Raw genomic sequence first — 71,910 nt, 5'->3', positions numbered from 1 at the left:
TTTAGGGAAATCCTCTCCCCCTCGTGTGCTGAAGAAAACTGAATTTCTCCATTTGTAATTTGAGTAGGATTTGAGTAACTTCCTTTTTATGTAAAAGAGAATATATTATGAAATCTTAAGTATTTGAGAAAATATGGAAAAAATCTTATTTTCTTACAACCAACTTACCTTCATCCTTATGCCCTTTACACCCCCCACCCCCACTGTTGAGAGACAGACCCATCATCCGAACTTTTTTATTGCCGTGATACTCAAGAAATAATAATGACACCAATCTCATAATGGTTCACACTGATTCACTGTGCCAAAAACAACCATGAGGCTAGTGTTACATCATGTCTCCAGCTCGAACCCTGCACCCTTTAAGGAGCCAACCTGTCTGAGCGTCTGCCTCACATCTGAGCCTTGGCAAACCACTTAATCGCGTGTGAAAAAACTGTTGCGACTTGCGACGGTGGCAAGGATGAGCTGTAACTGAGACAAAAAGTCACACAAGTTTAGCATTTCAGATTAGGACTATGTCTTCTGATGCTCCCTTGCCATGATGCTGTGATTGATAAGATAAGACACTGATTAAAATAAGCGAGCGGATAATTCAAGATCTATCAGCCCTACCAATTCCTCTTCTCGGGTTTCAGCAAGTTGCACTGTAGATCTGTATTTTGATATAACTGGATTCTGTATGTTCAATCTCTCATCATGCGCATTAAGCTTCATCTTAACAGTGTAAGCCCCAGCACAGTCCATCATTGACAGCAGCCAATCAGTAACACCCCCACAATAAGTGGCACTGCTCTTCAGCTGCTTCCCTTCCAATCACAGACAGTCGCGTCAAGGACACTTCAGAGCACGTGCGTGCATCTGTGTACGCAACTCTGTGTGTGTGTGTGTGCGTGCATACGTGCATGCATGTGTGCGCGTGTGTGTATGTGCTCGTGTGTGTGCGCACGCACATGTGTAACAGTGTGCACATGTGTATATGTGCACGCATGTGTGTGTGTGTGTGTGTGTGTGTGTGCGCACGCACATGTGTAACAGTGTGTGCGTGTGTATATGTGCATGCATATGTGAGGGTGTGTGTGTGTGTGTGTGTGTGAATGTATTTGCCTCTCAACATTTGGAACAGTTCCTCATGTAAGGCATGACTTTGGTAATTAGGATGCATTTTTCCTCAACCTTTTTGTCACTGTTGTAGCTATAGTCCCTTTACCCCTATAGTTGGATTTAGAAATGTTCATTTTGGTGATATGTTTTGCATAAGCTGTTCACATATTTGGATTATAAAAAGACATCTCTGTTATTATAATACATGAGTCTCGGCCCGATGGCCTAATTTTCTTCATCGTATCCAGCCTGAACTGAACACCTCAGTACTACCAAATGAATGTGACGAGGTGTTTCTCATTCATTCAGACAGTCTCTCCATATTTTCCCTGGAAGAGGCCTTTTATTATTTATTGATGTGGCTTGGGAGTGGCCGTGGAGGCAGTACGCTGTATGCGCAGCCTCCCTGCCATTTGTGCCCATGATTAAGCAAAGTGCAGCCCCAGACATCCACAGACACAGTCTCAGGGCTCAGCCCGCCCTGCATTATGGCCCACAATGCAACAGTAAGCTGATTGCTGCGGACTAATGTAATAAGACCACATCACCATTAGCCATACTTCCTGCAAGTCATGTGACCCGAAGCTAAGAAAATGATATCTCTTGGGGAGGGGGGAAGGGGGGGGGGGCTCTTTAGGTGGTGTAACATAGGAGGGAGGAGGGAGGAACATGAAAGGAAATAAAAGCACATCTGTCTAATGACACTTTGATTTCAAGTCACACCAGGAGATTATAGTGAGTTAGTCTATAATCCTCGCAGGGGGTTAAGGAGGAAAATTTTCTCCCCTCTATCTAATAAGAGGGAGTGCCTGGTGTACGAGGGGTGGGGGGTTGTGGGCGGTCCCTGAGGTAAACCCCACAATTAGCAGATGGGCAGTTTCATTCTATTTTTTTTTTTTATAAAGCTTATGTTGAATGATCTCCTAAATCTGGTGTAATCCGGCATCTGGTTTCACATTGTCAGCATTTGCTCATTTCTTTTCCCTTCCAGCACACTGTCTTATGTAGTACTTACACTTATTGTGTAGTACAACACGGGCAATTACACTCACATAAATGTAATGCAATAGCAAAGCAAATAAGGGTACAACACTCGGTACGGTACTGTTAGTCATTAGCAGTTCAAACACCAAGCTTCAGCATGCCTTGTGTTTGTAATAAAGCTCCAGTTTGATTTCATACTAAGTTTGCTGTTTTGATTTTCCATTAATTAGAGTGCTGCCAATTCATATGTCAGATTGACACAGAGGACTAAGTCAGCCCCGAGATATGAGAAGCATGAGAAGGGAAACACTCCAAACACATGGTTTTCATTTTGGATTTTCTGAGAAGCGAAGCAACTGCGATATGGAATAGCACCCTCTTTTCCAAATTCATTTATTTATGATGTCATCAAGTGAAATAAATCAGGCAGGGTCTCTCCTCCCAAACCAAAACACAGGAAAGTGGAGCCGGAGAGCGGGGGTGAGGGTGAGGGTGAGGGCAAGGGCGGGGGCCAGGCTGAAGGCGAGGGTGGGTGGGGGCAAAGGCGAGGGCACTAAGGTGAGGGCACTGAGGGCGAGGGTGAAGATCAGAGTAAGGGCACTGCCCTGATGCTTCCACAGCCTGCACAGGTATATCAACCCTGTTCACAAAGGATAAAGTCCAGCACATGGTCGGGGGCGGGGGGGGGGGGGGCAATAAAGGTCACCATCTAAACCACAGACAGCATACCCACCGTTAACAAACAGAGAGAAGTCCCACACTTGGCCTGAAAGAAAAACCCATCCAAATTCACTTCTAAAGGCAAGATGAACTCATACTACCTTATAGTATATTCTTTACATTTAGATTTGCTAGGTCCTTACACCAAGCAGCAATACAGTTTACCTGAAAAACTACCACCTAAAGCTTATATTGTAAATTTTGTTTTCCATATAAAAAAATTCAATTTATCTATTCAATGCACTTTTATCTGTAGCAGCTAGCTTGTACCTTGTCTGGACAACTACTGAAACTTGGTCATGCTGCACTTCTAATATTGATGACTCCTTATGTGGCTTTTTGCTTGTGTTTCACTCTGCCCCACTTGTAAGTCGCTTTGGATAAAAGCATCTGTCAAATGAATGAATATATGGTAAATGTAAATGTCAATGTAAATGTAAATGTACAGTTTCATATAATGTCCATTTACACAGACAGACATTCTTGCTGAAACACACCAGGTTAAGTACCTTACTGGAAGAAAGAGCAGCAGCGTCCCGACCGGAAACCGAACCTGTAAACTCTGGGTTATGAGCCCAGATCCTCCTCCACTGCACCATACTGCCACTCCAGAGTGAAACAACACTACAACAGATTTCCTTTACACACTTACTGATACTTTGGACACTTTCCTGCCCTGTTTCCCTTGCTTTTAGTCAGACAAAACACTTCAAAAGCATGTCTGCACATAACAGCTGACCTAACAAAGAAAGCAGGAGCATTTTTTATTCTGCATTAGCAAAAGTGAAAGGAGTTCCAGTCACATGGCCTGTACACCTGTACAAAGGACCAGAGGGAATAGAGCCCATCTCTGCCGCCCACAAACAGAAATCAACACTCACTCAAGGAATTCTCCTCACTGTGCCTCAACAAACCTGAGAGACACAATGTCTCAAACTTCTTTTTTTCTTGCTGTTTAGATGTTTACCTGGGAAGCATGTTTTGTTCCACTAAGCTACAATGCTGGTAAGAGATGCCCTTTTCAAAATGTAATATAATATTTCTGAGGGGTTTGTTGTGTCCTTGTATCACTTCTCCAAAAAAAAAAAAAAAGAACAGACAAGAGAAAAAGAGGGAGGGGTCTCAAACTGCCTTTACGAGAAACAAGTAAATACATCCAGACATGTAGCCCAGTACATTGATGCTGATTAGGTTTCAGACAGGCATTGAAAATGATGGCAGTTTCACCAGGAATGAAACATCTGCAGAAAGGAACCATCCTTAGACTTTCTGCCAAAAACTGAAGCAATCCCAGTAATAACACTGAAAAACTCAACACGCAAGAATGAAAACACACAAAGCCCTCAGGGAATTTCAGCATTTACATTTCAAGTGCAACACACATACACACACTAAAGAAGGTATTTTTAGACATGCGAAGATGCACTTCCATAGCCATGCATGTAAAGACTTTTCTTTTTTTTTGGTTTCTTGGAAAAATTAAGTAGTGTAAAGAAAACTAGTCATTCACCAGCCAAATGAAATCACAGCACTCCACAGCACCTAACACCTAACTTCTCTACATCTCAAATGTCATTTTGTTCAAACGAAAAGCCTGAGAAAGACATAAGAAATGATGACCAGTGGAAGATGAGCACAAAAAAACTAAACAAAGAGACAGCCACGATGCACACCACAGACACAAAAGAGACCCTCCCATCCGCTGTAACCAAAGTCCATCCAGCTGATGACATCGGACCCGTGGACCATTAACCCCGAACTGGTTAACTTGAGGGCACAGTCCATTAAGGAGGACTGCGGCTGACCCGTGGGGCTGGGCCCTGCAGTGGCCTGGCGGCGGTACTTACTGGAAGCGGACGAGAAAGAGAGAGAGAGACAGACGGGCGGCAGGCGCTTCCCTCTGCTAACAGGGCTGCTGGTCCACTACAGCCCTGATGAATGGACGTCCGGACAAGGCTGTGCCAGATACCAGCCCCTTCGCTCGCACGCTCCTGCTCCCTCTCCACCAATCAGATCTCAGCGTCCGCCACGTGACACGTGCGCGCTACGAGCCAGCAGCGGCACAGGAAGGGAGTGAAGAAAACAACAACAGAGGAGGGGGAAAGCCCGCCTCCGAGCATCCTCACTGACTCACCCGGGTAACACCCACCAGCACCTCACTGCCTCCTACCCCCCATGCCAGCAGGAGGGGTACTCGCTAATTCAGCACGGATTAGAGCAGAAAACGTTAATCTAATTTCTGCCCAGCCCTCCATCGGATTACTGTCAGCCGCTGCGGTTTGCAGGGAGTGGAGGGCACTCTCCAATCCCTGCCGAAAAACCTCAAAGGACGTTTGCTGAAATTTAATTAGCCCGAACGTCTGAGCAAACAGTAACCAGAATATCCTGCGCTCTCATAATTTATGAGACGGCGGGGGCAAGTCGCAATGAAGAATAATAATTGATTTTACAGAGAGGGTGGCGATTTATGAAATGCAAATGAGCTTTATGCACGTCGCCAAAGACAGCTGCTTGGGGATGGGCCGTGAGCTGAGTATTAGGTTGTGTTTGCACACAAAAAATCTGCAGTTGTCTTTGGATTCTGAAGTTGATGCCACAGGTGATCATCTCACTTCCTGCTGCTCTTGAGCACAAGACAAAACCACTGTCCAACTTGAAAGTCATCATGTGATGTGTGACACAGTCTTCTCACGGACTATGGCTGTACGAGAGCAAACACAAGAACTCGCTCCTGCATTATCTTATTTCCACATTGCAACACCAATTCCTTATATTTTCCGAAAATGTTCACAGATGATTAGATTTGCACACCCACGGGGCATGAAGACCAGTGAATCTGCATGCTACCTGATCCTACACCACCTGATGTGAGCAAGCAGGGCAATTTGCATTCAGCTAGTCTACACCGGACTGACAATCTCACTGCAAAGGGGGAAGGATTTCCTTCTCATATTCATTATGTTGGGCCCAGAATCCAAATGGGCTATTGAACTGCCAGCTATGCATAATGTATCATTCGTACAGAAAAAAACACACACGCAAACACACATTCTATTTCATTCTGTGGAACAATCACGCACTGGTCAGAACATTCCATCAAAAAAACAAAAAAAACAAAGACTAATTCCAAAAACTAGGAGGTCACTTGCAAGTCCTCGGTCATGGCTTTCTATTTGACTATCTCCAGAATATTCCCAGTTTCCACAGGGCACAACTTAGGTCTGCGTGAGATTCCTCCTGGGAGTTTCCTACCTCTCCATCAAAGCATGTGAAGAGATGGGTGTGGACTGGCATTATGGGGGGAGCAGCAACAAGACCAGAACTACAGTTAAGATTCATTGAATAAACATATTGACTTATCAACACCATGCACAATACAGAGATCATAGATAACTTTCACAGGCCATGATGGTATCAATAAGAGGACCACAGACAGCACTGGAACATGAAACGTGATGAAAAATTAAAGAAAATGGACTCTATAAAGAGTGACACCAAACCAAAACCAATATCTCTTCCTTCAAGGTCCAAAGATGTCAAATTCGCCTTCTGATTTTCAGAACGTGGACCATAAATCATATAAACTCGGAGTTTACTGAGCTCAGGCACCGACGTGAGTGAAATTAGATTATGATTGAACAGGTGCTATTGTTATTCAAACCAACATACCGAACCTCCTTCTCTCTGATTAGCTACGGGGACATTTTATGAAATATGTCTGGAGCAACACACTTAAGAACAACATGAAAACAATAACAAAGCAGACAATGAGTACAAATGTAGACCACAAATGTCTATGACTCCTCATTTATTTGGCACACAGGTCTATCGGGTCTGTATTATTTTGTCTTGTCTGTCCATCTCTTATCCAGATATGACAACAAGCCATTTTGTAGGAAGATTTATTAAATGCATATCACAGGGCCAACTAGAGCAACCAGAACTTAGGTGCAGAAGAGTCTATAACATAATAACTGAGCAACAAGCTGAAAATAATATGCATACCACATTCATTCTAACATACACATTGTGCCTAACTATGATCTTTCAAAGCAACATAACTGAGCCATTCTAATACTCAGTTATGTTCAGTTATATTCAATGTCTGAATAACATCCAGCTAAAATGTATGATGAATGGGGAGATGACTGACTGTTGGGTTTAATGTATAATAAACATAAACCTCTTCCATTCTCAACAGCCCACTGAGGTTACATAAGCCTCTATACACCCCCAGTCTCCCATTTCTCCTATGCAAGATCCAGAGCTGAACTCATACAGGCAAACAACTAATTGACTCAGTAAGGTGATTAAAGGCTCAGGCAGGCTGCAGACTTGAGGCCTTTCCGGATCTGAGATCCCCAGAGTCGAGCAGAGAACTCACAGGAAGCAGGAACACACGACTACTTCCTGTCTCCATCTTTTCACAGTCACCTTCAGGCAGACCTCGCCGATGCCACGGCATTGCTGTCGCCAGTTGATAACAATTTCTTAATTTAGCAGCCGCTCTTTGATGGGCTAAGTCATTCAAGGACAGAGCCTGACCACAGGAATAAACAAGATATGTGAAGCCTTTCTGCCTAAAGATCATAGTATTTAAGAAAAAGTTACTTATGACTTAAATTTGGCTTATCTTGCCATTTTGATTCCCTTAAATGAGATTCAAAAGGACACTTATGTGGTTGTTGCCACACACTAATCCATGCTTTTTTAAAGAGAATAAAACTTTTTAATTAATTTTCACACATGTGGCTAAAATCAATTACATAATAAGATCATGATCAAACAGATCATTTGATGTCAACAGTCCCCACCTGGGACCACAAAGCATAATCAGCAGCCTGAATTCTGAGAAGACATGATAAGAAAAAAGTACACATGAAGACATATCACTACACAGGAAACTGTTGGTGACATCATTACCTATATGGTGATGTGTTCTTATATATGGGGTCATTTTTATTGTCACTTCACCTGGAGAACTACAGCTGGCTTGACACACTGTCCACAGCAATAAACGCTACTCCTCAGGGCAATCTAACGTACTAGCATTTTGTGGATATTCTTTCCTGTTCATATATACTTACCTGCCTGCACCTGTTCCCTTAAATGAATGAAGGCATTTTACTCTGGTTAGAAACCTCAGTCCTCGGAGGACTGATACCACTGCTGTCAGCACAGGTTTTATAGTACAGTGAGTGAGTCACGTGCTCTCAGAGCTTCCTCTGGTCCCACTGCAACACACAGCAATGGTGGCAAACTGACTAACAAACTAAAAGGCTGGCTCCTCAGAAGTGTCTAGCTGTGTTTACTGGTAAAGAAGACAAACTCCTGGGTCTGCCTCTGTACGTAGGAACAGCCTTCTCTTTGTCCCTCAGCCCTTCTGGGGACAGAGGCAGACAAGAAGCCATTCAGTCCCCACAAGGGAGGCCAGGCCACGTTCCCACTCAATACTATCGATCGGAGTTTAACATGCTCCGCTACACCAAACTGCGCTTAACCTACCCACACGCTCCCAGCGGCCAGACGACTCGCAAACCGAGGGGGCAGAGGAGAAGCATGCGACAAATGCAGAATATGTTTACAGTCTGGACCGCAGGCCGAGTGAAATCACAGCCTTAATGCGCCGCGAAAGCTCTGCAAGGGCCCCGCGAATCACGGGCAGCATTGCAGACATGCCCTGCAGAGCTCGCCCCCTGTTCCAGCAAGCCTGTTCCAGCCACACCTGTGTGGGCTATTGTTGGATTGTTGTGTGATGAGCATTAGATGTTGACACCCCCATCCCCTCACCAAAGGATTACCAATGTGGGTAAAAAGTTCAGGGAGTTGTGAGAGGTCACACAGGTCCAGATATCAGGCAGCACACCTCACATTGTCACCAGTAACATGACTAAAAGTGCACCGCGCATCAGAACTGCCCAGTATTTTTTCTATGAGCCGAAAGGGTCCCACTTTGACTCCCTGGTGGGGCACTGTATCCTTGGGCAGTACATGTCCCGAAATACTTAATTAAATACCCAACAATGAAAATGCATCACAGGTAAAAAAAATCTAAGCTATGCAATTTGGCCCGGATTGGGATGCCTGCCAAGCAAGTAAATGAAGAATTACACTTTCATGCTCTGCGTTCCCCACTCATTCAGCTGCCCACAATGAGGGCGTCTGCAAATCACATAAATAATAATGACAGTGCGGTAACGCCGTGACACGGCGCTGTTGTCGTTTGCAATACAACAATGGGACAGTGCACGGCGTGTACAGAACGGGAGGTCAGTGGCTCCCCGCCCGCAAAACACAGTCGCTTCAAACACCTTTCACAGGTTCCCCTGCTCTCCCTCTATCCCTCCAAACCCTCTCCTCACGGCTCGCCAGTCCTGGACAGGGATTCACTAAGCCCATTCCACACCTCATTGTTTTTTTTTTTTTTTGTCAGAAACACGATTATGAGATTTCGCGCATTAAACGTTTGAGCGCGTGCGCACACACACACTCACACACACAGCCCAGTTGTCGGTGTCTGACAGCTCTCTCAGAGGCTCGAAGAGGAGCGGCAGGCAGCTCCCTCTGATTCCACACGCAGGCCGCTCTGCATGTTCTCGCAGCACAGCATAAGCAGGGAAAAAAAACATTCCACGCCACACCGGATGTCCCGGACGTGCAGGAACTTTATGCAGGAGAGCACGCCACCTGCCAGCAGCCTCCTGTATGCCAGAGTCACGCCGACCACCCCCAGCACCCGATTGGCCGATCCGTGAGCGATGTAAAGCGGGGCTGCAATCCCTCTGCAGTCAGAGGTAGTGCTGCATTAAAACCTGGAACAAACGCCACGCGACGAGAGAGAGAGGCGAATCAGACATAATGCGCCCTGATGGGGCCGCCTCAGCGCCCAGGCCCCACCTGAAGGCCTATACATCACCCCCAAAATGTTGACTCGGTTAAGGAGTGAAGGCAAAAGTGACACTGATCGATCGGACAGGGGAGTTTCATTCCTTGCGCGGTGGCAGCATGCCCCTCCAGGTACCTCTCACATGAATCCCCGCTGGAATACAACGCCGCTGTGCCCTTCAGCAAGGTGCTTTACCTGGGCTACTCTGGCAGGATTTACCCAAATTCTGAATACCTATGTCAGCCCTAAATGAATGACCAAATAATAACAGCAGGTATGTGATAGAAGTTCCATCAGGAAAACACTGCTTCATTTAAACAATATGAAGATGGATCTTAAACAAATGTCTTTATGTGACAAACACCACAATGTGTTCACTGTGTGATCTCTGACTAAAAAAAAACTTTGAACATACGATACTAAATCCATCATGAGTAATCTGGAAATTTCAAAAACTGCTTTGTACATTATCCTGAGTATCAGTACCTTAAAACACAATAAAATGCCCTGTCATGTTTTGAGAAGAGAGGGAGAGGGGAGGGGTGTGCATAGCAGCTACACCCTAGAGCAAGGCACTCTACCTTAATCTGAACCCCCCCCCAAAATAACCAAAATACACATGAGCTGTGCAGCATGGCTCACTGCTTAAGGACCATTAACTGCTCCTGAAACCACTGATAAAGACCACATGCATGCACACATGTGCACACACACACACACACACCACCGCTCCAGACAGCCTGCGCCCGTTGTGGTTTCATGGTGGCATAGACAGCAGTCGGACTTTGATGCAAACTGCGGGGAGAATCATGACTGTGCAAAACGTCTCTGAGCAGGCTGGGGGGGGGGGTAGATTTCAGAAAGGCAAAGTCAAAAGGATGCATGGATCTGTGGCCTATTAGATCTGACTGAATTATCTGTGCTTCAAATCGTATGAGTCAGAAGAGGGATCATTAGGGTTGTTGATCATTCTGACATGTATATATTAATACTATGCATTTGTCATGGCATATTATACCGCTGAATCACTGAATTACACTAAATCATCTGAAAGTAATATGCTTGCCATGACATGTTTTTCTAAATTAACTCAGTTAAGTGAAGCCTTTGTAAAAGTGGCAAGTAGAAAAAAAAACTTTTGTGTATGTGAGTGTGTGAGTGTGTGTGTGTATGTGTCAGGGGGAGAATACTATGAATTTAACCACTTACTGTGGGTGATTATCCATTCAACTGTTTATCAGAACTCCTGACTGGGTGGTTGCTTTTCAATACAAAATTTCAGTGACATCATATCTGAAGGCACTGGAATGAATCAGAGGCAGGCTCTGTTTCTCTCTGTCTCCCCTTCTCCTCCTCCTCCTCCTCCTCACTGCTCTTCATTTTTCCATTATCCACAGAGGAAATGAGAGCGAATCAGCTGCTATGGGAACCCCGACAAAACAACAGCCTTTAATTGATCCTGTGTTACCAAAGAAATGACATCATTGACCTTTGCTAATAGAGGAGCTACTCCCTTGCCCTATACATCACTGCTGCCAGTCCTGATTTTTGTCAGAAACTGACCTTAGCCAGGCTGGAAAAGAGGGGCAGATGTCCTCCACAGGAGTGGAGAGAGGTCTGCAAACAAGCCTTCTCTTCCACCCGCCCCTGCTCCTCTCAGCTCTTACCACGGGCTCTATCTCTGTATCCTCCTGAATGACTGCTATGCCAGAGCCCCTTGACTTAGCTCTCATCTCTCAGACTGATGCAGCATCTTACTCAGGAACACTCTTTGGCAAGGCGGCACGGTTTGAGATGAGGACTCTGTTTTGTCACACTGATACCAGGCATTTTTCAGAATCCTACAAAGGTAAATTATATTGCAAGGCTGACACACAATGTATGACTGCCACGCAATGCCTCTCAGATCAGACGCTGCATATGATGTTCTCTGCTGCATATTGCAGTGGTGCTTTCTGATTAAACAGCTCTTCCATCAATCTGCTGCTGTCGGGCATGACAACTGTGCACACTCCTAGTGATCAACCAACTCAACATACACACCCAAGTGTGATGTATCCCAGTGTCACCCAGACTTGCATTTATCCCTGCGTGGTGTGTAATTACAACCAAGAATTAGCACAACTACGGAAGATACCTCATCAACTGGCTAATTGTCCTAGAATGAGTCTATATATTTTGTCCAGAAAATGATAACCTTACACCTTACATGATATCTCTGCAATTATTGTAGTTATCACAGCCAGTAGATGTTTTTTAATGGTTTGTACAACACTGAGCCACACCCCAAAACAACAATATGTGTGCTTAGTTTTAATTTCACATAAATCAGAGGTAACACTGTTATAATCTTACACTTTTCTATGATTGACTGTGGTATATGATACCACAGTATGTCAGTATAAGATGAAAACATACCACCACTGCTGGACATGCATTTCCTAGTATTTTTATTGACATTATTAACATGACGCATAGAAAACTCTTCACTGCTCCAACTTGAACATGTCCACAGATTCTGATCATTAGCATTGTATTATACTCTGGTCACAGTCTATTTCAATGGACTAAATTAAATTGATGCAAACATAACTAGAAAAAATGGACCTAACTCTGATTCTAGAATTGGATTCATCAGAATAAATCAGAATGGAGGTATAATTTGGACTCTAGAGCAGTAAGTATATATTTACAAGGAGATAATTATTTTTGACTCCATTCATGAGTTCCCAACCCACAGCAAAGCACAAATGCATTTGGCAAAGTCATCATTGCAGCCATCTGCACAAAACCTTACATCCAGTAGGATGGGCAGCATTAATATTTCAAAGCTCCATTTTTACATACATACCTATGTACTTAACACGTGTATAAATATATACCATTCTAATGGTAGCGATATGAACGTGACAAACGACTTCGGCCGTTCGCTCTACTGCAACGCTCGATTTAAAACTAAGAACTTCCAATAACATAATAACCATACTCTTCGGGGATACAGCGGCATCTGCATATTAGGCAACCTATTTCTGATCTAAAGTTCACACGAAGGTTAACGTGAATGAGCGATGAGACACAGCACGTGGAAATACGGTGGTTAATGTGACAGCTACCATCAACACATCTAGGGACACGTGAGCCTCCAGTTATGTACCAACAAAACAGGTGTTTTGCTTTGACAAAAAAAGGAAAAAAAAAAAAACAGAAACCCAGCTGTTTGTTAAGGTTCAGCAAACAGTCCGCCCAGCCCGGGTGAGCAGAATGCGTCCGCTTCTCCGTGGCTATTTAAAGACGCCTTGAAATGTGACCGCAGCTGCAGAATCCCGTTACGCTGTATCTATAATTTCCTAATTTCGACATGGGACGTAACTCGAATGTGCCGTTTTAACGCAAATCAAACGATCCAGTTAAAAGCGCAGACGGCCGGAAGCCACAGACTAGTGGCAAGGAAGGCAGTGTGCCAAGGTTCCCGGTCCAACCGCTCGGATACAATTCTATACCTGCTTTGCAGACACAAGATTTTAGCGGCGTAAACAAGTCAGCGACTACAATGTCGCACCCGCAGGAGTAAACGTATTGTGCAGATGTCATAGGAAAATGAAAGATGTCGCACATTTTAAGCAGTGCAACTGAAAAAAAAAAATCGGCGAAATTCGACGAAAAGGTGCAAAATCACGGATGGAAAATGTACGCTGCTCCATAAACGTATGGCTGCAGATGACGTGACGACAAATCTGTAATGACTTCAGCGTTATTTAATGCGATGTTTGTAAACTTGACACCGTCGCACAGGATCGCTCAAGCCGCGCTATTTTACACATTACTAAATCACGTTTAATCTGTGCATGAAGAATGCGATAACGTAAAGCCGAACACGCACCTACAAATGAAACTAGCTGGGATAACCACAAATACAGAACTTTGTCCGTGAAATAGTTATGTAGGTGCGCTCGAGCGAAGCACCTTGAAGATTTGGTAACCAGGGTAACGCCTTACTATCCTCCTGCATGTTCTAGCGGGACGAAAAGAGACCGAGGAGCGCTAACTATTTTTGTATTATCGGCCGTGCTGTTACTTCCACGGGACGGCACAATCAGTATTTCAATAGATGAGCTGCCCCATAACAACTTACTGTGCACTGGCCGCATTTCCTTTAACCCACCTGGCGAGTGCGATCTTCATTTGGAGAAGGGGAAGGGGACCCCCCTTCGGGCGATGGGGAGGTGGGGGAAGCCATGTTCCAGTCAGTGCCGCTTCTGTTGTCACTTTCTTCGGGTTTCTTCAACATTCAGTCCCGATGCAGTGATATTGGCCGCAGCTGTCGTGACAACCTGCCAGGCCGAGCAGAGTTTCTGTCCGGGCCTTAGAATCCCGGTAGTGTCCCCATGTGCTCGGTGCGGTGCAATAGCCCGGCGCAAGTGGCCAGTAGAAAGGCGGAATGACCTTTCCCAAAGTATGCCTGTGCGTGTGTGAGCGCGCCTCAACACAGCGCTAGCCTCCGCCGCCGCTACTTGGCAGAGTGTACGCTCGTGTTTTTTTTTTTCTTTCGCTGCAGCAGTGAAGCGACCACAGAGCGTTCCGTAGAGAAAACGGCCGTACGGTGCTGAAACTGGCAGCGTTGTTTGATGAGATCACAGAAATCTTGCGCGATCACATTGCACAAACGCACTGGGTGGGTGGAAAAGCTTCCTTCCCGACTCCGGTTAACATGTCTGCTTCCACTTCACTAGAAACTAAAGATCAATGCCGAAAATACTCGTACCTCATCGGCGTTTGCAAGTGCAGTATCCACTCCCGTGCCGAGATACGCTCAAAGTCATCTTCAAGACTGTGACGTAAAGTATTACAGAAATTACATCAATGCATGACTCCAATCCATGAACTTACAAAGCTGTGTTTTCATTGTTTTTGACGTGTGTATTCACAGCGTTGGGTTAAGGCACACAGTGACCAGGCAGATTGTTTTCAATGAATCAAACGTTAAGAAAGGGGGGGGGGATAAAACTGGGCTACAGTGCCAGAATTTCAGATGGGTCAATAAATTGCTTTTTGGTGCATTGGGCGACTGGGATCAGCAGTATTTGTCTTCTGCAGAGAACTGTCTGCACCAGGAGAGTTAGTTGCTGACACTTTGCCTAAGCTATGCCCTCTCTCTCCGTTCCACTCAGCCAAGGAGGATGAGGGAAGGACAATGAGACCACCCACCCCCTCTTCATGGGGTGTGGGGTGGGGTGGGGGGTAGTGGGTCACAGTTGGTGACTGGTGATTGGTCATCCATGGGACAGGACAGTAACGGTCATTCTGTCTGCCTCAGAAGCAACACAGGGGAGGGGCTATTCCTCAGACTAGACCCCCATCCAAACAGGACTGTTTCCGCTGACCTTCCCAGGCTATTACACCTGATATCTGCAGCTCTGTAGCCTCTAACACGCAGATTTAATGTTCACCCGCAGGAATGCTCCTTTGGTGAAGGAAAGGGGGGGTTTCAACATGTAGTTTACGTCACGTGACACTGCCGCCATGACTCACCCAGATGGTGTGGCTTGCACTGTTTTCACTCTTGCATATTCTGAGTAGCAAAGTATTGTTCAGTCGTGCAAGTAGACATCATAATGCAACCAATATAGCTAGTACAACATGTACGGTTTTATCTGAAAAGTATTGCTCTGTTTATTTTAAGATGGCTTTATAAGAGAACATTTTTATGTGTTTACATTACTTCTGTCTAGTGGAGATTCTGTTAGGTGCGGTTTTGATGCTGTTTTCTGATTTAACAGATTTGAAACAGATGCTTTACAAAAAGCAGCACACTTAACAAAAACCCAAGGCACTGAGTGAAATGCAAAGAAAAAACAGTAGGCAAACTCATTGAAACACTCCAGGGTACTCTCAGGGCACCTTCTCAAGTGACAAATTCTAATATTGTGGATACATCAAGAAAACAAGTCCCATAAAGTTCCCACTCCCCACCTATTGCAGGGGAGTTCGTGGACATACCAACAACAGGAATGGCTGTGTATAGTGAAATTCTATTTTAGAGTCAAATCATACATTTACTTATCTTATCTGTTTATGCACATATGTATACAGGGTATCAGGGGGTGTCTATCTTATACTTTATTGATCTATTATCCTGTCAGATTTTCACAGGAGTCTCAGTGCCTGTCTCAGTTGTTAGACAGCAGGCTGCAATTGTGTGAACCTACAATTTTCTGCATAAAAACCTCAGTGCTTAGAATGCTATTGTCATTGTGGTTGAAATTACAATAACATTTCTTTATCATGTTGCCATAATCATCAATATGGTTGCTGCCCTATGCATAACCAGCGAAGGTGCAGGATAGGGGTCCATGATAGTATGATGTCAGGATGATTCAGGGCCTAAGCAGAAAAGGTGCCCGCTCTAACTGTAAGCATAACAATTCTATTACATGCCTCCTGACCTTTTGCGATTCCACAGTGCAATTTCATTACTGTCAGATACTTATGACGGGCCTAATACAATCTGATGGAACATGCTCTGCTTACATCCCTCAGATAACCTCTGTCAGTGTTTCTTCTGTGAGGATACAGAGTGCCCAAGTAACCATCTGTGACTGCTGTGGCCATAGACAGGGCACTATCGCCCGGCCTCTGCAGTACTGCCCTTTAAAGGTTTTATTCCAGCTCTACCATCTAGACTCAGGAAGGCTAAACTGCCAGTGAAGCATTAATTAATCATACGTCTAATTCTGAAATCACTGTTTTGTTTACGACGAGTGTATTTACTTAATAGATATGTTTCCTTTTTCTCCTCAAAATAATTTAATTTGACATTAACCGTGAAGAGGGGTGGTGTTCCTACTTTGATTTCTTCGCAGACAGTTTGCTAATGTGTTTTTTTTTTCTTGTTTTCTTCCCCTGTTCTTTTTATCTGTCTGTCTGATACACACAGTCAGTGCTGCTCTTCCTCTCTCTGTGCATCCCTCCCACCAGTGCTTTTTCTCCAGAAGAGGAGGCTCCCTCATCGGTGCGGGAGCTGGCTGGGTGTGATTCGATTTGCAGCCCATCTGGAGAGGGGCGCTGATACTGTAATGGCCTCATGGGATCACGAGCAGACTCCTGATATTCTACAATTAGAGGAGTGATGGATGGCTGAAGGAGTCCTGACACCGGAGCGACCAGAGCAATGTGATGCTGGCCGTTGCTCTTTTCCCTGTTTGTGAGTGCCAAAGAGGCCTTGAAAAAGGGGTAAGGCCAATGATATCTCCCTGGCTTTCCATAAAAACTCTTGTAATTATCTCTAGGGCCACGCTCCAGCTCCACACATATACAGTACTCTGGCGTGAATGAAATGCTTGGCGCTGGTGGACGAACCCCGATATCTGAGTCACACTCTCCTGGACTGCTGATCTGTGTTGTAAAAGCTCCCCCTCTACAAGTGCCACTTCTTTCGGTTTCATAACACGTTACATCAGGTCACTGCAATGCAGTAGACAAGGACACTGTGACACAGACGCTCCATATGTCTTCAGTCATTGGTAGCATGCATGTGTTCCAACTCACTGGCCATCAGTGCTGTCCTTGAAATTGTAACTGCTGCCCTTATCATAGGGGTTGTGTTGCTCACACCATAGGGTCTGAGCTTATCCCAGTTTCCTCGGTTCAAGGGAGCTCGGCGGAAATCACCCCTCCTGGATTGGGGCACCAGTGAACTACGGACCCATTATACGCCCCAATCCACTTTGTTTATACTGAGTGCCAAGCGGAGAGGCAGTGGGGCCTATTTTTAAAGTCTTCAGTGTGACTCAGCTCACCTGTCAGTGAACATCACATAATGGTACCCTGCGTGTGTGGCCAATAACAAGGGTTATTCTGCACTGGAGGGGCAAGGAGGCCTGGATCTTCCATGCATCACTATGGGAACCTTGGTGCACAAACACATACACAAATACACACACGCATACACACACACACACACACTTATACACATCTGCTGGATTGGAAGTGACAGAAATGGGTCTCCGTGGAGTGTGTGATTGCAGTCCTCATGCCCTGGGCCCAGGGGTAGTGGTGACAGAGAGAGTGCAGCTTTAACTGGGCTGGGATGTCATTCCCCTGATGCCCAGGCTACTCAGAAATGCTCACCTGTAACCTCTACAGCCTCACATGCTGCAGCTTGTCATTACTCATTAATCCGGGGAACCTCCATTCTGACCCAGAAAGGAGCAGTCATTTTCAGAGGTCTCTTTAACCTACACATTTTGAAGCATGAGGGAAATTACTGAACTTACAGAATAAAGCAAGTAAGGTTTGTGCAGAATGCCCTACCATGACTGCAGCCGCGGAGCACTGCTTCACACTCTCGGTCCGAGTGGTTTGCAGCAGAACTTCCTGCATCCGTAATCACAAGAGGAGATCTCTTTGAAGGGAGAAGTATGCAGGGACTTGGTGTGATACTGTAGGCAGTCATCTGAAGAACAGGACACAGTCTGAGTTAAGAGTTATCTTAAACCGTGCCCAACATTCACCACTTTCCCCTACAGTATGCCAGGACTGAAGATTAGCAGGATTAGTGGAGGAAGTTTGTCCCCACAGTACTGGCACAGAGTGTGGAAGGGCGGTGGTCTTGGATTGGTCTCCTTGATACAGGTCGTTTAAGTTTTTATCTCTGTCGCTGACTCTGTAATGGATGCTCAACCCTAATTTCATCTGCCATTCCACAGAAAGTGAGGTGACCTTGGAGAGACACGATTCTCGATATAGCCTTCACGTGGATACCAAACAGCACTGACACATTGCTTACTCCATAACAGGACACGACCTGGCAAATGCACAATCTGGCAACCTGCAGCCAATGTTCCGCCATTCCAACTTGCAGTCGCCATTCCACAGCGGAGCCTGATATCACAAATTACACAAGCATTGCGCGCGCATATACACACACACACACACACAGTATCCAGAGATAAACCTTTGATCAGAGGAAGTCCTTCTTTCAAACAGCTGGCATTTTAGCCCTATCGTTCCCTCCTTTATCAATAGCACTGGTCTCTCGCTGACCACGACAGAGGAAATCCTACTTTGCAATCGGCAGTGAGCTTAAAAGAGACGGCCCTGCGTTGAATTTCAGAGATTTGTACGAGGGCTGGAGAGAGCCTGGTCTGCTCGGCAGCTCATCACACGTGCCTGGCCATTGACGGGTCACCGTGCCCCATGTGCTGGTGAGGAAAACAGGACTGCGAAAAACAACACGATAGTAATGAGTTTATGAGGAAAATCTGTCACTCAGCAGGCAGTGAGGCATGAGGCGGGCTGGTGATTTGAAAACACACAGCGCTACCTGCATGAGCCTGAAACATTTTATTGACAATTCAAGTGCCGTACATTCAAACTGGACTGAAGCCAGTCACTGCATCCTGGTGCCCAGACTCGGGTCACTTTCTCACTTCGCCAACTATGTTACCCCAGGTCACTCTGTCCAGTAGCCAAGACAGTAAAGATATCAGGGGTGTGATTTACTGACTCAATAAAAGAACTCATTCCACTTGTTTGGAATTTCCTGTTTCTACTGAAATGTGCGTTGCAGTTGTATTTCCATCCAGCGTGATGTTTCACAATGGTTGGGGCTGACAAGTTCTTGCGAAACACCACGACCCAGATTGCAGCTGTCAAAGGGAACACAGCAAACCATGTAACTTTTCCACAACACCACTCCATCAACACAGTAACAATATCAAATAATTAAAATGTCACAACCACCTAAAAATGTTACATGTCAGCTGTGGGGGATAATCAGGTATCAGAAAGGGCTCTCTTCTACCGCCCCACATAGTAGACATTGTGTGATGACATCATAATATATGACATTAACACTGTCAGTGTGAGACACACGTGTTTAACAAGGCAGATTCAGCAATGATGAGATCATTGCGTTGACATCACTTCCATGACTAAGGAGGACAGAACTGGGTCTTTTTGAATGGGAGGATATTGCAGTGCTGAGAAGGTGCTGTATCATTGTATGTTATTATTGTGATAAGGTAATGCTGGGAAGTGTGACATTTCTATCATATGATCAAAATCTTAAGAAATAAAAAAGCAGGCAAACTATTATTTTTCCCCAGAAAGTGCATGAACTCTATGACATGTCTGTGTACGTCAAGTATTGAATAGTCTTAGTCAGCTGTTAAACCACAGAAGGATTTGCGACAGTATTTAAAACCAGCTGCGACACAATGAACAGGAGCAAATTTCGGGTCAACCAAAATCAAAATTTAACCCTTAAATCTTAATTCGACCCTCACTGAATCTGCAATGTTTCAAAGCCAATGTGAAAAATCATGTGTAGTGATGAGCAGAACTGACAACCACCTCGTTCTCTCTTCCTCCTGGCTCAAGGGCTGTTGTCATCATTAGCAACAGACTGCACTCCCTGTCTTTGTGATGCCGGGTAGGTCAATTGCAATCGATGCGGACTGCAGTTCTATGAAAACAGCAATCTATTACAGGTAACACACATCACCTCTTGCATTAAATATCTTCACTGTTGAACACACGTGGTGTAACTTTTTCATTGATTTTTCTTTGTTTTTATAATTGCCCCCACAGACCTAATAAGCAGTTTGCTAACCTGACATGAGATAGTACATTGTCACCACCTTCTTGAGGGCAGCAGCCTTCCTTCACAATAGCAATTTAGCATTTACGTAAATGAAGTATGTTCACAGCAGGGGCATGGGGTGTGATAAATGGATCTCTAGGAACCACAGCACTGCACAACTGCACCAATCACATCTCCCTAATGATGACTGCTGGCCAATGAGCTGCAGCCAGGGGAGGCTGAGATCTTACCTTTATTAATCAATCATAATTTGCTAAATTAACAAGCGTGTCGGTTTAAATAAGGGCCAACTATTAACAGCTGATTCCATTAAGCTCCGTTTTGTGTTTGATGTTGCCTTTGTGTGCATCACATTAATTGAGGAGAACAAAAAGATTTAAAAAACATTTAAAGTGGGGTGGTCAGAGGTAGTGTTACTGTATTAGCCATATTTAAAGAAAAATGAATTGACAAGGAACGACTGTCTTTACTAAAAGGACGCAGTTTCAAAAAACAGTTTATGAGCTATTTTTTGAAGTTAAGTTCTCCATCTTCCCTTATTGCAATTCACTGACCACTACTGCGTGCTTATGGATATCACTTTAGAGCAAATGGATGCTCTCATTTTTTATATTATGGGCATGTCAGCTTAATTTGTCTAATACCATCCTATCCACACGAAACAAATATCAGTACATCCATGCAGAGCCTGCTCGGAAATGATGCCTGTGAACATGCAGTTACTCTCCCCAAGAGACAATGGGAGTCCTTTGTGAGGCCAAAGACAAAGGGAAAGTATGATGTCATAGTGCTGTGCAGATTTTTTCCAAGGCTTGTCATGGCGACAGCAGGGAAGAGCGTGCTTCCCCTGGACGCCACAAGGACAGCACAACCTGCCACTCAACGGGGCCACCCTTTGCTTCACAGTCTCCCTGTCCTTGACTCTGTCTCTCAGTTTCCACTGTTCCGCTCAGCTGTATCCCACTCTGTTAATGGTCTGTGTTAATCCACTGCTAAGCTCTGGTGACACCCTGCGCTACTCTAGCTCAGGTACTCAATTGTTACTCGCATGCTCAGCTGTGCTACTCCAATATGCTACTAAACCGTGCTCATGCTTTGTTGCTCAATGATATGTTTCCTATATATAAATGCTTATTGTTTCATAGTTTAATGTCAGGCAAAAAGCAGTGTCGGAGGCCATGATCTGACGGTTGTTTTGGGCACAGGGATTATAAAATTTGGGATACATGCATTCAGACATTATAATTCACAGGTGTGGCACTTTCTCGGGAATTCTCAGCGAGGTGCATTACCTGTATTTGTCCAGATAGGAAAACAGCCAGGTAATTGGATAGGTTGGATAATGCATGTCACGTGGGTCTCCCTGAATAAGCACTGAGCACTGAGGGAAAAAGGAAATATTCCTTTTAATATTCTTACCTCAATCTGAGTAGCAAGCAAAAGGATAATACATTCAGACCCATCATATCTATGGAATATTTGGAATCTTTCACTTTGAAATAAAAATTTCTGGACCCTCTATGACTCAGCATTTGAAAACATGCAGTGTTCTTTGTCTGTAAAGGAGAGAGTGTTGCCTGTGTTTAGCTTTCTTTGATCTTCTCTCCTTTCGGCGGTGGAGCTTTTTCCAGTGTGAGGACACCATTAAAATATTTAAACTGTGCAGCAGAAGTTAACTGTAGTTATAACAGAGAAGTAATTGGTAGGGCAATTTTAAGTATCTGTTACAGCACGAATACCATCCTCTGCTTCTAAGAGACCCACTTAAGGCACTTAGGAAGCTGTGAAGCCAGCACAAAAAGCCTGACCAGGATGCACTGGAGAAGTCAACACTTTGGGTCAAATTTCAGCCAAGCGTAAATTTGCATATCCCCTCCCTCCACACGCTAAGCGCCGCCCCTGAGCAGTCAGACACGTCCACATGGCATTTCCTCGCTGTGATTGATGAACACGTTCCGTCTGTGATTTCTAAGGACTAAAGAGACTGAACAAAGCGGGTGTTTGCCTCTTATTTGTTTCCAGAGAAAAGCATTGTCTTCTTATGTCACAGGGACAGAAATGAAGAGGCAAAAGAAAAGAAAAAAAAAAGACATCCAGGGAAGAAATATAGTTGGCTCTCGCCAGGTGAAGTGATGTTACAGAAAGGAATAAATAAGGCTTAATTTTGGCTTTATGATTGATCAATGATTTCACAGAATTTATGTGTTATATTAGAGGGCTCCATCACAAAGTTATTAACAGGCATGCTGGAACCATAAGTGACTCTCCGTGATATAGGAGTCACATGATCAATGGAACAATCAGGGCCACTGTAATAAAAGGTTGGGAGGAGGGGGTTACTTATGGGATGGGATCAATACGGTTCATTTTATCACTACAGCTAGGTGCATCCTGTAGAGAATTCCATGCCACATAATGCCCGCTATCCACATTTATCAAACTCTAATGCACTATTGTAGAGAATTAAATTTAATGGCCTTGAATTGACAGCTGAAACATCATTCTCAGCAATTAACCTTTGGTGGGTGGCCCAACTGTGTGTATGTTCTCAGTGCTTTTGTGGTATGGTCAAACACAGTTAATCACCACTTAATGGATTTGATGCTGGTGGGGAGAAGAGGAATTCTGTAAGGAATGTGTGCAATTACAATCTCTGGTACTAAATGATAATATAAGTTATTCTATGGATCTTAGTGGCCTTCTGGCTGGTGAGATCCAAAGAAGGAATGTGCCATCTGACCCGAGGATGACACTTTGCCAATAAGTACCATACTTCTGTATGCAATTGAATGGTATGGGATAGCACTACTTTGTAGTGCAGTGTATAAAATGTTTGGTTACTGTTGTGCTGTTTGTTCTCTGTAGAAGAACAACTAATATTAACAACTAATATTCATATAAATACATGCCCCCAATATTTGCAAACTGATTTCATTTACCAGATTTTACTCAATGTTTGTATAGAAATATCTCTCAGCTGATTTGTCTTTATTCAAAAGTCATGGCAGGCTCACTGGTGTATTAAGACAGACAAAGTGCACATGTGCTCTGAAAAAGTTATTTAGATTGAATGTTCCTCTTAATTATGAAAAACTGTTCTTAAATAAATGCATAGTTCTTGTCTGACGTCAACAGTCAATATATTAAGACATCTTTGCAGTAATGTATTTTTTTCTCAAGGGGGCAGTAGAGGCTACAGATCGAATGAGCAGATGCGTGTCTTTTAATAGCTGTGCAATTCAATCTGCTCAGGGAGTGAAAAGATGGACCTGTTGTGTCAAAAGTCGGTTTTTGTAGGAACATCTTCCACGACTGTATAGTTTCTAAAGGGGGCACAAAACTGGAATTTCACAATAGATCTGATGAAACAGTGAAGTCAGCTACCTGGGTTTTTCTGTGGAAAATGTGTATGACCTTACCTTCCATTGCCTTTGAATGGCTGCATGTGGTATCTCTGTTTCAGACTGATTTAGAAGCCAGGTACTGTCCCCACTTTAGATGAGGCAGTCAGTGCCTGGTGCTGACAAAACTGTGGGCGATCATTTGACTGCAATGTTTTCAGTGTTCATAGCAAATGAAATAAATACAAATGATTTGAAAAGAAAGAGATATGAAACCAGACAGAATTTCAAATGATGCAGTACTAAATGGTCTCCTCTGTACTTGTGAGATGATTTCTACAAGCATTTTTTCTGCTTATGATTATTATTATTATTACAACCAAGGGAGGAACTGTAATATCACTCAGTCATCATACTGTACTATGAGATTTCTGTGTTATCAGGTAACAAGTTAAATGGCAAATGCTGTGCATTTCCTCATGGAGGTCATCATTATTCTCAGTGATACTGCACACACATATAGGGGTGAATTATCAGTGACTACAGACTGATGGACATGCAACAATTAAAAATAATATGACAATTCCAAAAAGGGAGGACTTCTAAATTTCTGTCTGTGTTTCTTCTCTCTCCTTTGTAAAATTTAAATATTCTACATAAGCCTCTTGACAAGCTTGTGCTAAACATGCATGTAACATACTCCTAAGTGGGAAATAAAGAGCATATTACCTGGACCTCCCAGTTGCTAGAAAAATACAGCTGCAAAATTCAAAAGAATTTTGGAAATTGGAATACTGGAAACGGTGAAATGTTCTGTAACTTGATTCAATTATTACAACATACAGCGGAGAGCATAAGACTAAATCATTCTTCTTGAATAAATGCTACCATCTGCTGGAAGTTCCGCATTGTTACCGACAGTGAATTATTAATATACTTCATATATAATGTAAAATATTAGGTCAACATTTCATCCTCGTAAGCCGGAGGAGTGGGTGGCAAAAAAAAGCAATACTGAAATCTGTTTGGCCAGGGACACAATTTAATAATCACTGCAATTCTGGTGTGATAAGATGAAACATTGCTAACCGTACAAAATCCAAATTCTGTTTTCATATTTCAAACCATAATGGCTTCCGTAATTTTTTCTGCATACGCCGAGCTGTACATGCGGTTGCATGTTTTGTACACTAGAGGGCAAGAAACACCTGAATATTATATCAGGATATTGAGGGGGTTTAGTCCAGCCCAGATTTATTTCTCTTAGTATAGCTATGAAAATAAAGATATTAATATCTTAAAAAATAAAAATATTAATATATTTTTAAATAAATACAATATGTCAACAGCGGAAGAAAGACAATGGGTAATGATGAAACTTTACAACCCCACAGTCAGAAGAGATAAAATATGACTTATTCATGCTCTGATTTAAATACCAAACTAACAAATACCTAAAAACTGACCAACAAAATCAAAATTTTAAACATAAATTTTATGGGCGCTGAAAAAATTACGAAATCAAAGACAATAAATCTGATTGGTGTAGAAACAGAATCGTTTATGATTGAAATACCTGTAATTTGGAATGTAGAGAGGACAGCAGAAGGGGACACAATGACATCACTGAACCTATTTCATCGCGACCGATCTTTTATTATCATATCACAGGCAGCTTTAGTACAATATCTACGCGTGTATGTCTACGTGTGTTTTAGTGAGTTCCCATCCATGATATTTCAGTGTGTAAAAGTGCGTAAAATCTATTCTTTTCAATATCTGAGTCAGTTTGAAGCGGACATGAAAAGCAATATCAAGCTAACTTCCCCATCAGATAGACCAGGCATCCAAGAGCAGTAGTATTAAAAAGCCAAAAAGTTCAAAACAATTAAGAGTCAAATATGCTGAGTCAATTACATCATTTAGACTACTTTGCAGCCTGATAATGGAGACAAACGATGCTCTTTATCGTAGCCACAAATGTGCAAACAGCACATACTGTGGAGTATAGAAAGTACACAGACATGTCTTGTTATCACATAAGAAATTAAATGTGCGTTTACTCATCTTTGTCGTTCTCCAGCAGGGGAGGGGCGAGGGAGCAATCTACCGGAAGTGAACGTCACTGACACAGGAATGGGCTAAAAAAAACAGTATCACGAGGAGAATGTCAAATTTTTTTCGCGAAGAAATGTTCAATTTATTTTGAAGAGGATGATTTGTAGTATCCAATGCGACACTGAGGCATTGAAAAGGTAGGGGGGTCTTGTAACGTAGTCTCCGCGGTTATAGCTAGCTAGTTAATGGTTTACCTCCAAGGCCAGCTTTTGTATCTGAGCATTTATGCAGCTCTGTGAACATACAGGTTGTCCATCTCAATCCAGATTGTTCGGTAGGTGATTATTGGTATCGTTTTTCGTAAACGATGTGCAAACAAAATCAACCCGTAGGTAATGCTTCTTTAAACGCAGTTGAATTGACTTGCTTGGAGAGCTGGCTAGATAGCTACATGGTTTTCACGAATGAGATCGAGTCCAAATGGTGGAGTTTGTCTCAAAATGTGATCAGGCCCCAGAGCCAAGTGATGCTGCCGAAAACGGCCAGCTTTTTGTATCGACCAGGTTATAGTTCAGTAAATAACATTCACGTTTGAGAAGTATTTTTTGCTTTATTTATCATCTCAGATCCTTACACTCTTAGATAGGTAGTCAGTTAGCTACCCAGCTCGTTAATTTGTTCATCATAGTTAATAAAATACCTGCAGGTATTTTAGTTTTGTGTGGATGTTAGCGAGAAATTAGGAAACAAGCTTGCTAGCTAGCTAGTTAGCTATAACACTGTACGTAACACTGTAAGTTAACTTTACATCAGTCATACTAACGTTACATCAATCTCATGTAAACTAACAGTTGAAATAATTAGCCGTATTATCCAAAAATATTCCAACCCAAGGCCTTGGATAATGCGTGAAAAATCATTGCTATACTGAAAGCAAGCATGTGTGAGTGATTTAGATCAGCAAACTACAAGTCCATGGCAAATTCACTCTAGCGTTGAGGTTTTTGGCCCGATAACTTCCATAAACTCCAAATTATTTTTTATGTATTAGAGTATAGTCAGATAAATTGATTGTCTGATTTTACATTGCAGAACATTGCATATATTTATTTGAAAGTTTTTACCGAATTCTGTAAACTGCAAATCATGCACTTCTGATTCAGATGTTTGGAAACGTTGTCGTTGCAGTCTTGCATTGCCAGTTGATATAGCTAAGGGAAAGGTCAGTGGTATTTAAATTTCTATTCCTCATCACCGAGTCCAGGGCGCTGCGTGCACGTTAGAGGAGGTGATGTGAGACAGCTGTCTGGTGGTGACGCCCACACGGTGAACACTGCGTGCCAAAGGTGACGTCTCCCCATGTCAGTGAACCCGGACAGACAGATTCACAGAAATATTGGATACTGTCATTTATTGTGTGTTCTAGCTTTTTCGTTTGATTCAAAGACCTATTTAATAAGTACAGTGCATTTCAATGTAATCTCTTGAAATTGCATGAGACTTTAGTATGGGTAAAGTCGCATCTAAGTCATTCGTGAATGCACTCTATGCATTCATTTAGTGTCAAACCGTCTTTAAAGAAAACCCTAAGGTGTCACATGTGACACAGTAGCAGTAGAAATGTAGACACAGCGGTAAAATACCAGGTGGTAGGAGGAAAACAGTTTTATCACGGCTATTTTGGGGTAACTGTTATTTATTAATATGTGAAGACTTTTTTGTAGATAAATTTCTTTCCTAGTTATAATTATACAGATACTTTTCCATGTGGAACTCCTCCCTGTGCTGTGTTTTTTTTCCTTAATGATTTTCTCTTGTCCTAATTATCCTGAGGGACGATAGAGCTGAAGCTATATGTGCATGTTCAGATACACTTAAGTTTGTAAGTTGTGTGTGTGTGTGTGTGTGTGTGTGTGTGTGTGTGGGGGATAGTGTGAGTTTTTATGAGCAAGATTACTCTCCATTTGACAGTAGGGCGTGCCACGCTCATGCTGTCTGCATGTCATTGTCCCTGTCACTCCGAGGACCTTGAGCAATTCATTGTTGCCTGTGACATGGAGGCACACTACCACAGTCTCAACGCCTGGCTTACCAGAGAACTGGATGTCAGACCTACCTCGCTCACCCAGCGTTACAAACATCTCATGACAGCCGTGTGCTTAACTGGGGAGGGCGTGCACAGACCGCGTGGAAGTGTTGCTTGTTACCACTGAGAAATTTTTACTGGGTTAAAGGCTAAAGCACCCACTGTATTTGTGGGGTCTGCCTTTGTGCATACGTTATCTCAGTTTAGATCACAGTTGTCTCCAGGCGCGTTGTCAGGCCCGACACATTACAGGCACGGTGTCCAGAGTTGAAATCCCTCTGGCTTCCTACTGAAGGGGGTCTAGTTCTACATCCTCAGCCATTTGTTTCTGTCACTGTCTCATCACTGAATTTCAATATACATTTGACAGGTACAACATCCTCTTGGTGGCAGTCTTTCTCGAGCAGGGAAAAGCGGAGGTGAGCGCTCCAAAGTGGGTGTTGGTGACCTGGTTTCCAGAGTGCAGCAACCCCGCGGGACATTAAGGACTCTCCGCAGCCTCTGGTACAGAGGGCATGGAGCATGTGGTCCCCTGCTTCAGCTCAGCCTCTGAATTGATCCCGATGCGCAGCCGTGATGGTCCTGCCCTCAGTTACGCTCAGCCACAGCGGTGCAGATGGGCCACACTGCTGGCATCATCACAAAAAAACGGAGAAGCAGTCTGTGAAAGACGGAACTGGTCATATCCAGTGCGGTGTGTCTGTGTGTTGTTTTTGTTTGTGTGACTAAGCGCTCCAGCTTCTAAGAAACCGGACTTTATTGTGCGTGTCCGGGCTCTCGCTGGAGAGTCTTAGTTTCCCGTGTGTTCTCCCAGCTCAGAGGCTGTGGTGTACCAGCGCGGTGGTTTTTGCTTGGTGCCGCGCCTCCTGGGTTTACACTGGCCTGCAGAGTCCTGCTGACTATCTAGGAGTAAGCGTGATCACACCGCTGGGGTGAACTGCTGAGTCATGCCTAAGCAACCACCACCCAGACAACAGAAAGTCAAAAACAAGGAAGAGAGCTTTCACAGATATGTGTAATTGTTAGAGTGAACACAAGGAAAGAATGAACACAAGGACTTGCTATTGCAGTATCTTGCTGATCCTGCCAGAAATCTCTTGATTTTTTTTTTTTGTGTCCTGACACTAATTCCTAGCCTAGATTGTCTGATAATGGATGCACATGATTAACGCATCCACTCTTCCACGCTGCTGTCTGAGAACAAGCTGTACATCTCTCTCAGGGGTTTTGTGTGGGACTGTTCGTGCATGCGATTAAGTCTTCCCCAATTCTGTCTGATATTCATGTGTGCCTCTGAATCTGAAGACGGGAGAGGTATCGCCGTCCCTTTTGAATTCTGTGTCAGCACCCCAAAAGTGGCACTCAATCGCCTTCTTAATAGAACTTCTTCTGGCTGACACAGCATGGCTAGAACTGTTGCCATGGCAAAGTGAGAGTCACAATGGCAGGGAAGTGGGAAGGCAGAAGATGAGTCACCTGCAGTCAGACCGTCACCTGTGGATGGTTTCATTCGCCTGTGCTGGCTCTGTCTGGTAGAGGGCTTGGAAGAAGCAGAGGGAATATTGTTCTAGTCATTAAAAACAGTGAGCAGCCGATACAAGCGAGCAGAAAAACACTCAACTAGCGTTGCTCGTAATTCACACATTTCAATTAGTAGCTTAAACTGGCACTTCTGGGCAGATTTTTCTTGTGTTCCATCGACATGGGAATTTTCTTCAACAGAATAATGTACAATATAACCAACATAATATGTCAACAATGATATCACTTCTAAAGCTGAAATTGTGTTAGTTGCATTTTACATGAAAGGTATACTAATTATTTTTTGTTTATTTTGTGCATCAGGTTTCCTCTATATCGACCTGTCTTTTATTTCTAGTTAAGTTGCATTGTGTAGTTGCAAGATTTCTCCTGTGTACTGTATTAGTTTACCCCTCAGCCTGTCTGTTGAAGTAAGCATTTTATTTCAGAGCAGGACCTTGGGGTATTGGTGAATAAATGCCACTGAGTGCTGTAGGCTCTACAGCGTATAGACTGCCTATGAAAACAAGCTGAGTCAACCATTCAATTCGTGAGTTGTATCACTGATTTTGTTTTTTTAGTGGTGTCATTTTAAAGAAGGGGTGAAATTTAGGTAACACAACTGACCTTACCAACTGTGTACTTTCCTAAACGCTAAATAGGTTAAATTTGATTTAATCTAATCTAGTTTAAACAGGATTTAATTTACAGAGTATGGTTGCACACAACTGGATTCATGGGTGGTTTTGTTAGCATCTGACAAAAGGTTAGTGTTGTCCCTGGGTTCAGGCCAGAATGCATAGCAGTGGGTACACCATGGGCCCAGGATTGTTCAAGTAAAAATCACACAGACTGTGAAAGGTGTTGAAAACCTTACAAGATTGGTCTGCTAAGAAAATATATAATGACAGCATTACCAAGAATCACACCAGTAATCTGAAATACGAGTTAATTCTGCATATCATGTATCATACACTGCATATATTCTGCACTGAGCACTGTCAAGTCCAGTCTTACAGTCGTAGTTGGTATCGCTGCTCCCGGTGCTGAATGGTACACTTGTAGTTTCTCTCTGATTCCACCTGGGGGCACTCTGGAGAGCAAAGGGAGGCCCATCACTATGCTGCAAACCAGCAGCACTCTCCTTGGCGTACGTTTCTTTAGTGTAAGCCGTGATGCAGAGTACACAGCCTAGCCTGTAGTACTCTGGTTGAATACCAAATGTACTGAATACCAAAGGTTGTTGGTATTCTCGATAATTTCAGAAAAGACTCCGATAAATGCACCCTCAGAGCCAGGAGAAGTGGACATACAGAGCACTGAATGAAAGAAAAATGTTTCCGGAGTGGGAGGAATAGGAGGAAAGTGGAATTTCAGAAATCTGAACAGCGCACAGATTTGAGTGGATAGAAAAAATGGGAAGAGAAATAAAGAAAGAGAGGGGGGGGGGGGGTAGCCAGCAGTGCTCTGGTCTTGTCTGTCTTACAGAGCCTCAGGGCTTACGGCAGACGCCAGATCTCGACGCTGCAGTATGGTGCCGCACGCGCTCGGTTCTTCCAGAGCACTGTCTCAGAATCACAGCGTCCACGAGCTTGTCTTTCTAATTGGTCATCTGCGCACATTATCGGTAGCGTTGGGGAACTGAAAGGGAGGGCAAGAGGAAATGAGGTGAAGTGAAATGAAAGAAAAGAGAAGCTAGTGGGAGGGGTGTGTTCAGTATTAATTGGTCCTCTGGCGTTGGTACTGAGAGCAGCCAGGAGGTGGATGGATATTAACCAGTTAGCAGCTTATATTTTTAGGGTTATTCTTGTTTGGGGAAGTCATGGAAACTGCCAAAAATTGTTTTTAGGGGTGTGTTGTTGGGTATGAATGACATCCATGGCATGAACCCACCAGTGGTTCAGGAAGGCCCGGCGCTGTATGAGTGAGAAGCAGTTTGGTAGCCGACTATTGGAAGTGAGGTATATAGCAGATCAGGGCTTTTGTTTCCCATTCAGCTGTCTATACATGGTGGACTCAGGCGAGCAGAATGCAATCGGTCAGCCGGCACCGGGGGTCAGCACCGGACTCTTTGTGTGTCTGTCTCCAGGGCAACACGTAGCTAAATGGAGTCGGAGCAGCTCTTCAGCAGCAGCGCCCCCTACAGGAACAGCTACAACAGCATCACCAGCGCCAGCAGCGACGAGGAGCTGCTCGATGGCGCCGGCGTCGTCATGGACTTCCACACCACCGAGGACGACAACCTGTTAGACGGGGACGCCTCCCCAGGTAGGAGACCCGACCCGGCAGAGGCCCTCGAAGCCGTGCGCTAACCCCCCAGCGGGGGCGGCCCGTCTCCTCGGTCGCCTCCGGAGTCCAAACATCGGAGAGGGCGTTGGTCTCCGCCCCCTCTGCACCGCGCCCGCCGGTCTTTTCGCTGCTTGGCGTACCTGCCGTCGAGCACCCGCTGTTCCGCACCTGGTCCTGTGTTCCCGTGGCTGCCCGCTGGCCTGCGCTTGTGTTCACGCTGTCCCTTAGCTCCATTACCTCACGCTCCCTCACCTGCTGCTCCATCCACGCCTCATTCGTGCTGGTCCTCCTGCTGACACCCGCATGCCTCTGCTGTAGCTGCGCCGCTTGGCCGTCCCTGAAACGTCAGAACCGAAGCCCCCTCTGTTAGGGGTCATGGCGAGGGACAAGGGTCCCCATTTTTGTGAAAATTGTATGCAGTGCCTCTCGCTTACCTCTGAGCATTTTCTAGGGAAGGTGGTGACTCAGCTCAACCACCACACAAGTGTAGCACCCATCTGAGTAAAGCTTGGCTGCTGTTTTGCACCATAATGCTCTCCACAAACCAACGTTCATTGTTGCAAACAAAAGTCTGATTTTAAATCTGCATGCGTTGTATGAGTATTCCCAGACCCTTAGAGGGGCCCTAATTTAGCTAATTTTCCTAGGGATAAGAAGATATTTTGCTTTGGTCAACTCATTAGAACAGCTTTCCTTTAGCAATATTCTCCTGATCTCTTAGTAATCATGTGTTTGATTTTTTTTACGTTTTGCAGATTAAGAAGCAGTCCTGTGCGCTCAAAACAATCTTCTGTTAAGGTTTTATTAAAGAGCGCTTTGGGGGTCTTTTAGACAGAATAAATGTTTATACTTGTAATGGGTGCAGTCTAAATAGTTGTAATTCTGCTGAATTGAATTGAATTGAGTTGAACTGAATTGAATTTGCGGCAAGGAAAGGTTGGAGTTCCCTCACAGTCCCTCCCTTATCCAGGGTTTCTCCTGAATGCGGCGGTGAACACAGAAGGTCTGTGTGTGTGTGTGTGTGTGTGTGTGTGTGTGAGAGAGAGAGAGAGAGAGAGAGAGAGAGAGTATGTGTCTGTGGTATTGGCACAAGGCATTCAGCAGGGAGTTTATCATAAGCGATTTTTGCCCTATTGAGAGCGTGATGAGGCAGCCAGCATGTTTTTTAAAATGTCGCATGTGTGGAGACTCACTGATTTAAAAGGTGACTGCACTCACTCTGATGGGGTCATCACTCCATGGGTGCTGGTTTAAATCCAGCTCCACCAGTCGTGAGGTGTCACTCATGTCTGCTGTTCCTTTAAGAAACGTGATACATACTTTGCTGGTTTAGATGTTTTCATGATGAAGCCTTGAATGCTCTGTGAATCAGCCAATGATTGTAACATGAACAGCTCTGCTCTTTGGATGGCTGACCAGAATGTCACTGAGCAGCATGTTACTGAAATGTCCCACATCCCCACACTTAATATTTAATTCAATGCCCAGCTGTATATAACCAGCACAAGCATGTTGCTGTAGTGCCCTATAACCCCAACTATTGTGGAGTTGTAGTGCCTTATATCTATAACTATCTTATAACTGTAGTTCCCTATATCGCTAACTATTATGTAGTTGTAGTGCCCTATGTCCTATGTCCTATGTGTTGTAGTTTTCTAATGAGCATATTGTTGTAATGCCATACATGCTCAAATCGAGTATACTGTAATGTTAGTGTACAGTACTTCCAAAATGCATATCATTGTAACACCGTACATTCCCATGCAGTTCGTGTCATATGTTATTGTCAGCCTTGGCCTGTACACTGAGATTGAAATGGAGTAGTGCCTCATGATGCAGAGAATGAACAAATGGTCCTAATAGTCAGGTGTGTTCCACCTGCAGCGTTCATAATTCATGAGAAATGTGAGGCTGTTGTTGTGGGCAGCATGTTATTAAGCCCGTTGTGTTTTATTGAACACACAGAGAGACGGGGCCTTTGTTCTCTCTCTGGGAGGGGGTCGGGTTACACTGCTGTCATCAGGAAATTTCCCTCTGGTGCACCAATAATGCTTGCAGGTTTCTAAGCAAAGGGCGTAGCGACGGATTCATTGTTTCCAAGCACTTTAACCCAGATGGACGTTCTCTGTGGGGGCAGCAGCGCTAATGAGTGCACATTAGAAAAAGTACAGGCACATAGCCATCAGTACTGCTCTGTGAATGCTGATGATGCTTCTGCTTTGAGTGTAATTTTTTTTTCTATGGTATATTTGTGTAGAGGCTTGTGTGAGGGGCAGAGGGTGTGAGAACAGGCTGATAATTCAGTTCTGTGCTACATTGACATTCAGGGGGAGTGTAGCAGGGTGTTGTGGGACCACGTGCTGAAGGAGAGTGTGAGGCATGTTCCTTCTTCACAGGCGGAACATCCCCTTCCTTCTCACGTCCAGGGGAAATACTTCAGTGACAGGACTTGGAAGCTACATTACGTTATTGTCATTTAACAGACGCTTCCAAAGCAACTTACATACAGTAAGTTACACTTATCCATTTATACAGCTGGATATTTACTGAGGCAGTTCTGGGTTAATTACCTTGCCCAAGGGTACAACAGCAGTGCCCCAGTGGGGAATCGAACTGGCAACCTTGTGGTAACAAGGTAACAAGCCGCTATGCTACACCGCAGGGAAAAGTGGGAAAAGACCGGCACTCCACCCTGCATCCGTACATATTTATCTCAGAGAAGCTGACGGTATGTAAGGCGTGTGCTGCGTGGGGCAGGCCTGGCCCTCGGCTGATAAGTGAGACGAGGGTGAAGGAGGCTCTGTCTGTGCTTCCTCCCTGCGGAGGAAGTGTCCAGCATTGCAGGAAGGGGAGGAGCGTCCCGTTCCAAGCAGAGCGACAGGTGGGTCATGGATATGAACCCGTGTGTCAGCACTGCTGAGGAAGTACATGACTGGAGTTGTCTTTTATCTATTATTTATCGGCTTAGCAGACACCTGTGTCTGGGGGGACTGACACGGCATTTTACATCCTGCATCACATACCCACTGAAGCGGATCTGTTTAAATGCCTTTGGCTCAGTAGCAGTGTCCCAGTCAGGACCTGTAACCTCTGACCTTTTGGTAGCAAGCCCAGTTCCCTAAGCACTACTCGACACTGCTGCTGTGTATGTGGGTAAGGGTGTTTGCTTGACTCCTCTGCTACCGCATAGGAGTGCTGGGTCCGCCTTTAAGCCCTCATGAGCTTTCCGTTTCGGACGCTCTGTGAAGCAAAATCTGACAGTGCTGTCTCAAAAAAAAACATTTCCTGATTTTGGGTCTGGCTAGCATTTCTGTCACAGGTATTCTGTTGCACTGTAAGTGAAGCACGAATGTGTGGCATGCTGAGGCGGTTCCAGCTGTGCTCAGAGCTGACAGTAGGAGGAAGTGGCAGCCGAGGGGCCGGTCAGCCTCTGCTGGCGGCGTTCCTGTGGGGAACTGGGATTTCGCACCCATCTGGTAGCGGCTGGGGGACAGATGTGAGGCGGAGGTCCTGCGGGGGGGGGACGTCTGGCTCTGGAGGACTGCCCCGCCCTGCAGAGTCTGCTGCGCTCTGTGACGTCTGTCAGAGGGGCTGTCCCCTTAGCTCCGTGTCTCCGATTTCTGTGAGAAGAAGATTCACGATGAATCTGTGAAATTCAGTGATGCTTTGTTCCGAGCCCTGAAATGATAGGCTCTTATTTTGAAGTAACGCCCCTTCTCTGTGTGACCCTGCCACAGTTACCCAGACTAGGGGACTGAAAAAATCAAGCATGTAGAACTCATATCAGTTGGTTTTCAAGTTTTGCCAGAATTAAGTAACCCACAAGCTAAACAGTTGAGTACCACATTCACTACATTATCTCCTGACAAAGCTCTCCGCTCTGATAGGTAGGGATGTTTTATCTTAGTTGCAGTCATTGACTTCAACCTATAACATTTGTTAGAGTACAGTAATGATGAGATTGTTTTATAAGCACATATTGAGTAGATTTTCCAGGGACACCTGCATTAGCCCCTCTTATTCTGACCTCCTGCATTCTGTAGACGGGCACAGCCGTATTATTCCTTTATTGTTACAGAGCAGGTAGTCAAGGCAAAAGATAGCTACTTTGCTCAAAAGTGACTTCAGGTGTAAGTTTGGAAATGTGTCTGAGGACACACCTTGGCAGGATAAAGGTGGGTAAACTTTCAGGGACATTTGAGAAGGCCATGTGCAAGTCAGACGGCTTTCTCACAGAATGCCCCAGTCACCCGCTATCGCTAAAGAAGCTAGTCAGCAGCACAGTGAATGTGCGCATTTCTGTTAGTCTAACAGCAAATTGTCTGGATCATTAGAACTTGTCATCCACACAGAAAGTTTAAGCTAATAGCAGTGAAGGAATGGGTATGTACACATATGGTTACTGAAATCCCCTGTTTTCAAATGTATGTATGAATATATATTTCCAGCTGACTGAGCTTTTTTAGGATGTTAGTATACGTTTGTATAGTCCCTCTTTACACTGTTGTAAGGTCTGGTCCCCATGTGCTGTTATGAAGGCGTACAGCTCACCTGCTTTGACTTTGAAAGTGGGACAAGGGCACGGAATCTCACTTTGAACACCCTTTATGACTTCAGATGTTTGTTCCCTGGGTCACATGACTCTCACACCCAATAGGAGTAACAGAGGGGGAAAGAGCAGTACCTGGAAGGGAGGGGTGCCCAGAGGTAGTTATTCCACATAAGGAAGGCAGTAGAGCTCATCCAGGATCACTATTTGCGTACCAGTTTGCTTTGGATCCCACTAAACGCTCAGCTGTGTAATGAAAACAGGTGTTTTTCTGGAGAGTTCCAGATCTGGAAGAGCCCAAAACCGGCATGTTGTGGGGTCTTCTTTCATATAGCAACAGGTTTCCACGTGGTACAGCAGGGGAGGCAACAGAGGAGGGGAAATTCCCCTCCCTCTGACACAAGGCTTTCAGGACTGGAGCGGCCCATCGCCTCTCTCCAGGCGGTTTCCTTCCGTCGGCCCCAGAAGAAACGGGTTGTTAAAGTGAACCGGTTTGACAGCCTGCGGCTGAGTAGCCAGGCCGGGCAGAGTTTGACTGCGCTGGGGGCTGTTTGGGAAGCTGACGCCTCTGAGGCCAAGGTTGTGTGTGCGTGTATGTGTGTGTGACTTGCTGCTATTTTTACGTGCCCCCCTCTGGCCGCCCCACGTGCGCCCGCGCCGGTGTACGGTTTCACCCCTCGGTGTCGGAGCCCAGCACCGCGGAGGGGAGCTCAGCGGGGCTTTATCTCTCGGAGCTGCAGCGGGCCGCCGATTTGAGGATTACTGCCGTCACCACCTCATCCTGCAGCCGTGGAGCTGTGGCAAGAAGCTGCTGGCGTTCGTTCAGTCGCCAGCAGCCCGGGGAGGAGTAGATGGGTGACATCATTTGGTCCTGTACCGTATCCTGGCAACAGCAGCGGTGCTGGAAGGTAGGATAGGCACTATGAGTGTATGAAAGCTCCTCTCAAATCTGCCCACAATAGACACACATTCCCATCAGCGGAAGATTAGTTAGCAGTAGTGGTTGTTAGCAGTAGTAGTTAGCAGTAGCGGTTGTTAGCAGTAGTAGTTAGCAGTAGCTGGAAGTAGTGCATACTGACACAAAAGCATTTGACTGATTAGTATGTTGAGTGGAGCTCTTGAAATAAAATTCAAAGATCAAACAAGAAATGGTTGTCGCTCTGTGTGAAAATCCCAAAGTATTTCCTGTCTGATCTCAATGTATTGCCTGCGTGTCATAATGGCATGTTCCATAGAATGTTTACTTTGCTGCTCCTTTATTTCAGTTCCGCACAAACCCCCTGGTTCCTGCTCAGCTTATTTCTGCTCAGTGATTGATGAGCTCGGAGCTCGTTTTACCGTACTGCGCTGTCAGAGGTCCCAAACCAGAGTTCACACGTGTTGGTTTATTTATGATAACTGCGCCTCAGTTTTTTTCCCACCGGGGAGAGGCATAGGGTATGTAATTTTGGGGCGGGTGTGTGTTTATGTGCAAGGCTAATGATGGATTCTCACACTGGCGGGCGGCCGTGTGGAATAGTGGTTAAGGAGCAGAGCTCATAACCGCTCATAAGGTTGCCGGTTCAGTTCCTCACTGGGGCACTGCCGTTGTACCCTTGGGCAAGATACTTAACCCAGAATTGCCTTAGCAAATATCCAGCTGTGTAAATGGATAATATGTAAAATGGTAACCCATGGAAGTTGCTCTGGATAAGAGAGTTTGCTAAATGACAGTAATGTGGTGGTAGGGCAGAAAGTGCCACGACAGAAATCAAGCTGCTTGACTGTGGTGACTGTTGACTATGAGGGACTGTGAGTGTTTTATTTTTAAAACCCTGTGAAAACCATCTGTTGATTTGGGAGGCATGGAAGTCTATACACTGAATCAAAGGGCTGCAATAAGGCTGTATAGGGCATCTGGGGTACACTCAGGTTGTGTACTAGACTGCACTGAGTCTGTACATGACACCTGGGCTGCATTCAGCTTGTGTAAAAAGGTGCACAGGCACGGTCTGTGTATGTGATCATATTTCAGTATGACAGCGTGCAGTACAATGTGAATTACAGAATTATGAAATTAACCTGCTGCACCAGGCACCAGGCACCAGGCAAATATGTTTTACAACTGCTGTGCCATGGATTCAAACCAGTCCAGGACACTGTGCTCTAATCAGACAGGTGCTGGTCAGCTGTTTCTACATTTGAATCAGATTCCAATTCTAATTCATATGCACAGGAACTCTGTATCGCCACATTAACAGGCTGCCAGTAATGACGGCTTGTTTAGTATAGTGTGTTGCATCTGCGTGAGGTGTGGGGCTCTTTTTCTAAAATGAACCTGCAGCAGCAGGTGTGAAGGACTGGAACAGTATGTAAAATGTCCTCAGACTGGATTCCAGGATTTGTAGGATCATTACAGGGCTTGCCATGAGATATTTTTAAATCCTTTTCCTCTCCTACCTTTGTATTTTTCTGAATGCATTCTGTGTTTTATTGTTGTTGTTGTTGTTCTTCTTCTTAAATACATTGGTTTAGACCAGCAAAATCTGTAAGAGGTAAGAGGTGGCCGCTTGTTTTCTTCAGATGAAAGAGCCGTTCCGCCAGAGTGCTGCATTATCAGCCTTCCTAAGAATAGCCGCCGCGCTCCATAGCTGCTCCGGGCGGCCCGCTGCCGCGGCCAGCCCCCGATCTGCCATTGTGCGCTCATCCAGTCAGGCTAGATTGTCGCCCCTAGCAACCGGGCCTGCCTGCGATCGTCTTTCCTGTGGTGACATCATTATCCCCTCGCTGTCAGCTGCTGCAGTGAGGCAGTCCCTCCCAGCGCACGGTGCACAGTGCGCGCGCGTGCTCACACACACACACTCACACAGACACACACACAGACACGCGCACACGCACGGAGTCTCTGGATGGCTGGCAAACATGGCAGCTTCCCTCCCCTCCGCTAGCGCTGATAAAGGAGCAGCAGCAGCCGCCGCACCGTGAGCTCAGCCCCCTTAACAACCGCCGCCGTCACCGTGGAAATGTCCGCTGACCCCTACTTGCCCTACGACGGGGGAGGGGACGAGATTCCCCTGCAGGAGATCCCTAAAAGAGGTACGAGGCGCTCCCTTTGCCGTTGTCTTTTTCCTTTCCTTCTCCTTTCCTCCGTCCGCTCGGCTCCTTCCCCCCGCTCCGCCGCCTGGCTGCCTGCGCGCTCAGCGCTGCTGCAGCGGCCGCTGGCTCAGCACACGCAGAGCAGCCCGGAGGGGTAACGGCGTGGCGAACACAGTCGCAATCCCCCTTTTCCCCCTGTTTCCCTGGCGATGTTATCTCCCCTCCCCTACCTTCCCGCGGTTGTCACGCCGGTTGTCGATGATTAACCTCGGTCTGCTGCGGACCCGGTCGTTGCAGGTTTTTTTTCGGGTGCGTAGACCGAGCTGGGGGGGGGGGGAGGGGGAGGGGGGGTGCCAGGTCGGTGGCAGGCGCCGCTTGCTGTCTTTTCTCAGGGGACAGATTAGCAGCTGAGGTCTCTCTCCCTCTCCCTCTCCCTCTCCCTCTCTCTCTCTCTCTCTCTCTGTAAGAAGGCCTTCCTGCCTCCGTCTGTGCTGGTCCCCAGTCCGGCGCATTCCTACAGGAAAAACCTGTTGAGCGGATCCCTGAGATGCCACCTGTGGTTTGCGCTGTAGACGCTGTTTAAAGATCAGGCCCCGTAGAGAAGACTTTGACCCGCGTCTTAGCCCGAGACGCCGCTCGTCCGGGAGTGTCAGAAGGGGCCCGGCTTTCGGTTTCACCTCCAAATAGTTTCCCAGGCTGCACTCTCTCACCTCTCAACCCCCCGTTTCAGCTCTGCCTCCCTGCAGATCCCCCGATTCTCCTCACGCCACATACCGCAGGCCTGAGGATTCCTCCTACCCAAGCTCCTCCATTTATATAAGAAACAGTAACAACGGCAGCAAAAAAAAAAAAAAAGGGTTTGAGTGTTGTTAGCTCGCTGTGGGAGAACAGCTCAGGAGCGTTTGTTTGGCCGACCCCCTGAAAAAGCGGATAAAATCCACTCTGCGTGGCCTGGGCTTTGGCTCTGCCGCTCTGATCCCCTGATCGGGGTGCGTGAGTCTGCGCTAACATGCGGCGTCGCATTGTGCAATCGCCCCCGAAGCCTTCAGTAGCCTACTTTGAGGCTGCGTGCTCTCCGGCTCTAACGCAGCGCAAGTGTGGTGTTCCGAAACGCAAACGCTTGCTGCTGCTTCTCTGCCATGGGTCCACTACAGCTCATTTAATAATGACAAATATCGGATAAACGATAGATGGACGTTTAATAACGATGGATATGTAAAAATTGAGAGAGCTGTGCTGTGGAGCTGCTGTGTTGTAATAAGCAGTGTAGTGACGGAGCAGTGTGAGGGCCTCTTGTGCGTGCATCTCTCTTTCCAGCTGGGAGCTGAGCGGCACGGAAACATTTCGTAACAACCCCCCCCCCCCGAGACGGCGTAATTGTGCCGCAGCTGCGGGGCCGCGTGGTTTCCCACGGCGACTGAGCCCGGACAATGGGCCCCCGGCAGGATCAGAGGGACCCTGTGTTCTCTGGGGCCACGGACGCACCGCGCATTTGGGTCACATGTTCATTCAGCGGCTAGGTGGACGGGGGTGGGGGAGGGAGGGGGAGGCAGGTCCTGAGCTCCCTTTATTTGGAATAATGCACGGTAAGCCGCTGTGCGCTAAGCCGTCACACCGAGCGGCTCACACGGGGCCGCGGCTCGATGCAGGGCCTGCGCAGGGCCGCCACGGGAAACGCGTGCGCCCGTCCGAGCCGCACACGCAGGCGGCGGGATCGCAAATGTGCAGCTGCGGCTGTCTGCTTTGTTAGCGCGCTGGGTATTTTCCGTCTGACGGCGTCCTGCCTGTCCAAATCGTCTGCAGTGGTCTCCCTGTTGCCTGAATCGTTGGTCTCTCCCTCTCTCCCCCACTCTGGCTTTCTCTTTGCTCTCTCTGTCTCTCTCTCTCTCTCTCTCTCTCTTTTGCTCTCTCTCTCTCTCTCTCTCTCTCTCTATTTTGTCTCTCTGGATCCGAGCTGAATATTATCAGCTCAGTCCGGTCCCTGCCCAGGGTGATTTCCCCCTCTTTGAACAGTCAATCTGAGGTCACAAGTCCCAGCCACAGATTTCAGAAGCGGGGAGCAGCCTAAAGCCGGTGACATAGCCGGCGCTCTGTGGCCTGTGTGAATCTGGAGCCTGGAGGCCTGTCAGCTCCGATGAATCATCACCCAGCCAGCACAGGGCGATTTACACACCACACGCAGTTTAAAGACAACGTTGTTTTACATGGTCACCTCCGTGCACAAGGAATATGCCTGTTTCCTGTAGCCTGCGCTGGGGCGAGTTTCTGTTTAAGAAAAAACTGCACTGTCACGCAGATTGACAGACCTGGAGTATGGTATGCGTGTTCAACGCGGAGATATGAGGCGCAGCATAAACTCGCAAGCCTATAGAAATATCCCACTAATCCCACATATTAACTAATATGACATTGTCAATATATGACAATTGTGGGTTAAGTACCTTGCCCAAGGGAACAGCAGAAGTGCCCTAACGGGGAATTGAACCAGCAACCTTTCGATCACGAGTCCTGCTCCTTAACCGCTATGCTACACTGCCGCCCCGTTGATAGCGTTCGCAGTGCTGTTCATGCTTCAGCATATGTCTGCTTCTGCTGGGAAAGAATAATCATTGACGTGCCTTTCAGAATACAGCATGCGTTGGGATACTGGAATTTGTCATAGTACGGAGAATCAAGCAAGCTTGTTTTTTTCCTCTGCGTTTTAGGCAGATAGAGCAGAGCTGATGACCCAGTTTTGCCGTCACTGCTGCTCAACGTTCAAGGCTTTCAGAGAGGATTCAAGTTTGTCTGTTTATTGAGTGTGAGACTTAGAGCTGTGTGCTCACACAGTCACCACCCCAGGTTAGCAAACTGGCATAAGCGGAAATAACCTGATCGAACAGGAGATGAAGTCCCTGAAAATCAACAAATCTTGTACACATACCTTGTGGAATAGATTGCTATGTGCTGGACATAGCAATTATAATTGTATACCAGTCAAAACTCAGTGTGGTCAGGGATATTTGCGTACATTGTATATTTAGTTGTACAACCTGTTTATTTTTTATTATTTTATTTTCAGTTTCCTTGCATTAAGTTTTTAGGTTTTTCGTCATTCCAGTCATACTGGCTGGTCCTGCTGTGCGACTGTAATGCTGGACTTTTAGGATGCTCTGCGTCATATTCTCATGTGCAGTGAGGTTTCGTTCTCATACAGGGAACAGAACTAGAATCCTGATGGGAACGTTCTGATAGGCATTACTGGAAAGATTGAGAGATTGGGCTAGAGAGAGCGCACTCCTGGGCTGCTCCTGTATATTGTCTTTTAGGACCATGGGGACCGTATTCCATGTAGTTCAGTGGCCAGTGATTCTGAATGAGTTTATTAACTTTGATGACTGAATTTATTAGCTGTGAGACCCCCTCTAGTATTTGCAGCTTGGCTACTAATGGGAAGAGCAATTTGTCCCCCCCCCCCCACCCCCCCCCCCCCCCGCTCCACATGGAAATCAAAATGTAGTTTCTGGCTTGATTGATTGACTGCTAGTAAGACATAAGGATGTTCTGTCGTGTAAATCTGTTGCTTTCAGTTTCTTTTTCATTTTTCAGATATTTCGTGTACCCTCTGACAGCGTATGAGCACGCCCTTTCGCAATGACTCCTTGTTCTGTTCGGTTTAATTTTAATAACCCCCAATGCACCTTAATCACATTAAGCATTAAATCCCGTTATTTCACCCATTTACCAAATCATTCAGACGTGCTTACAGTGCAGTCTTATGAAACAGGTCAGTAAATTGATTCATTCAGTACACCCAAATGACATTTGTGTGTCTTTAACTTAATACGGCAGGACACTGACCTGAGATGTTCGCTCTCTCTCACTCGCTTCTCTCTGTCTCTCCCCTTGCAATGTCAAGTGCAGGTTAAAACTGCTCTATTTGCATGACAAAACAGCCTTTGAATGCAAAGCTTTAGTTTTGCCCCCATCTTTGCCTCAACCTCTCCCAGGCTATAGTGGTTACACAGCCTGTTCTCCTTGGCGCAACCAGTCCTTGATCAATGACAAGACTGTGATCCCCAGTTGTGTACCTGGTTAATGTTAGTCTCTTTCTGGCGCCTTTGACACTCACGGGTGTGAGTAGTATAGTGTCTTTGAGCCAAGTAGCAATGTATATTCTTTTCTCCCTGTGTCTCTTTCTTTGACACTCGCCCCTGTACACACTCGGTGCGGCCATCTTGTTTTCAGAGTGAAAGGGCTGCAGGCCTCTCTTGCTCTTTGTTGAGATTATGACTCAGCAGAAGCAGAGGTCCCGTTTCTCCCGCACAGGCTAATGAGGAGAAAAGCTTGAGGACGGGGAGGAAAAGTACTCCTTTCTGTTAAATTTCCATGTTGTAGTTTTGTGTGGGAGGCTTCTTTCTTTCTGTAGTGTGAGAGTCTGTGCGCACCACAGCGGTCAGGTGTCTCTTCAGGTGATGCGGACAGGTGACTCTGAGCGGTGGCCCGGGGGCCAGGTTCAGCTGGCAGTGTGGTGTGGCGCTGAAGGAGCAGGGCTCGCAGTCTAGAGGTTGCAAGTTTTGTCCCCGGGTGGGGCACCGCTGAGGTGCCCTTGAGCGGGGTAATTAACCTGAAGTGCTTCAGTAAATATTCAGTCATGTTGAGTGGAAGATTTGAGAAATGTAAACAATACACACCTTCCCAGGTGCCAAGCGGGTAGGTCATGGAGCGCGCTGTAATTGCTGTCATGTAATGTGCTGTTGAAGCTGGTGTTGGGTTGACCTTTGAACCATTGGCGCAAACTGGAAGTGAAGATTTCCTGCTTAATCCGGTACTAAGCCTGAAAGTCCCAGAGAGTCTGTGATTTATGTACTACGCCTGAGCTTAGTAACTCCCAGAGAGACCCTGATTTATGTACTATGTGGCTTTGTGAATATCAGGATACCAAATACCTAACTGCACAAAGACTAATATGTAAACTGTAGGGAGGGGTCCTTCCAGGTCCTTCTTGATAAGTGTATGTGTATGGACGTGCGTGCGTGTGTGTGAGAGAGAGAGAGAGAGAGAGAGAGAGAGAGAGAGAGGGACAGGTGATGCGAGGTTGTGTACACAGATGTCACGAGCAGAGTTGATCCCTGGCTGTTGGAGCATTACTTCTTCCCCACATTCCTCATATAATCCCTGTGAGAGTGCAGGATGGCCATGTTGTTGTGCCTTAAACAGGAGGCATTTAATGTATAACCAAGTGCTTTTCAAGAAAACAGGATGTGAGTAGGATGTGATATTAGGCTGTGGGATATTAACCAGAAATATTGGTCATTTCTTCAGGGTGGTCAGACTCATTTTATTTTGGCTGTCATTTTGCAAACCCAAATCATACTGCAAACTCTTTGCCAGGCAGTGGTATAGATCTGAGAATGTATTACCTTGCATATGAATAGTTCTATGTTTTTTTTTTCCCTTCTTGTAAAGTGTAATGTGCACTGGACATTGGCAGATGTGTTTTTGTACCCGAGTAACATCGCAACACACTGTATGTGTGATGCAATCCTCATAAAGATGTATAGGAGCAGTCGAATGTTTGGACTCACATACTCGTAGAAGGGATTTTTCTTATTTTTACTATTTTCCACATTTTAGAATAATAGTAAAGACTTCAAAACTATGAAATAACACAAATGGGATTATGCTGTGACCAAAAAATGTTAAACAAATCAAAACTCAAATCTTATATTTTTTATTCTTCAAAGTAGCAAAAAATATTTTTAAAAATACTATTTTTTTGGAAAGAAATTCATACATTGGCATCAACGTCACTATTTATATTTGTCTAATCAACAAATTTCAAGCATTTAAGCATTTAAGTCTTTAGATCAAAATGTCTTTGAATGCATGTTTCCCATTGTCCTAATCAGGTGTGTCCAATGGCAGACCAAGCCCAGCACCACCGCTGTGCTGCAGTGGTTGTGTAGGGCTGCAGGCACCTGTGCTGAAGAGACGCTTCGTCACTCCCTGCACAATCCCTGAGTCAATTGATTGTGGTCTGGCGTGATTCTGTGCAGAACCACTGCAGAGCTGCTCGAGAGGAAGGCCATTATCCACGCTTGGTGACCAGAGTAAATTGTTTGGTTGTGCTGTATCTGGGCAGGCTGACAGATTGTTTTATGTTCTGTTCTTACTGAGGTTTTCTTTTTCCCCTGATGGGTTTCCATTGTTTAGTGTCTCCTGATTGGGGAATTCCAGGATTTTTTTTTTTTTTTTTAATATGTCTTGACTTGAGAATTTTAGAATTCCTTTTTCATTGCTTGCTTGATTGGAGAGTTTTAGAATCCTTTATTCAGGGGTTGATGATTGGAAGATTTCAGTATCCTTTGCTCGGTGCTTGTGATTGGAGGATTTTTAGTGTCCTTTGTTCAGAGCGTCCTGGATTTTGGTATCCTTTTTCAAGGCTTGACGTAATGTGAGTGCTCATGTGTGAGTTTTAAATGTGAAAAGTGGGCTGTACCAGTACATGTCCATATCAGAGCACTGGCTGTGGAGCTCCATTCAGCGTTGAGTCTTTTTGTAAAACCGGTGAAACATGGAGGGACGCTTTCCGTAGGCCTCCTGCTAGTGCCCTGAAAGTGCTGGCGAGAGAGAAAAGCTGATACGGCCTACTTGATTTACTGTGGAGTAGTTACAGTAACCTCAGCATCCGATTTCCTTCGGTAAGGGCAATTTCAACGGCTGTTCTCAGTTCAGCAGACAGCTAGAGGCCTGCTGGTTCATTCGCTCCAATAAGAAGAGACCTCTGTGTAGTATATCACAGCTGCGTGTTCTTATTAGTTCTTATTGTCTCATGAGGTGATCATCTGTTAGCGATAATGGGACAATGATTTTTTTTTTCTCCCCATGCAGCAGAAAACATTGTTTGATTGTACAATGGAAACAGTTGCTAGCGCAGAAGAGCTTGCTTTTTGATTTTACAGTAACCTCCTCTTCCCAGAGGAGAAGCAGAGCTACTACTAACCCAGTTGGCAGAGCCGAAGGCTGAGGAACGGCCTGCGTTTGAGCCGAGGCTTCACGGGGGAGAGGGTAGGAAGAGCACCACCGCTGCTCAGTAGACTGTGTCTCAACTGCGTATCGCTACGTCTCGCTGTGTGTCTCAGGAACAGGTCACTGCAGTCTGCTGCCCGCTGCTCCTGCTCCATGACACTGGAGCTTGGCTTGGTTCTGGCTCTAATCCTGGCTCCAGTCCTAGTCCTGGTCCTAGTTCTGGTTCTGGTTCAGGTTCTGGTTCTGAGCAGGTTTCACACCTTATCACGTATCTGGCATCACTTGATCACTGCTACCATTTGGCCTGTGTTTTTTTGGGACCGTGAAGAGAGATTCATGTTATCAATCATACTTTGTTGTAAATAGAGCCACACTCCAGCCACATCAGTAGCTGCTCAGGTTTGTGTTAGTATAAAGTGTGTGCATCAATGCACAAGATTTGAATGCATTCCAGTCAAAGACAAGCTTGAGAATTAGTGGCATCCTGTCAGTGATTTGATATGTCAGGACTCTCAGGCAGTTGCCTTTATGTTAAGGACAAGCATTGTAATGTACCTGAACTTTGGGACACTCGCTCTTCACTGGTAGGTTGTTTGGTCAAACATTGGCACATATCTGGCCCACATAGCCCATGTTAAAATCTATGCACTTTATAACAAGGCGTTGTGCAGTGGAGTGAAGTGCAAGTGCTGAACCGCAAGCTGGCCTGTATGAGGTTTTTTTGAGAGAAAATGTAACGTGTGCTTTTTCCCTCATGCTGTCCGGGTGCCTCTCCTCTCTGCAGGGTCTAACTACGTCATGTCCAATGGGGGCAACGCGGCCAGCAGCTCCACCCACCTGCTGGACCTGCTGGACGAGCCCATCCCTGGGGTGGGCACCTACGATGACTTCCACACCATCGATTGGGTGCGGGAGAAATGCAAGGACCGGGAGCGCCACCGCAAGGTATGAGAGCAGCACCATCGGAGCACGGCCAAGCCAGGCTGAACCAGGCCAGACCAGGCTAGACCAAGCTTAGGCCAAGCTAAGCTGATCTGGGCAGAGCAGCAGAACTTAGATCAAGTAACCACTGTGAGGCCGGGCCTGGGAAGAACCCACACAGAACAACGGATGGAGTGATGTAGAGCAGAAATATTTCAATAATCACCTAGTACTCTTAAGAAGAACTTTTATCCTGGCGACAGATGTGACCTTTCATAGCTTATACTTCCCCTCGCTTCTCCTGGTTTTTCCTACTGTTCTTCTAACTGAGCATTTCCACAAATTTGATACAGTGCGCATCTCCACCCACAAAAATAATGTAGCCTAAAATCCTTCTCCAAACGTACCCTGTGAGCAGGCATTCATGTGGTTGATTGCACTGGTGTTGTGGTTCTCATGTGACTACGCCATGTGGAGACGCTGGGGTCGCACTGTGTGCCAGCACATGTCTTGTGATGCTGTGTGAAGCTGGCCCGCACACACGCAGAAAGCGCTGCTTGTGTTGCCTTGCCGCGGGGCTTGCGTAGCAGTCTGCCCCTCGGTGCCTGCAGCCGTCGGCTCATGAATTTTGCTTTAATGCGCGACCTTTGTTTTACCTCTGAGAGCTCGCTGCATTTTTTACCTCATAATTCGAAATTTACATATTTCTACTTCAGCGTGACATTAAAGTCAGCCTTTCTGTTAAGCTAACGGTATCTGTCCTTTAATCAGACATTGAAGTTTTTTTCTGTGTATTTTGTTTCGTCAGTTCTGTTTTTCTTTCTGAATCTTAGAACTTCGCAAAACACTCTGTAGTGCTTACTGACTTTAGCAAGCATTCCCAATTCTCTCAAATTCAGCTGTCATAGAAGCACACATAAGTACAGGGGACCCATCTTCTCAAGTTTTGTCTCTCGGGATTTAATTCATGTCATTATTTGTATATCTGTGAAAGTCCGTGGCTCATGAAACCCTGTCAGTAATGCTGACATGCGGGTTTTTGAGACAGGTAAAGCAATATGTATGTGACCTTCCTCATGCTTTCGAACAATATTATAAGCAGGCTGCCCGAGTATTGGGCTCCTCATGCCTGCGGAGCAGGAAGTTCAGCGGTGGGTCTTAACAGGACGGGAGTTTTGGGCTGCGGTCGCGGCTGGCAGTGGATCATGGGTAACGGTCCTTGCGCGAAGGCTCAGATCCGCTCTCAGAGAGATGCCATTCCAGAATCAGGCTTCACACCTCTGGGGCAGCTACTTCAAAAGGCACGAGCTGCGCTTTCTCTCACACTCAGACTTCTAAAAAGAGCTTACTCACATATGATACCAGCCCACCATGTAGCTGTGAAGCGCTCTGAGCGTTCGGTATTCATTCACACGCTTCTGCTAAGTTTGTTCAGTTGATTTAAAAAAAAAAAAAAAGAAAAAAAAGCTGGAAATAAAAAAACGCCCCCATAAGAGAATTGTAAGTGTTGAAGGGTATTTCTGTTCCTGTCCCCAAGCGTGGGAATGATGACAAGCCTGAAGTTAATTATACGCTATTAAATCACTTCTTTATAATTTGTGAGTTGTTTCTAAATGTAATCAAACCCCTGGGTGGCATTGATGTGCCTGCCTGCTGTGTGTAAAAGTTCTCTCTATCCTCAGATAAACAGTAAGAAGAAGGAGTCAGCGTGGGAGTTCACGAAGAGTCTGTACGATGCCTGGTCTGGCTGGCTGGTGGTGACACTTACTGGGCTTGCATCAGGTGAGAACATACTGCTGCAACACCCCCTCTGGAAGCTCCCAGTGTCACTAACATCATACAGAGAATACTGCTCCAACATCTCCTCTCAGTATAGTGTAGAAAAAGTGAGTTAAACAAAGGTGTAGATGACAAGCAAGTACACTGAACCCTCACTGCTTTACTCCAAGGTCAGTATCTTGGAACATGAACAAAGGAACATCATGAACAAAGATGTTTGGCTGTAGAACGTTTCTCTTATTTTTGCATATTTCTGTGTTTAATCGTTTAATGTTCTTAAATGAATCTAGGCCTGGGGTCATAAATTGACTCTCATGGAGCCAGAGTGCTAGTGCTCTAGTCATTCTTAAATTCATTGTATAACCCTGCTGTTTTGGTAGTTAACTGCAAATTGTGAATTTAGGTCGTTCTTGCATTACAAAATAATTCCACGCTCCTTAGTGCTCTAATGAGAGCTCTCTGATGTCGGAGAAGTGTGTTAGAGTGAATTCACAGGCACACTGTACAGCATGTTACAGGTTCTCCACACTGTGGGCCTCTGGTTATGGTTGAAGCGAGACTGGCCCCTGGCCTGGATCTCTGGTTCTGGGTTAAGTGAGACTAACCCCTGGCCTGGATCTCTGGTTCTGGGTTAAGTGAGACTAACCCCTGGCCTGGATCTCTGGTTCTGGGTTAAAGCGAGACTACCCCATGACCTGGTTCTCTGGCTCTGGGTTAAGTGAGACTAACCCCATGATTCTCACACTCCCTGCCCCTCCCCTCTCCTGTCACCAGGTGCCCTTGCGGGTCTGATCGACATCGCAGCCGACTGGATGAACGACCTGAAAGAGGGCGTGTGTCTCAGTGCCATGTGGTTTAACCACGAGCAGTGCTGTTGGGGGTCCAATGAGACCACCTTTGCCGAGCGGGACAAGTGTCCGCAGTGGAAGACCTGGGCAGAGCTCATTCTTGGACAGGCTGAGGTAAGAACAGGACCCATGTCCAGTCTGTACCCTCCCCTACCAGTACCACATTGCCTAACACAGCTACTGCTGTCAGTACCACATTACCTAACACAGCCAGTCCAGTCAGTACCACATTACCTATCACAGCTAGCGCTTTCAGTACCCAACCAGCACCACGTTACCTAACACAACCAGTCCTGCCAGCACCCTACCAGTATCACATTACCTAACACAGCCAGTCCTGTCAGTACCACATTACCTAACACAGCTAGTGCTGTCAGTACCACAATACCTAACACAGCCAGTCCTGTCAGTACCACATTACCTAACACAGCCAGTCCTGTCAGCACCACATTACCTAACACAAACAATCCTGTCTCCTGAACACTGGCCTCTTTGGCGTTTGGCCAGATTGGGACAGTAGCAGAATGCCCTCTGACACGCGGTGCTCTTCCTCCCTTGTTTGCAGGGTCCTGGCTCCTACATAATGAACTACTTCATGTACACCTACTGGGCCCTGGCCTTCGCCTTCCTTGCCGTGTGTCTGGTCAAGGTGTTCGCGCCCTACGCCTGCGGCTCCGGGATTCCAGAGGTAAGAGGCATTGCCGTGGTAACCAGGGCCGCGGAAAACTGCCACAAAGGGGCCACAAAGAGGGGGAGGTGGGGAATGGCCAGCCCTCATTTTAAACATTGGGAATATTTTTCGGAGAGCAACTTCCTCCTGCTCTGTGTTTCTTTGTGCTGCCTGAATAAGGTGGAGGCAGAAAAATTTCACACACTCACCTAACGCAGGAACATGCCATTATTTTTTGAACACCATGAGGAAGCTTCCTGTAAATCTGTGGGCCTAAGAACACTGGTAAATGTTTAATTTTCAGTTAAATTCATTATGTCAATGTTATATGATATAGCTGTCTTTCCTAAAATGTAATTTCCTTTGGACACCCTCTCCTCACAGGAACATCCAAAGTGTTAATAAAGCAATCTCATGCTCTCAGGCTAAACCTGATACGCTCTTTAAAGCCCCTTGAGATGATGTAATGCCTGCAAGGGTTGATGGGAATAAAATGTCTGTGGTCCAGTCCAGTGGGACTGTACTCTATAACTGAAGCATGCGCTGTTACCCATCCCTGTGGTTATCTAGATTAGGCTAGGATGTAAAGGCAGCACATACTTATTATTACAATGGCTACACCTCTAGCATGTGATGTATGATGTACACGTGTGATGTACAGATGTACGTATGTTTTCTGTATGCTGAATGGCCCATTCGGAAGGAACACCGTGATCGCTGAAATTCCGGAACACACATACTGGAACACTTCTGCTTGCTGCTTACAGTGGTCACAGGAGCACTGTGATGCTAAAAGTCTGTTTACCATATGATTGTGAATGAGCCTGATCTCTCTCAAAACAGCAGTGCAGCTGCGACTGCAGTTGTCTCCTGGTAGCTTTCGGTGTTGGTTGTACCCCACCCTGCTTGTTGCTTAAAGACACGGCAGCTTGATCTCTGCTTCATGTTCTGAGGGCAGTGCTGCCATTACTCTGTTTACAGCCGAAGGCACGCTCGTGGGTTGGTCTTGTTACTTAGCGAAGAGTGTTACGGCTGTGAGAGCGGAAAGCCGTAGAGGATCGAGGATGGAAGACGGCACACTGTAGTGGACATCATTGCCACTGAGCTCGCAGCTGAACTCTGAACCTATTGCTATGTTTGGCTCAAAGAAACTCGCTGAGCAAACAAAGCTCTGGTACAACAAGGAACTGAAAAATGTTACAGAAGGGGGAAAAAAAACAAACATTATTCTTGTAGTATTCTTGGCTCAGAAACTGAAAGGGCAAGCCTGTAATGTCAGACTTGTTCAGTATTTTGACGCTGTTTTTTTTCAGTATTTTTTTCAGTATTGTCGCTGCCGCTCAGGGTAGTGAAAGGTATCCGGGACCTGTGGCGCTGAGCTCAATTCACTTAGTCACGGCTCACGGTCTAGAGCCAAAATGGCTGCACATGAGGTTTGTGTGGATTGGATCAATGAGCACTACTGCAATGCAGGTGGCTTTGCAGTGTTTAAGTCACTAATAATCGCAGGCTCACCTTTTCTGATGATTATTGGGTACGTCCTATACATTTTTTAGCAGACTCACCTTTTCTGATGATTACTGGGTACGTGCTATACATTTTTTAGTATTTTTTGTTTCCTGAATATTCCAAAAGTCCGGAATTACACCAGTAATAACAATTCCTTTGTTCTCCCGGAAAGTAAGTGTGTGTATGTGTATGTGTGTCTGTGTGTGTGTGTGTGTGTGTGTGTGTGTGTGTGTAATTAGCAGAGGCCATTGATCAAGAGGAAATTAGTGCTGTATTAGTACCAAAGCAAAATAAAACACAGCTGGCCGGGACATGAAAGGCAGCATTTGCTAATCTGTAGTAATGAAGACAGCAGTATCTGAAAAATCAAATATCCACAGATGAAGTGAGACCATGAGATCACTAATCTAATGCTTGTGATTTAAATTGCTTGTTAATGACTAAAACATTACTGTCTCATCAACATTCATGAAGAACTCTGCATAAAATGTCAGATGATTCATTGATACTATTGTGAGTGATATCTTGTCAGTCATTGTTCTCACAGAACAAGAGCTTTGTGCAGCACTTAGAAGAAAATAGTTTTAATTATTAATTTTAATTATTCAAGTATTTGATTTTGCCATAGAATATTTCAATATCACAGCCCCCAATCCGTACACAGCTTTGCTTTGCGTATGCTATTTTACTTCCCCTGTATACAAAGATGAAACTTTAAATTTTTTGTATAATTATAAAAAGGACAGTTGTTCATGGCCTCTGCTTCTGGGTGTTGGTTCTCTCCTATATAGCTGCAGGGTAGCAGTGCTGATTAATTACCTGTGCTGTTATAATACAGAAAACAATCCAGTACCAAATCAGTGAAGTAGTGTTTCCCAGTCAGTCCCCGAGGCAAGCCAGAGCGAGGTTAGAGGTACTGCAGACAGTGTACTGCACCCCAAAGATAGGACACTGGACCGTCCCTAAATATATGACAATGTACTGCACCCCAAAGATAGGACACTGGACCGTCTCTAAATATATGACAATGTACTGCACCACAAAGACAGTTCACTCTACTGCCCAATAAATACCACAATGTACTGTCCCCCCAATGTACTGAGTTTAGAGGGTGCTCTCTGTCAGGCCTCCTTGCTGTTCCTGCCTTTTGTGTCTCTGTGCTTTTCTGTCCCTTATAATGGAAGATTGTAGTCGCAGCTAGTGAGTTAATGCTCTGAATTGGCTGCAGCGCTTCTATATGCAGGGATCAGAAACGTGAAAGCTGAAAGGTGTGGAATTGGTTAGAGGGAAACCCAGAGCCCCCTGTGTGTGTGCTGACGGCAGCGACCCTGTCCCCCCCCCCCCCTCCCCCAGATAAAGACCATCCTGAGCGGCTTCATCATCCGCGGCTACCTGGGCAAGTGGACCCTGATGATAAAGACCATCACGCTGGTGCTGGCGGTGGCGTCTGGCCTCAGCCTGGGCAAGGAGGGTCCGCTGGTGCATGTGGCTTGCTGCTGTGGCAACATCTTCTCCTACCTCTTCCCCAAGTACAGCAAGAACGAGGCCAAGAAGAGAGAGGTAACGTACCGCACCGTCCCTGCTGCGGGGGGCGCTGTCCGGCTATGGCTTCCCGGGTGCATGCCTGTTCAGGGTTACCAGAAAGAGGAGGTGTTTTTGGGGGGTTAGTACTTTGTTGACCTGTTGGTGTTGACCTGTCAGGCTATTTTACATCTCCTGTATGCACAGATGAACATTTAAATATCATGTATAAATATTAAAAAGACAGTTGTTCAGGACCTCTGCTTCTGGGTGTTCATTCTCTCATGTATAACTGCAGTGTAAAGGTGCTGATTAATTATCTGTGCTCTGGTCAGGTTAGGGGCCAGTATATTTGCAGCATAGCAGTACAGATAACTGTCTGTGCTCTGGTCACATTAGGAGCCAGTGTAGCTACAGGGCAGCAGCGCTGATTGGCTATTACCTGTGTGCTCTGTACAGGTGCTGTCTGCAGCATCAGCGGCCGGAGTGTCTGTGGCTTTCGGTGCTCCTATCGGAGGAGTGCTCTTTAGCCTGGAAGAGGTATGTTTCCTTAAGTCAGGTCATTGTGTGTGCCCGCTTTATTCACTTAAAGCCTTTGTGTGTGTGTGTGTGTGTGTGTGTGTGTGTGCGTGTGTGTGTGTCAGAGCCACCGGCCCCGCCACTAACACCGCGTCCGTCCGCAGGTGAGCTACTACTTCCCCCTGAAGACGCTGTGGCGGTCCTTCTTCGCCGCCCTGGTGGCCGCCTTCGTGCTGCGTTCCATCAACCCATTTGGCAACAGCCGGCTGGTGCTGTTCTACGTGGAGTACCACACCCCCTGGTACCTGTTCGAGCTCTTCCCCTTCATCCTGCTGGGCGTTTTCGGGGGCCTATGGGGCGCCTTCTTCATCCGGGCCAACATCGCCTGGTGCCGACGCCGCAAGTCCACGCGCTTCGGGAAGTACCCAGTGCTGGAGGTGATCGCCGTGGCCGCCATCACCGCCATCGTGGCCTTCCCCAACCCCTACACGCGGCAGAACACCAGCGAGCTGATCAAGGAGCTGTTCACCGACTGCGGCCCGCTGGAGTCCTCCCAGCTCTGCCAGTACCGCAACCAGATGAACGGCAGCACGGCCTTCTCGGACACGCCCGAGCGGCCTGCTGGGCCCGGCGTCTACTCCGCCATGTGGCAGCTCTGCCTGGCACTCATCTTCAAGATCATCATGACCATCTTTACCTTTGGGCTCAAGGTGGGCGTGAGAATCCCCCCCCCCCCCTCGAAACGGGCGGAGCTGCCTCACCTGCTGTCACTGACTGAACCAGTCTTACTGTTTGACCCACCAATCATATCGCCAGTTCACTGTGTGTGGTGGTTCAGTTATAGGAGTTTGTATTTGTGATGCTAGAGATGTCTGAAATGGAAAAAAAATGATACCTGTACATGGAAATGATATTGATATAATTTCTGAATTTTTATAGTCTGAAAGGGACTTTTATCTTTTTTTCATACCTTGCTGTTAGAAACTGAGCTTAAATTTTACTATATTCTCTCCAAAAAGGCATAAAATAATTTTTGTGCATGCTTTCCAAAAAGGCATAAAATAGTTACATTATTATTTAGCAGATTCTCTTACCCAGAGTGAATGGAACTTTACTGAGGCAGTTCTGGGTTAAGTACTTTGCTCAAGGATACAGCAGCAGCGGGGAATCAAACCAGCTATCTTTTGGTTACAAGTCCTGCTCTTTACCACTATGTTACACTGCCACCCCATCTCTACCCTTATCACTCTCCAGACTCTCCTTTGTGAGATGCATGCCCCCCCCTTGCCTCCTGTATATGAGCTCCGATCCCCCCCCCTCCCCTTGCCTCCTGTATATGAGCTCCGATCCCGCGTTTAAAGCCGCGTCCTTCTGCTCCCCCCCCCAGGTCCCGTCGGGCCTGTTCATCCCCAGCATGGCCATCGGGGCCATCGCCGGCCGCATCGTGGGCATCGCCGTGGAGCAGCTGGCCTACTACCACCACGACTGGTTCCTGTTTAAGGAGTGGTGCGAGGTGGGGGCGGACTGCATCACGCCCGGCCTGTACGCCATGGTGGGAGCCGCTGCCTGTCTGGGTGAGCCGTCCTTAGGCCTGACATCGCATCCCTGAAGATATGACACTGGACCGCCCCCCAAAGATAGGGCACTGTACCTCACAATAAATTACATTATTATTACATTATTGGCATGTAGCAGATGCTTTTGTCCACAGTTTTTATGTGTTTTAATATTCATTTATACAGCTGGATATTTACTGAGGCAATTGGAGGATATTTACTGAGGCAACTGGAGGTTAAGTGGGGAATCGAACCGGAACCCTTTCGGTTACAAGTACGGCTGCTTTATCACTATGCTACACTGCGCAATCAGTATATGACGGCGTTTCCCAAGCCTCTCCTGGAGGGCCCCCTGTCCTGCATGTTTTACATCTCTCCCTGCTCCAACACAGCTGATTCAAATGATCAGTTTGTTATTAAGCAGCTTCAGGAGTTCATAACGAGTTGATCATTTGAATCAGTTGGAGCAGGGAGAGATCTAAAACATGCAGAACAAGGGGTCCTCCAGGAGAGGTTTGGGAAACGCTGTCATATACTGATTGCGCAGTGTAAATATGACAACATACTGCTCCCCCAAAGATAGGACACAGTACCTCACAATAAATATATCACAATGTCGTTTCCCCCCAAGGTTTAGATGGTGCTCTCAGTCAGTCCTGCTTTTCCTGTCTATTGCCTCCCTGTGATTTTCCGTCCCTCATAATGGAAGATATATATATATATATATATATATATGCAGGTAATGTGTGGGAATTGAGAAAAGTGAGAGCTGAATGGATAGAAGTAGTGGAATTGGAATGTGTAAAAGTAGATCTGACCATCTGCTAGGAAGAGACCTACTAGACGATTTGTTTCACAGAGTACGAAGCAGACCCAGAGGTAGCATATTGGGTTATAATCAAAGATAAACCAGCGGTTTCCTGTACTACTCAACAAGAAGCGGTACATGCTAGCAGAGGGCGATATGGGGAATAAAAGGGAAAGACAGAAGAGTGAGTGTGAAAGTGTTAGAGACAGAGTAAGCAGGTAATGAAAAGCAGAAGCAGTGCTTTTGCTCTTTGAGGGAGTGATGGGTGTAGGCAGCGGGATGCCGGTCCCAGTGCTGACAGGCCATACGGCCTCTCCTCTTCGGCAGGCGGGGTGACGCGGATGACCGTGTCGCTGGTGGTGATCGTGTTCGAGCTGACGGGCGGGCTGGAGTACATCGTCCCGCTGATGGCCGCCGTCATGACCAGCAAGTGGGTGGGCGACGCCTTTGGCCGCGAGGGCATCTACGAGGCGCACATCCGCCTCAACGGCTACCCGTTCCTGGATGCCAAGGAGGAGTTCACGCACACCACGCTGGCGTCAGAGGTGATGCGGCCGCGGCAGAACGACCCGCCGCTGGCTGTGCTCACCCAGGACGACCTGACGGTGGAGGACCTGCAGAACATCATCAACGAGACCAGCTACAACGGCTTCCCTGTCATCGTCTCCAAGGAGTCGCAGCGGCTGGTGGGCTTCGCACTGCGCAGGGACATCACCATCGCCATCGGTGAGGAAGGCCTCTCTCTCCTCTTCCTCTTCCTCCTGTCACCCACAAATATAAATTACAAAAGGGGCTGCACTGATGTGGTTTCTGTGGGATCAAAGCGCTGTTTTGTATGAATCAACATCCAGAAAATGTATCAAAACTTCAAAAAATGCATACTCCGTCTGCCTGTCGTTACACATTGCTTTCATATAACATTGCCTTACAGTACTGTCATTTAGCAGACACTCTTATCCAGAGCAACTTACATAGGTTACAGTTTCACCCATTCAAACAGCTGGATATTTACTGAGGCAGTTGGGGGTTAAGTACCTTGCCTAAGGGTACAACAGCAGTGCCCCAGCGGGGAATTGACCCAGCAGCCTTTTGATTTGGAGCCCTGCTCCTTACAGCTACGCCATACTGCCTCCCTCTCTCTCTGTATCCTCCACCCCTTGCTCCCTCTCCACTCTGGCTTTGTCTCTCGCTCTCTGGAACTTGGTCTCTCCTACAGAGATGTAAGAATGTGCTTTGTTGGCCGTATCTCACAGTGTGCAGTATTGCCTAAGCAGGAATAGAAGGTTCCTCTTCTCCCTCCTCCCTTCCTCTCTATCTCACTTTCCCCTGCTTTTCTTTTCTTTATGTTTTATCTCTGATTTTCTTCCTCGTGCTCTCTCTCCCTCCCTCTGTGTGACTGCAGCTCTTATCTCTTCTGGGCTCTCAAACCCCAGTGTGTGTTTTCATGAAAGGACAGCTGTTGCTGCTCTGGTTCAAAGTGAACTTGGCATATCAGGCCAGGGAGTGGAATAAAGGTGTCCTCCTTCACATCAAAAGACTATCGGAAAGAAGAGAAAACCACAAATCTCCCTCCCTCTCTCCCTGGCTCCCTCTTTCTCACTCTCTCATTCTCCCCCTTCCTCTCTGTCTCTCTCGCTCCCTCTCTCTCCCTCTCATGTTCTCTCTCTGTCCCTCCCCTGTCTCTCCCCCCTCTCTCCCTCTCTCCTCCTCTCTCCCTCTCTCTGCCCCCCCCGTGCAGAGAACGCGAGGCGTAAGCAGGAGGGCATCATGCGGAACTCCCGGGTCTACTTCACCCAGCACGCACCCACCCTCCCGGCGGACAGCCCCCGGCCCCTCAAACTGCGCAGCATTCTGGACATGAGCCCCTTCACCGTCACCGACCACACCCCCATGGAGATCGTGGTGGACATCTTCCGCAAGCTGGGCCTACGCCAGTGCCTGGTCACTCACAACGGGTAAGAGGGCGCTCCCTGGTGGCGGATCGTGCAAATGAGTGCGGCTGCTATTTTTTTTTTTTTTTTTTAGCAGGGGGAGATCAGGTGTCGAGGAGGCCCTCGTCCTGAACTCCTCTGACCTGTACTAACACTCCCAACGGTCACCACCCCCCCCCCCGTCGCCCCCCTCCACGCCTGTTTGACCGCTCTCGTCTGCTGAGTGGGGAACAGCCCCATGGTAGCGGAATGCCGCCAGAGAGCTGAGTCCCTGTAACACGCATGGCTACAGCTGGTTACTGTGACATACCACACCACACCCCTGCAGGGGGCTCACAGCTCCAGGCTCGTATGATGTGATCTTAAATGTGCGGTATGTCCCGTGGCAGTAGCTGTTAGGTGGCAGTAATGTGAATGTCATTCACTTTGACACGCGAAGAGCGCCCCAAAATTTCTGTCATTGTTGCCCCCCCCCCCAACAGAAGTGTGACTGTAGAGCTGATTTCCTTCTGGGGAATCGTCACAAGTTTTTCGTCTTTTTTGTAAGTTTTTTTTTTTGGTAAAGTCATGTGAAACGGAGAAAGGGCATTTTTTTGCACTCTGCGCACTTCCTGTTTGCGCTGAAATTATTGAAACGATTGGTGTGAGTCACATGCAGGCAAGCAGCTGCTCTATTTTTGCAGCCGCCTCCCTTCCCTCCCCGAGCGTTCGCTCGCTGCTGCAATAATTTGACTGCGTGTTTGTAAATTTCTGCCCCCTGCTGGTCTGAAACAGATATTACGTTACAGAGGGTTCCACAACCAATAGCATTTTGGTTTGTGCTGTAGGCATGTTTCACACCATTTGGATATTCCAATGATAGGAAAATCCATGCTTTCCCTTCTAAGAAAACAGTCCTGTCAAGAAAAAAAAACTGGAGAGGAAGTGTTTTGAACTTTTGTACTTAGAGACTGGCGCTCTCTGTAGGACTGTGTTTTTAGTTTACCTTTTCATTTCAGTTATATTTTAATTATTCATTTCTGTTACGATTCCCTTGCATGCCTTTCTCTAGTTTTATCATTTTATCCACATGTAGAACTACAGGACGAAATGCATAAATATGCAAATATAACACATTTAACAATATTAATCTGTCTGTTCAAATGCACCCACATAACCATTTTAATTCTGAACTGACATTCATTCAAACACATAAAGATAATGATAGCATACAGAATTGGAAATAAGCCTATATGAAAGAAGTACGTATGAAGTAGCTGAAATCTGAAAAATAATGTTGCCTTTTATAATCATTTCAGTGGTCATTTTAAGTTTTAATATGTATTTATTTGATTTTTCATGTTGATTTCTGTTCCCATTGTTGGTTTTGTTATGTATGTAAAATATTTTGATGTCTTCTTTTTTTTATTTGTTCAGTTCTCTTTTGCTTTCCAAGCGCAGTCCTTAGAGTAATGGTGTGTGTTGCAGGATTGTGTTGGGAATCATCACTAAGAAGAATATATTAGAGCACCTGGAGGAGTTAAAGCAGCACGTGGAGCCCCTGGTGATTAGCCCCTCCCCCTCTGCCTCTTAGACTCCGCCTCTTAGGAGGGACGCATGAAACTTGTGTGAAAAGCTGACAGTTCCCAAACAATAAAGTTACATCATCGTGTCTGTTCATTACATTTTGCAGACGCCCCGCCCACCCCCACCCCCACCTTATGTAGGTCCCTGTAGTAGCTCAGGTTAAGGGTCTTGGGTAATTGTGGATACGACAGCAGCATCCCAGCTGGGATTTGAACCCCATCACCTCCTGGTTATCATAGGACAAGCGTCCCAAACACCGCTGCACACTGCTGCCCCTTGTGGGGAATATAAGGCGAAAAATTGTAATTTTATTCAGTCCTTAAATCAACAGAAAGCAGCATACTTGTTTGATGTTTCAACTCATGCCTCTGTCAAGCAGCTATGCTGCTGTGTTGTTTTAAGACTAAAGGAAATCCTGATCAGAGGTAGTTATTGTTGGAGCAAACTGTTCAAATAATCAAAGTAGCCGTTTCGCAGGAGGAGCACCTGTAGTTTTCTTCCATCAATTTCATGAAAGAATCATCAAATTTTATCTTCAGCTAAATTTTATCCTTAGCATACGAGGGCTTTTCCCATCTTAAAAAAACCCAGTATGGGCCCTTACCTGCTCCCAGTATAAGTCCTTTGTAGTGTTAGTTCAGTAAATCCCTTCATCCCTGCCCAGACGCTTCCCAACGCTATACCCCCAAGCCGCCCTGGATCTAAAGATCCAGGTAGTCTAGACTACAGTAGTTCCAGTCATAACCAGCAGAGGGTGTATACCCATAATAGATGTGCATATATGTGGTTCCCATATGGTCCTCATATATAATCACGCCTGTGTGTGAGTGTGTGTGTGTGTGTGTATATTTAGTCAATATGCATACAGTATCTGATGTGGCTTCTTAAAGAACCAGCCCAGAAATCCACACACATTATCAGTTTTTTTTTTTTCGACTCCATCAGTATCTCAGAGTCGTCTGGTGATGTCATTCTACAAATGTAATCCTTGCTTCTTGTGTTTTTATTTTGTGTTTTGTTTTTTTTTTTTTTGTTCTTCTTCCTTGCCCACACTCCCCGCTCCACGGGGCATGCATCTGCTGGCCACAGATCGATGACATCTGACCGGAAAAGTAGCACCGCCTTAACCGATTGGCACGTAACCCATGTTAGCGTTAGCGCCGTGCAGGGCGCGGTAGCAGCTCTGTAGTGAGAGAGAGAGAGAGAGCGAGAGGCCCAGGCTGTGACATGGTTGTGCCGTAGTGATGTAGGTGTGGGCAGCGTGTGACAGTGACAATGACAATGACAGTAGCCTGTAGAGATAGCCACACCCCCTCCCCCCATTCCCGCCCACCCACCCCCCACCTGCTGTACTCTTGACCTCTGTTTGACCTTTCACAAGCGTTTCATGCCTCCTGCTCAGACTGCACTAAAACAGCACTAAACCTCCCACCCCCCTCACCCTCCTGACCCTAAGAACCACCGTCTCTGTCTCCGATTCACACCACTGTCCCTCCTTGGCTTAACCCTGTGTCCACACTCCGAACTTCAGTGTCTTGCCACTCTGAATGTGTAACGTTTTCATGACAGAACTCAACAGCGCCAGAGTTTAATGAACATTTGTATTTTGTTGAACCCTAAATACTTGAACACACATAAACTGTGTGTGGTGCTCTGTCCCCATATTGTCTGAAAAATGATTAACTGCACACCTGTTAATAGTAGTGCGCTCTTGAATATGCATGAAAACTGAAGTAGGAGATAGACTTAGAGGAGGTGTTAGAGCAAAAGTCCTGGTTTCTGGGGGTGATGTAAAGGTTTAAAAGGGGATTCCATGTTTCGTGCTCATTGATCCAGCTGTCCCTAATAAGCACCTGTTCACTGTTTCTTAAGAGAATCTGTTCACTGTTCTCCAAATGATCTTCCATCTGTTTCTACTAAGGCTCATTTGCTCTGGTCACTGACATCTGTTCTCCCACTTGCCCTCAAACACGTTTTTTTGTTGGCACCTGCAACCTCTGAAACTCAGGGAAGACTCACCTTGCATGACTAGTACTTACTGACATCTGAAGGCCTATAATGGTTATTATTACTACATTATGAGCTAGTGGTGATGTCCATATTGGATCTGCTGTGCAAGTCATACCTGTGTGGAAGCCACACCAGTCTGACCCAACACAAATATAACTACATAGTGGTGGCTTTTTGCACCACCCCCTTTACCCTGTTGAATGCCCCCCCTGCCAGTACGGCACTGTTCCTGTCATGCCCTTCCCTCATGCAGTGCACTGGTGTTGAAGCTGAGAATGGAGAAGGAAGCAAATATTCCCGGGTAAGGCTCACTGGGGAGGCCGCAGGCATCAGATGTCTTTTGCGGTGGAAGCATTGAGACTAAAGCTGGCCTTCTAACGGGAAGTCCTGGGTATATAAATATGTTCAGGAAGTATAGGTTTTTCCCTGTCTCCCTGTTTGACCCTAGAGCTGCGGTGTTGCACTTGCCGACAAAAAGACGGTGTGGTGTTCTGTGTCCCCCCCCCACCCCCCCACACCGCCGTGCACCCTCCCCCACTCTCACTGATCTCTGACTCCCCCTCTCTCTTTCTCCCTCACAGGCGCCTCCTTGGTATTATCACAAAAAAAGATATCCTCCGACACATGGCCCAGATGGCAAACCTCGATCCCGAGTCAATAATGTTCAACTGATCCCCGCCTTCCAGGAGGGCGAGGAGGAGAGCGAGGAGGAAGTCCACCTGCTGAACGCCGCGGCTCTCTGACCCAGGACCTGTCCCCCCCGTCCCCCCACCCCCCGTCACCCCCGACACTACAACAGACACACCTGTAGAAACCCGTTAGCCAGACCCAGGAAAGAGACTGCGGAGCCTCTGATGTCAAGGTTCACTGAGGTTTGGGATGGACAAGAGGAGGGATACACTTACACCCCCGCCCCACCCCCACCCGCCCCACACTCTCCCCCCCCACCGCCTTCAATCCTCGACCTTGAACTGAGTGGAGGGAAATGTGAGAAAACCTGCCGGAAATAGCAGGGAAGTGGGGTGCAAGGCCGAGCTGCTCAGAGGTGGGACCTTGAACCACCTTTAGTGAAGACTGCAAGGTGCTGTCCCCTTCCGCTGCTGACCCCCCCCTCCCCCCTTCATCCCCCCCTTCTTCCCCTCCCCCCGAAAAGCATTGTTTACCTACGAAGCGCGTCACAAAGCATCTACATTCCATTCCGGTTGTCATGGTAACCCTGGGACGCTTGCCCCCTCCCATCACTCAGAGCAGCCCTTTCTCATGTTGAGATGCTGTTTCACGGAGATCAAAGGAGAAGCTCTTTGAACCGTGTGTATGTGGCACGTGTGTGTGTGTGTGTGTGTGTGTGTGTGTGTGTGCACCTATGTGTACGAGTGTGGGAGTACAGCGGTATTTAACACCTGTCTGTTGTAGCTGAAAGAAAAAAAAAAAAAAACTAAATTCTTGTAAAAAAGATCAAATGTTGTACAGGAGTTGCTGCTGCCTGTCAGGGGGGTGTGCTGGAAGTGTATGTGTGTGGGTGTGTGGGTTCCATTGTTCTGCAGCAGGCGCTAGCTACAGTGCGTGAGTGTGGCCATCAGTGAGCGTGTGATCACTAAGGTGAGGACAGGTAGCAGGTCACACTCCCTCTGTCTCAAGTGAAGGTATGGAGCTGGGTGACAGTGGAAAAAAAGTCATGGTTAAATTCTTCTGTGTACTCTTTACTTGGAGTCCCTTTCTTTTCTTTTTAAACTACTTCTATTGCTACTACTACTCTTAGAGGTATTGATATCTATATAAACGGATCATTGTTCTTATTGCATAAATTGAAAAACAAAGACAAGACTGGAAAGTTGCACTCTTCCCCCACCAAGCCCCTGCGAGATATGTTTGCAAAAAAAAAGGAATGATTATGTTACTGCACAGGGAATATGGGGTCCTTATTTTTGTAGATTTCTCCTCTCCCCGAGTTCTTTCAGAGATTGTGAGAACTGTCCGTGGCTGTGCTCATTTTCTTTCCCCACGCTGTCTCCTTCCTCCACTACAGCGCGCTTACTAAATTTGCAGCTTCTTCTATGGCTTTTGAAAAAAAGAAAGGGACATCAGGAACCTGGCTTCAGTCCCCACAATACTCAATTTTTGAGATAAAAAAACAGTCAGAAGGCGGTTAATTCCCCTCATATCCCCAGTTGCCTAATGCCAATACAGTACAAGCTGAAGTGGGAACCTGCTTTTCAGATCGTTAACTGGCCCCAGTATTGAAATTTTGCCGTAGCCTTGTGTCCCGGTATCTTGCCATTCACATTAGGCAGCGTCTTTCTTTTTTTGGCTCTTGCTTTGTTTCCATGGCAACGTGCATAGCACCTTACCTGTTAATGAAAGCTAAAGTGTGTGTGCGCGTGCGCGTGCGTGTGGTGGGGGTCAGTGTTTTTTCTGCATTCTCTCTTTAACAGTGACTGTCCTGCTGTCGGTTAATGAAGAATGCATCGTCTTTGTTAACCTGTGGTGTTGCCTAACACTGTATTTAATACTGATCTTGATGTTTTTCCTTTTTTTTATTTATATTAGTGTTAGAGTTGTACATTATGAAGAATTTTACGTATGATTACATTGATGGTTTGATTGTACATTTAAAACAAATGATGTAAAATTAAATTTTGTTTTAAATTAAATGAGGCGACTCTTCCGTTCTATGAAAAGATTCAGGAATAGAACAGCAGCTGCCATGCTGGGGAATCCACAGGTTGTTTACCTTGTTCACCATTACCTGAACCTAGCTGACAGGCGTAAAGCACTTCAGGCATATAGCCAATTAAGAAAGAACTATGGCTATTATTTAAATAACTGCAGGATTTTTTTCTTGAGATACAGAAAAATGGTAACATTGAGCCTTACAAATACGTAGTTGTACTGTCATGCACACTGTGGATTCAACAAATAAAAACCTTGGTGGAGCTGTGTGGCCCACAGGCACCTGTAGGTGGCAGGGCAGTCATTAGAGAACTGTATTAGAAAGGCTTAGAGGCAAGGATTTGTGTGTGTAATTTTTCACACAGGATGCACTTAAAAGCCTTTGTTCCCCTAACCACCACCACCTCAAATGTATGTAGACCTACGACTAATACCATAAACTGGCTGTCTTGCCCAGTTAATGGCTGCACATTCCACAAAGCCCTTTCAGGTACAGTGACGGGACCTTCGATTCACCCCACTTTCAGTTCAGCAATGGCAGTGGCAGAATTTCATCTGTGGAGTACAATATGTTACTACTGCCGGGACATCGTAGTTCACTGTGGCACAGAGTTGGACAGCAAACACAGACATATGTGGAGCATGTGGTATCTTCACAACACCCTTAATACTTATGCATGTTTTTAATCTACAGAACCTGTAAAACATTTTTTATGTTGTGTAACTACAGTCACTTTTAGTGTTTCATCTGTTAATTTTCACTTTTCTAAACAATATTTAAATAGACTAAATATTTAAATGTGGTTTTGAAAATTATACAAATGGCATACAAAAGTATAAACAACATAATGGCATCACATCAGAAACGTGCCATCTAATTTTATAATTGTTAATCAATGCCAGACCTTTAACACCTTCAGAGAAACTTATTTAACAGACAGAAATGACCGTGGAGTAGTGCCCTTAAATGAATACGCATATGTGCCCTAAATAAATGTTTTAGACATTGAATACAGTTTCCAAGTCCACCAAAATTGTGATCACAAGATGGAGATTTTAAGTCCCAGCCAAATCAATAAGACCTTAAGATGTAGAGCAGCATCTGATTGATTATTTCCAGTAATGTCCCTCATGTATTTCCTCATTATTACAGAGGATTGCCGAGTTATCCAACGTACACCACATTCAAATAAGGACAGCAAAGTTCTGCATGGAGCATAGTGCTGTAAAAGAACAACAGCATATTAAAAGTCTGCTGATCGTTAGTTTTGAGGAGTTCGTGTGAGGAGATAATATGCATTAATAATGCATTAATAATGCTAAACACTGACATTCCCCAGTTGCCCTGAACTTGGTCTTCTGAACTCTCCACCATCCAGCTCACTTATATATCCCTTAAAGAGCGATTTTCACGGTTTATAAAGCCGGTGAGCCACTGGGAACGTAATAGCTATTTTTCTATCCCTTTCAGTGACTGAGCACAGTCCTTTTTTCGCATCTCTAGCTACAAAAGGAGCAATCACTGCGGCAATACAAACGTGAAGCCGGACCTTCCATTCAGATGTACTCACATTTCCAACGTCATCGGCCCGGAAATGGCGTTTGAGGTCATACAAAATAAAGGTCCGTGTTATACAAACGCAGTTGATGTCGGTTCCAGTTCGTCTGGGGTGAGGGGGAATTAAACAGCTGTTTTCTGTCTACACAGTTTGTACGTATGATTAGGTATAATACGATATAATACAGCCAAAGTTCTTATCTATGTAGTGCAACATCGCAATCGGGTTACGCGAGTTTAAGCTTTGACCAGGTTCGAGTTGCGAGAGAAAAATAGGTTGATTTGTCTGTTTTTAAATTGGTTTGCAACCCACTATTAAATCCTAAGAAGATGATATTTAGTCTTTGACGTTATTAACAGAGAATAAATTCGCATACTGGTATGTTAAACGTTGACATTCACATCAGATGATGGCTGGAGGTAAAAATTTTCAGACTTAGGCAGGTGCGCATAGGCTACATGTTGAGAGTTATGCTGCTGTAAATATGAGAATTGATTACATTTGGGAATTTCACTAAAAAGCGAGAGAGCAAGTTACGCTTACAAGTTACTGCTAATAAGACAGCAATACTCGAGGAGGTTTACAGAAGTACATACCATGCATTGTGCTCTTTTCATACCACACACGGTGCCTCATTGTTTTCAGCGTAAAATGGCCTGACTTTCATCACTTTCTTGGATTCAGCCTTTACCACCGAAATTAGCCACTATTCAATGTAGCTCCTGTTAATTTCGATGAAGACGTGCTTGCGGCTCCTGAGACTTTCTGGGAATTCAGCATAACGCACAGTGGTCCTCCTGCATTTGCATTACCCATTCACACTGTAAATGTCAATCACAGGCAGAAAACACATCTCCAAGTGGAGTACTTTTGACACTGACAATGCCACAATGTCATATAATTTTTTTGTCATTAATTATTTAATATAAGTATAGATTCTAAGTGCAGTATTATGAGTACAAACTATTTTCAGCAATCATGGGATTTAAGGCCAATTCCTTCAATGTCCATGGCTGGCAGAACAATTATCATGCTGTTATTATCATGCATCATGCAGAATATTATTCTTCGCTATATATATATATATATACATATATATATATATATATATATATATATATTATTAAAAATATATTATTAAAGCTTTTTTTCTCACTACTTACCTGATGGGAAATGACTGGGGGAAAAGGCATAATAGCTCAGGTACAATATGGCCAAAATGATTTACTTAAAAAATACCTGTTTATGCATTTATCTATACATGATGTGTAAGGTAAGAGAAAATGTCTGAATGAGGACATTTTCATGTGCATATATTTGATTTATGAATACTGACACACATTTTTAGACACATTGAAAATGTGTAAAAAGTAGACATAATAGAACATAATATATATATATATCCAATACTCGATTTGTGGGCAAAAATGACCGCAAACAAATGGATATTCACATAAGTTGGATGCACATATTAACACCAAACTAAGTGCAAGATGAGTTTTCATCTACCTGAGATGGTTGTCATTTTCAGCACAAAACTATACACATAATGGCAGATGTAACAAATAAAACAGCACCTGACACTGTAATCTACAGCAGTGTAATAAACAAGTACATAATATAGCATCTTTGGTAAAACCTCTCGACATGTACACTGTTTTAAACTGATTACATGTATGTGGTCTAATGAAGAAATGCATATTCTTTTCAAGCCATTTTGTCTGTTTCCGCATACTGTTGTAGGCTGACACCATTGGGGTTTATTTTCTGAACAGCCACCTAGACATTTGTAGGGTTAAATTTCAAAGTGTAGTTAGTCCAATGTTTATGGGAAGAAGTCAAGCTTCACAAAGGATTAGTGTCCTCTGGGCACATTTTAAAGTAGCAGTAGTCTCTCAGAGCTTTCAGCAAATTCTGCCGGGATTGTCAGAACAGTCATCCATCACATACATCCCCACAGAGAACTACTCAGACGCAGCCTTAAGGTACAATGCTGCGATGAAATCTGACTGACCTTCATGGCAAAGACGCAGCTATCTTTCACTCACTGATTGCCGCTGATGGACAACCTCTAGAGCAGGACGGCTGCACCTGAGGCCCCCATTCATCTTGCAGGCTCGCATTATCTGTAACTTGCTTCCATTAGGAACTAAGGTGAAGAATGGGACATCTTTACAACCACGATAAACACAGAAGAGTAGAGATCTCAAAATTTTACTTCAACTTTTAGCAGCAATTCAAAGACCATGAAAAGATGAATTACAAGGTTACAGGATAATGAAACCTATATCATTTTTTTTGCACTGTCCACATTTTCTTGAAAGCCAGTAAATGTTACACCTTTTCAGACAAGTACATGTTTTTTTTTACGTAAATACTGAATGTAGCGAGTTCTAGCTACTTGTATGCCTACACAGATCTTTTGAGATTCATGCATTCTATGATATTTCTTTTTTATAAAAATATTCGATGTGTATCTTCAAAATTTTAGTGTTAGTATTTCACATACACTTTCACTCTTACATTTCCAACATACAGAGATTAGTAGCTCTTTGCCATGCATTCAATGTGTAATAGCATTTTTTTAATAATTTTCATATGGTGAATTCCAAAATTGAGCACCTTGTTTCTATTGCATATTGAGTTCTGTCGTTTTAATTGAAAAGGTCAGATAATTCAGTTTACAAATCACAAGAACTGAAAAGTATTTGTAGACCATGCCAACCGTTTTAACTCATGTCTACTGAGTATCTGTGATATAAATCTTACTGTTCTCTCACAAATTAAAGCTGAACAAAATGTTAGAGAATGAATATACAACAAGGGTGTGATGGGGCCTCTTTCTTGAGATGCAGCAGTTATGAATTATATTTGCATCAACAGCTGAAGATGACAGTCAAAACTATATACTTTTCATTTTATGTGACTTCGCTGGTGGGTTTTTAAGCCAGATGCTCGAGCATAACTTTTTCCACACTGAGTACAATGGTGCAGTCTTTCACCTGTATGGGTTTTCCGATGCCTTGCAAGATTCGACTGATGTGTAAACGTCTTTCCACACTGAGTACAACTAAATGGTCTTTCACCAGAATGCACCCGCTTGTGGTTGTTAAATCTCGCCACATCGGAAAAGCTTTTCCCGCACACTTCACAGGTGATTGGCTTCTCTCCTGAATGGTACCGCTGATGCTTTTTAAAGTGAGATGCATCACCAAAACTCTTGTCGCACAATGTACACGCGTAAGGTTTCTCGCCTGAATGAATTCTCCGGTGAGTTTCAAGGTTGCAGGCAAAAGAAAAGCGCTTCCCACACTGAGTGCACACGTACGGTCTCTCACCAGAATGAGTCCGTTGGTGGATTTTGAGATAGCCTGCCTGATTGAAACTCTTCCCACACTGGGTGCACGTAAATGGCTTCTCACCTGAGTGAATTCGCTGGTGAATTATCAATTTAGGTCCATTGGCAAATGTCTTCCCACACTGTGTACACCTGAATGGGTTATCATTCAAGTGAGTTCGTAGATGTGTTTTTAAATAGGATCCATGGGTAAAACTCTTCCCACACTGTGTACAGCTATACGGCTTCTCACCCGAATGAATCTGTAGATGACTCTTCAGGTTTCCTGCTGTACTGAAACGTTTCCCACACTGAGCACAGCTATGTGGTTTCACACCTGTGTGAGTATGTTGGTGGGTTTTAAGGTGGCTGGGATCATTAAAACTCTTACCACATTCTGTACAAACATAGGCCCTCGCGTTGGAGTGGATCCGCAAATGTCTCTTCAGTTTGCTTGCAATGGGGAATGTCTTGCCGCAAGCAATACAGCTGAATGGTGAGTCTACTACGTGAGTTTCATAGTGCCTGATAAGGTACGAGACGCGTTTAAAAAATCTGCCGCAGTCAGGGCAGATGTGTCCCCGTGTCTCTTGATTTTCTAAGTCGTTCTCGGATTCCTCTTTTAGCTGCACTGTACGTTTCTCAATCTCAGTCTCTGCCACGCGCCCATCCCCAAATCCAGGGACCTCAGCCTTTACATGTTCATCCACTAGGCTTTCGCTAGATTCACACTTGATTATGCTAAGTCCCATGCTTTCAGCATTGTAATACGGTGCGTCGTCGTACTGCTCCACTTCCACATAATCCGGGTCGTCATCGGTCTCAGTTTCATTTGGGTCAGACCCTGCGCTGGACACAGAGTCCAGCTCCACAATGTTCAAACTGTGCACCTTGGCGAGATCTGCACTCTGGGTGGAGTCCTGATCCGGTTCTGTTTTTGTGAACTCTGACCCCAGTCTGACCCCTGAGGTGGGTGTGTTGACACCTGCTGTAATGAGCTCCAATTCCGGGGTACTGGGTCCCGGTCCAGCATCCTCAGCCTCAGATTCAGCGAAGTCGGAGCTGTCCGGTCCACTGTGCTCGTCTGGTTCTGAGCTGACCGCTGAGCTCCTATCCCATTCTTTAGGCTCCATTTCATGCTCTGCACCGACTCTGTTGTGGCTCAGCAATGACCAGTCATTCAGTCATGCAGCTCCTGGGATTGAGGAAAAAATTGGGCACAAATTGAGAGCTTAAGACAAATGTCTTATGGTCAGAAAAGGTTTAATGTTGCACGAGAACAACAATGAATAAATGTATAGTTTTAATACATAAAATATGTAGCATATTCTGCAGTAATATGTAAAAATAAGTAGTTTCTGTGTGTGTTTAGCGACATCAGTCAACCCACCATTAACATCCAATATCCACATGAATGCAGTTTTCACAAGTGTCCATATTCCAACACTTTAATCCAAATTTCATGTTGACAAATCTGACATATGAACATTTACATGACGGACGCGCAAGAGTGAATGGTTTAAGTATATCTTAGAAAAAACTGGCAAGTAGAGGCTAACTAGCTGTAAACTTATGTTATTATATTTTGTGATCCCAGGCCTGACCAACTGGTAAGGAATCGCACTTGGAGCCTGCGGGCAAGACAGATGACTAGGTAAAATGTGATTACAGTTTGATGTTGTTAGCTCGCTTGCCTGTATTCTCATTCAAGTGCATCCACGACCACAAAAGAAGTGCCGTAATCTTTCATTTGCAAATAAAAGCTAACGTAGATAGCAAACTAAATGGCTTTCAAGGTAGACGGTTTGCGTGTGGGCAATCTGAGTTCAATAGTTGGATGACTGGGTACAACTGAATCCTGAATCTAGCCAGCTAGCTACTTACCTAGTTAGATCGCTACAGAGCAAGCAACCCAGTGCTGCAGCTAACCCACAGCTTATCGGGCGTACGATATAAGCAGTTATAACAGCTGGTTAACTATTTGTAGGATATATACAATTGCTCAGTTAACAATAGCTCTGTAGCTATAACCGCTGGAACGACACCCGCATTTGTGCACATTTGACTCCCTAGCTTGGTCTGTCGAGCCTGGTTTTCCATGCTGGATATTTCGGTTTCTAGCTAGCTACCTACCTTTGCTCAAATTCTTAACAAAGATATTTCCATTTTTCCACCCGTTAAGTGACCCTCCTACTTGTGCCGCCTCCAAAGCTATGCTTTGTTCCCAAGTACCATCTGTATGCGGGCTCGACAAAGCTCCGTGAGGCTAGCAATTGTTGCTGGCAACAATTACCGGCTTCCGGTTTAGATTTTCAAAATAAAAGTTTAGCCCAAGCTCAACTTCAACATAAAGCGATCGGATCCTCGTCCTAATTTTTTACTAAATGCTAAAAATTGCGAATCCTTTCAATTGTAAAAAATAAATAAATAAATAAATAAATACGATGACAATGTAAGAGGTGACAAAAAATTTACATAG

General features: G+C 45.5%; 2 protein-coding genes across 9 annotated transcripts; one reads left to right on the top strand and one right to left on the bottom strand.

Annotated features, from left to right (window-relative positions):
* Nucleotides 1-25,767: 25,767 nt before the first annotated feature.
* Nucleotides 25,768-63,002, top strand: clcn3 (chloride channel 3). Of its 7 annotated transcripts, none has more exons than XM_036550936.1 (14): nucleotides 25,768-25,893; nucleotides 31,393-31,571; nucleotides 47,012-47,172; nucleotides 48,831-48,930; nucleotides 49,702-49,889; nucleotides 50,341-50,463; nucleotides 53,308-53,514; nucleotides 53,935-54,015; nucleotides 54,159-54,704; nucleotides 55,382-55,568; nucleotides 56,686-57,084; nucleotides 58,097-58,313; nucleotides 59,757-59,832; nucleotides 62,447-63,002. In XM_036550936.1, the coding sequence occupies exons 2-14, from the start codon at nucleotides 31,409-31,411 to the stop codon at nucleotides 62,606-62,608; spliced, it is 2,610 nt and encodes an 869-aa protein (XP_036406829.1). In that variant the 5' UTR covers nucleotides 25,768-25,893; nucleotides 31,393-31,408; the 3' UTR covers nucleotides 62,609-63,002. The 7 variants fall into 7 exon arrangements, with proteins under 7 accessions (XP_036406829.1, XP_036406832.1, XP_036406833.1 ...); XM_036550939.1 differs by lacking the exon at nucleotides 62,447-63,002 and adding an exon at nucleotides 60,945-61,178; XM_036550940.1 differs by lacking the exon at nucleotides 31,393-31,571.
* Nucleotides 63,003-68,927: 5,925 nt separating this feature from the next.
* LOC118793593 (zinc finger protein 501-like) lies at nucleotides 68,928-71,703 on the bottom strand. 2 transcript variants are annotated; one of them, XM_036551818.1, is made up of 2 exons: nucleotides 71,565-71,703; nucleotides 68,928-70,626 (listed from the first exon to the last, which is right to left on the bottom strand). In XM_036551818.1, the coding sequence occupies exon 2, from the start codon at nucleotides 70,562-70,564 to the stop codon at nucleotides 69,008-69,010; it is 1,557 nt and encodes a 518-aa protein (XP_036407711.1). In that variant the 5' UTR covers nucleotides 70,565-70,626; nucleotides 71,565-71,703; the 3' UTR covers nucleotides 68,928-69,007. The 2 variants fall into 2 exon arrangements, with proteins under 2 accessions (XP_036407711.1, XP_036407712.1); XM_036551819.1 differs by lacking the exon at nucleotides 71,565-71,703 and adding an exon at nucleotides 70,822-70,862.
* Nucleotides 71,704-71,910: the final 207 nt, after the last annotated feature.

The sequence above is a fragment of the Megalops cyprinoides genome, chromosome 18, assembly GCF_013368585.1.
Source record: "Megalops cyprinoides isolate fMegCyp1 chromosome 18, fMegCyp1.pri, whole genome shotgun sequence".
Classification (NCBI taxonomy): domain Eukaryota; kingdom Metazoa; phylum Chordata; class Actinopteri; order Elopiformes; family Megalopidae; genus Megalops; species Megalops cyprinoides.
The sequence above is the reverse complement of the archived record's forward strand: the minus strand, read 5'-3'. Positions and strand labels throughout refer to the sequence as shown.

Bases quoted from the DNA above. Each gene is read 5' to 3' on its own strand.
- LOC118793593 (XM_036551818.1), bottom strand. From the start codon at position 70,564: ATGGAGCCTAAAGAATGGGATAGGAGCTCAGCGGTCAGCTCAGAACCA.
- clcn3 (XM_036550936.1), top strand. From the start codon at position 31,409: ATGGAGTCGGAGCAGCTCTTCAGCAGCAGCGCCCCCTACAGGAACAGC. The intron at 54,016-54,158 runs GTATGTTTCCTT...GTCCGTCCGCAG, and splicing joins TGCTCTTTAGCCTGGAAGAG to GTGAGCTACTACTTCCCCCT. The intron at 58,314-59,756 runs GTAAGAGGGCGC...TGTGTGTTGCAG, and splicing joins TGCCTGGTCACTCACAACGG to GATTGTGTTGGGAATCATCA.